The sequence below is a fragment of the Nuphar pumila genome, chromosome 6, assembly GCF_984573655.1.
Source record: "Nuphar pumila chromosome 6, dmNupPumi1.hap1.1, whole genome shotgun sequence".
NCBI classification, from domain to species: Eukaryota; Viridiplantae; Streptophyta; class Magnoliopsida; order Nymphaeales; family Nymphaeaceae; genus Nuphar; species Nuphar pumila.
The window spans coordinates 110,355,113-110,427,201 of record NC_143254.1 but is presented as its reverse complement, the minus strand read 5'-3'; the positions used below and the strand labels follow the sequence as shown (position 1 = coordinate 110,427,201).

Below are 72,089 nucleotides of genomic sequence, written 5' to 3'. Positions count from 1 at the left end.
CAATGACAGTTAGTTTGTTCTTTCAGGCAGTGGACTTCTCAATTCATCTGAGATTAAATTAAGGCCATTTAATAAGTTTTATGGACACGTTTGGAACCGAGAAAGATGTAGGAAAAGTGATGCAAAATGGAGACTCTTCTAAACGAGAGACTTTTTTGCTGAGAGAGTTTTTCTAAACATATAAGAAACATTCCTCTATTGGGGTGGTGGAGGAATGTTTTCTGTCAAGAGAAAATTTATTTTTACACTCCCAACCACCCATCTCACCGCATCTCACTACCACCACTGCCACCACCCACTATCTCACCATCACCACCACCTACAACCATCACTACCACCACCTTCCTCCTCTCTCTCATTTTTCTACTCTGTTTTTCTCATGCTACTCAAACAAACAAGGGAAAAACTTTCTTTTTGAAAACTTCTCATATCAAAAACTCTCATAGGCAAAACTTGTTTTTCCGATGAGAGTTTTTCTCTCTTCCAAACGTGCCCTATATGTTCAATCAGCCAAGTTTATTGTAAGTATAACTGAGAGATTCAACCGGTAGTACGAAATAATTTGGGGGAGGTTTTAAATGATTGGCTACCAAACTAACATCCACTAAAAATGATGTTTGGTTAGCACAGGTAAGTGGCCAAATTCAAGCAGGCTCATTTAAAAAGTTACATGTTTTAAAGTTATAATTAATAGGATTCAAACTCTAAACATACTGCGTGTAGCTCAAACTGACACGCTTAAGAAAAAAATATTGTTTTAAAGCTAGCAGCCATGGAATTTGAACTCAAAACTTATTGTTTGCAAGCCAATAATTCGACTATTTAGTTCTCACTACATTATCTGATATAAAATATATATAGAACATATTTATTACAAAAAATGATCCAACTGTATGACAAAAATACTGTATTTTCAAAAATGCCCCATAAATTACCAAATCAGCCGATGGACAATATCACAGGTTTTCAATTTTTTCTTGTTGCTTTTGTAACGCCATAAAATTTCTAACTTGTGAAATTTAGAAAAATTTTAAAAAAATTGCAGTTAATCATTTTTCAGAGTTAAAATGATAGTTTAGGGAATAGTTGTTCGAAAAGACCAAGATAGCGAACCCTGAGCAGGTTATAAACAAAATTTTCAGCAAACGAATTGGGTTCCCAAATGTCTTGGGTTTGAGCTTGCATTTTCACACAATTATTTGAAATCATAAATATTAAAACAAGGATTTGGATGGAAAAAGTTTTATACAAAAGTTCTTATACAAAATGTCAAAATGTACTCAAGAGCAAACAACAAATAAAATGGATTCTTGATATCATCGTGTCATTGCACCATTGCCTGAAGTAGTAGTTTACTGGATCCCATGAAACAGGTCAGCTTATGAAAGCCTAGTAGATACAATGAGGTTATGCAATTGTACGAAGCTAATACAAATATTAATCGTGGTTCAAAAACTATTATATCAGATGTAATCGAATGATCCGTGAATTGGTATAAGTGAGGTATCTTTTTTATTTCAGATAAGGAGTGTGTGCATCGTGTCTTATTTCGATATTTACCTACATGTGAGTAGTACAATGATGAAATCATAGAAACAACTGAGATCATTTGGAGGCTTATTATTTTGAGTAACTGGATAACCCAAATGACTAGCGAAGTCTGATTCAAAGGAGACAGTATGACAACCAAGAGAGAATTCTCCAAAGGCATAAATAAATGAGGATGCATCCTAACTTTTGTAAAATCTACCATCTAGAATAATAATTGGTACCCCTGTCTCCTCACTCTGATGATCGGGGACGATGAATCATTGCCACTCATGGAGCATAGTTATTAACAACTTATCCATCAACGCTTATATTTACTATCATCTCTTTTGATAGAACTCATGGATGAAAGAGTTTATAAAGTCTTCTTTTATTAAGGCAACTGATTCACCATACTCTGGTCTTTTAAACTGAATCAAGCATCTTGCCTGTAAAAGTGATCCTTGTAATTACATATGATTAATTTATAATATTGTGCATTGTTGCACAAAGATGTTTGTCATAAACCTTCACTTATTCACCGAGGTATCTGCACGTCTCGCATGGTTGATAGTATCATCGTGATTATAGTCAACCTGATTTCTTTTTTAAAGAAAGTTAATCGGGGTGATCTAGGAATCTATGATTTCTCCAACCTCCGATCCAAAGAACCTAGGTTATTTTCAGATGCGGATTGGAGAGACTTGAGGTAAGTGTGTCTGCACTCTATATAGTCGCAGTCTTTCATTAGCCTATCCAAGGAATATACTCAGTTGTGCATATCTGAATTGTATCGGTTTTATCCTTTGAATCCTATTTTTAAAATTTGAATCACACAAGGACAGTGTTTTGATAATAATTCGATAATTAAGGATGTCTAATGCATGCAGACATAGGACCTTTGATGCAAGTCAGCACGAAAGTCCTATCTTATTTATGGGATAGCCAGTGCATGTAGTCGCCAAGTATCACGTGCATGCAGACGTAAAACATTAGCTTTATTTAGCAAAATATCAGAGGCATGTAAACTTGATAGTCTTGTATGTAAGCTTTTGAAAATCAAAGTAGAAGTATGCAAAACTGCAAACTTTAAAAAAAATACTTGCATAATTTAAAGTAAATAAGAGTACGCAAAACTATGTAATCTAAGTAAATGCATGCATAATTTCCATAAAGAATGAGTATTACAAAATTGTGTACTATGAGCAAATCATATGTATATATGTATATATTCACACATATAACAAAGCAATGTCTGCCAAAAAGGCCATCGTAAGTAAAACCGAAGTATACAATAATGTACACTTTACATAAATGCATACGTAATTTAAATAAAGCATGAGTATCACAAAATTGTGTACTTTAAATAAATTGTATGTATATTTGTATATATATTTAAACATATAACAAAGCAATGTTCGTTGAAAGGCCATCGTTAATAAAGCGGAAGTACACAAAACTACATACTTTCAGTAATTGCATGCAAAATTTAACAAAAGCATGAGTATCGCAAATAATAATAATATGTATATTGTTATATATATAAATATAAATATGTATATTACAAGTGCACAACTTAATTCCTACTTATATATACATATATTAGTTGGAATTTTGGGTCTTATTCTAGATTGGATTGGGTCCATTTGGATCCAACTCAATCTATATATATATATATATATATATATATATATATATATATATATATATATATATATATATATATATATATATATATATATATATATATATATATAGTGTGTGTGTGTGTGTGTGTTTTGGATTGGATTTGGATTAAAAAATTCAAATCCATTTCAAACCTTATTTTAAGGTAAAGTGCATTGGATCGAGATTGGATTGGATTGGATCAAATTCCAATCCAAAGCAATAGTGTTGTGTTCTTTGTTGGGTTGGGACTGAATGGACCCAAACCCTAAATTATCTTATGTGAGACCCACTTTGGGCCTTGTTTGGATCTCGGATCCAAACATAGCCATTTGTATATCTATTTTGATATATATATTTATATATTATAATTAGGTCTTCGCCTCTTTTAGAATTGGTCCATATTTTTGGATCAAATTCTAGACCTATAATGTTTATCAATATGGATCTCATTTGGATCCTACTTGTTTGGAGATTGGATCTATCTAATTGATCTAGTCTTATGACTTAAAGGTTTGGAGTGATCTAGATCTTCTTAGAGATCTGGCTCTGAATTATTCTAAACTCGAACTAGGTTCATTGAATGAATCCAAGTCCTTGCTATGATGTTTTACGAATTTGGATCATACACTGGATCCAAACTTTTTTTAGTAGGAGATTCAATGGTTACTACACATAAAATGCTCATATGGGTTAAATGACTTGATAAACATCCAAAAGTTTATCGATTATTAACTAACAATGAATTTCTCATAAAAATACTAAAAATAATCCATTATTATTTTTGAAAAATCCAAAAAATTTGCAGACTTTGCAGCTTTTACCCCTCATATGTGCGGATTTCTGATTTTCACATGTCATGATTATAACACCTTTGATTTTGTTTTGATTTTAACTTTTAAATTTCAATTAGAACCAATTTTATATTCAGGCAACATTCGAGAGTCTAAGTTGACTGAGTTGTGTTCTAGACTCAAAACAGGTTTCATGAGAGGCTCAGAGGTGTTACGCCCAGCCTAGTGGGGTGTGAAGTACAGTTAGGGTGGCCCACAGAAGTTTAGGAGTGACTCAGGGTTATATGGATCTTGGATGGGTTAGGATCCAAACTTGAGTTTGGATCCAGTATTATTTTGGATCTTATGTTTATATATAAATCTTTAAATTGATTTTGGATTTGTATTTCTTTGTTTACTTCCTAGATTCAACCCAAATGGGGATTGGACTTTTGAATCTCGGTCGGGTTTTAGATCTAGATCATTTTGGATCTGGACCCAAGTGAGTTCCACTCCAAGTTCTAGAGTCCTCATTAAGAGGGTCTTTAAAACCCTAGAGGACTCTAGAAAGGGTGGGACACCCTCCCCTAGTGGACTCCATAACTAATTCGGTTAATTAGCTAGTTAATGAAGATAAAATATTAGCTAATTAAATTATTTATTTATTTATTTATTTATTTTATTAAGTAGTTAGTTAGAGAAATTTTTGAATAGGACTCTTAGGGATCAACTTAGGTAGTATGTTAACTGAATTAGGATTTTAAGGAGGAGACGTGCCCCCTCTCTTGGTGGAGTTTTAATAAAAAAATAAAAAAAAAGTTTGTCTTATCTTTTTCTTTCCTATTACTATTTTTCTTCTTCCTTCTTCTTCCTTAGAGCTTTTCCAACGACCATTGAAGTTGCTCCAAGGTACTAGAACGGTAAATAAAGGTATTGGTACATCCAAAAATATGTTTCAGGTAGAATTCATCCTACTCATAGCATAGATCAAATGCAAACACATAAATCATGCATCTTGCCAACTCTACGGGCGGATCCATGGTGGATTAGATATGAAACAAGTTTGAAAAAGGTTTTAAAAGTATTTTTAATTCAATATCAAGCTTTAAAACATATTTACAAAATCATTTTTGGTAAATCTATGCCCAAATCGCTAAATCGAGAAATCGGGTAATGTGAAATGCATAGTTTCACATTCCTACATAATTTTAGATGGTTATATCATTGTTTCCAGCATGATTGGATGTATATTTGCTTTTTTTTATTTGTTTAAAGTATGAATCATGTTCCTACAAATTTATTTCATGTGTTTCATGGTATTTTTGCATGCTAGCATCTTAAACTAGTTATTCAGTACAAAAATCATGATTTTTTTATAGTTAATATTTCAAAGCATGTATCATGATCATACAACATCTTTTTATTACTGTAGTTGATGTTTAGATAGTGTCCATGTGTTAATGCATGATTAAAAAAATATTTCATGTTTATGATTGAGTTTTCTTGTTTTTATCATGATTTATATTATATTTTTTATGTTATCTTGGTTTTCTCAACTAATCTATTGCGACAAAATATATATAACTCTCAAATCGGATCACTAATGGCCAAACCCTTTTATAGAGACCTTCCAGACATCTAGGAAGTGTCTCGGAAAAGTATTCTACTATATTGGTGGTACGAATGTGAGGATTATAGTTGCTGCAACCCAAGATAAAAATTATGTTTTATGTGCAGAATGATTTTTGATAATCGGTTTGTAGAAAATCTAATAAATCAATGGTTTCGAGTTTATGGCTGATTTTTGAAAATATTATACACATCATATGAATAGATCTGAAAAAAATAAATTGAAATTGTGTTTTATTTTTGGTAAATCTTGATGACTTACACAAATCGTGTAAAACTCAAGATTCTACAAAAAACTGGATCTGAAACTGTCACAAACAAAGTCCGGTCTAGAAAATCTAGAAAATTAATATGATGGAGTTTTTCAGCAAACTCAGATGATTCTGAAAGATAACAAGCATACCTTTCACCAAAATTTTGGAAGAATAAAATCTCTCTCGGATTGGGTCTGGTGACTGCTTCTTTGAGAAGCAAGTTTTTGACAGGTTCTATCATGACAGAAAAATAGTCTCAGGTCCATAAATTTTTATGGGCTAACAAAATCGTTTTTCTAAGATCTATCACTTGGATAGCCTCTGATATTACTATAATTTTTTATCGAGATATATCAGTTTATTTTGATGGTCTGTTAGATTCGTGAACAACAAGCAAATTATAATTTTATACAATTCTTGATCTTTAAATAATATTTTTGCTTGTGAACTTGTTTTAATAAAATCATATGCTTTCTTGTGATATGAGATGTTAATCATGTATATTATGTTATATGAAGACGTGTTGAATATTGATGTATGATGACATATGAGACTGTATGTTATAATATGAGATTTAAGCATGATGATTGGGTCATGTAGTGTGTATAAGCATGCATGTGTTATTTTTATGAAATTCACGGTTCATGCCAATTTGAAATGAGGCTCATGCATCATGTAGTGTGGTATGTAGCATGTTATGTGAGGCATGATTACATGGAGCTTGAATGTGAGTCCAGTTCGGTGGAATCAGAGGTGCTAGCGAGCACCTATTTAAGTTGTAATAAACATGCTCATACACATACATTTAAGTTAAACTCTTTGGTATTCCTTAAGTTGAGTACATACCTTGAGATACTCTTGGGTGCTCCTTAAGTTGAGTACGTACCTTGAGTGGATCAAATGGGCTATCTTTAGTGCACCTAAGTCACTTTAAGGGTTGTGGGTTCTTGCCTCGTGAGACCAAAGATTGAGTTGCTCATAGTGAAACTTGGGGCCATTTAGCCTGGTGCTGAGTGGACCCAGTGTTGTAGTTGAACCCAATATAAATAATACTTAATAGTTCATTTGTTCAAGTTGCCTACTTTGGAGAGGATAGGTGGCACATACGCCAACTAACACATTTTGAGGGCATTGACAGCTCTTAAGCCCCCAGTCATTAGTGTAGGGGGCTGGGGCTATTAATTTATCCTAGGTAGGCAGTCAGGCTCTGTAGAGTAGGAATCGATTCCCTGAATCACTGTTAAGTCTCTCTCTCGGTTAAAGACCACTTCAATTGATGTTTGGTCTGGTTCTTCAAATCAATAGGTTAATTAAAATAAATAGCACAATAAACTCTCATCTGATTACTGAATCAGGATTAGGTCCTGAGTGTGTACCCTTAAGGAAAGGAAAGAAAAATAATGCATTAGATTAAGTTCACAAGTGGTTAATTGATTCATTGAGTGTTGGCTTAAAATTTTATGTATGTCATGCATAAATTTTAGTTCATGCATATGTTGACATATATAGATATGTTTGATTGTAATCTTGATACTAATGATATTATGTAGGTACATCACTTGATAAGAATGAATTATTGTGTAATCCTGTATGATTAAATTATTATTGTTGTGATCTTTAACTGTGTTGAGTTATATGCCATGACATGCTATGATTTGTTTGCATTGAAAAAGATGTAGGCTTTGTGTATTTGCATTCTTTTCATGCCTATGTGTAGGGTGTTTTTCTACTGGGGATGTGACTAATGCCCCTACATGTTAATATTTTAGGTAACAAATAAGCTAGAGGATGATGACAGGAGGCTCGGGGTGACGTCAAAAGAGTCATATTCCTGTAGGTTGTTGGATAGACTAAATCACTTTATTTACTTTATACTTTTCTTTTTGTCCTATAAACTTTAATATTTGGAAGACTAGTATTTGATTTATTGCAATTCAATCAATGGTTTGATTTAATTATTCTAGTCTTATATGCGTGACTTGTAAACTGTAACCCACCCAAGGCTTGAACTATATTTAAAAAGTGTTTCTATTGTTTTCTTAAAAAACATGAAAAAAAATAGAAAAATATATATATTTCCCTAAAATTTTGATTTAAAAAATTGGGGCTTTACAATGATGCTAAAATAATACACCCACAAAATTTGCCAACAAAATCGCATCTGAGGTTGCAAAATTTCAAATAATTTGATAAACTTGTGACGAGTTTCATAATGCTCACCTGCAAAAATAATAAAATTTATAGAAGTTTGATAATTGCAAAACTGCAAACAAGTATCACATGAAGTATTGCGAAATTACAAAAAATTGTGAATGTCCGATATTGCAAAATTTCTTATTAGAATCGCACATGTATTGCAAAATTATTTTTTCTTGCAAAATTTTGTCTCATATAAACGATGCTTTGTTTTTCAACTCTTTTTTTTTCATCCGGATACCCTATTTTTGCAACACCTAGCGTTCATATGGTCTCAATCCTTTCGACGACATTCAGGCAAATATTTTGGTGAGTGACAACTCAACGGAAAATCCCTCATCAACGCGGTTCATTGGCTGCTTTTTGTTTTTTTCGGTGTGTAGAACATTGTCTATTAATTTTCTCAGTTTTTTTGGTTTTTTCTTTTTCGTCCCATATAAGTGCGAAGTTGTTTGAGTTTTTTTTTAGAAGAATGAATTGTGTATATATATAGCAGGGAATGAAGTTTTATTCTTATTTTTTTGAATAGAATGAATTATTTATATAAAAGGAGAATGAATTGTGTATGTAACAGAGAATGAAGTTGTTTGATCTTATTTTTTGTTTTATGTGTTGTTTAACAGATGATTGATTTATTTATTATAATCAATTGTATATGATGTGTATATAACAGGGAATAAACATGCTATGTATCTGGTGATTTTTGCATTAGGAATTTTTTTTGCAAGGTACAAGCAAATGTCGATTTAGTTTTTGAGATTAAAAAGGAATTTTGCAAAGTACATGCAATATTTATTTAATTTTTTAAAATTAAAAAGTAATTTGGCTTTGGTACAACAAATTTCTTAATCGCATCACACTGGTATTGCGAAAATCCTTTTTCTTGTTAAATATCAAAATTTCTTTTATAAGAGATTTACCAAAAAATTTGTTGGAAGGGGTCAAAAATTGGGGTTTGCGGCAATAGGACATCTGAATGCAAAAAAAGGGTTGAGAAATGAAGCATTTACTTTAACAAAATGAAGTCGCTCATACATTGCATTCATTCTATTTTTTATAAAATGAAGTCGTTCATACATTGCATTCATTTCATGTTTTTATAAAATGAAGTTGCTCATACATTGCATTCGTTCTTTTCTTTAAGAATGTTGGTTCTCACTGCATATTTGATTTGGAGAAAATAGAGTATCTGATCCATACCGCATGATCGAATGTTGATTGTGAGATACATTAACTTTGTGTTGATAGAGAGAAAACACGCATATCTAGTTATCACAGTTCATTAGAGCGGATGGCCTCAAGAATGTTGTATATTTCACTCATACCGCTTGATCAAACATTGACTACGGATTTCATTTTCTATCACACCCATACTATAAGATGCCCTTACTAGAAAAACTCACCATCGATGATTTTTCGCTGATAAAATGCCACCGATGTTTGGCCGTAGGAAAATAACTATAATTTATCACTAGTTAGAGATTACAAAAAAATTATTTTTTGTGAAACCCTATCTTTGCTTTTATACTATCAGTAGGAAATTTTGCAATATGAGAGTGATAATTGTTCTGAATTTCACAATATACGAATTTTTGCAACACTAAAAATTATTTTTGCAACGTGCATTGCGAAATTGTTTAAAATTTCATAATCTTTTTTTGAAATTTCACAACCTTAGATGTGATTTTGTTGATGAGTTATGTGGGTGTATTATTTTAGCATCATGTTGTGCAAAAATCAAAATTCACACTTGCGTGGAGTAAAAGTGAAAAGAAAAAATCAGAAACCTACGGTATTGTCCATTCAGTGGAGTGGATTTGGTAATTTATAAGGCATTTTTGAAAATGCGTTATTTTTGTTTTACAGGACAACCATTTTCTGTATTTATTACTACTTAATGATTCTGATTTGGAGCCAACCCAACAAAACACCTATTGTTTGTGTTCCACTTTTTTTTATGAGGAATGAATAAACCGCACCCCCTCCTCGAGTAAGAGACCTGGTCGCGCTGGATTAAGCCTGGCAACCTACAGTCACTTATCTGGTGGTGTAAAACCATGACCCCTGGCCCTCAAGAACACTTGCGGGAGTTACACCTGTGAGATTTGAACCTAGACTGCCCGTCTAGTGGCCTAGGCCCCATCCCACTACGCCAAACCCCTTGGGGCTTATTTTTTGCGTTTCACTTGCGGAGCCTATTTTACTTGTTGGGACAAGCTAGTTTAATCCAAGATTGAACGGTCGGCTTTTTATTGCTTGAGACGCGCGCACTTTCACAGGAGGTTAATTAATTTTTTTGTGAAGACACAGGCCATCAATTTTGATGTGTGGAAAGTGATCTTACTGTTTGGTTGGTTTGATGGAAGTCATGTCCAATGTTAATGGAACTCAGAACGTCAACATCCTGAACTTATATGTTTCTTAGAAATGAAGTGATATGGCTAATTATCAAGACATTAATCATTGTTCATATATATATATATATATATATATATATATATATATATATAGAGAGAGAGAGAGAGAGAGAGAGAGAGAGAGAGAGAGAGAGAGAGACCCACTTAACAATCAGACAAGCAGATGGTAGACAAATATTTAACACAAACAAAAGGATGCACACTTTTAGAGAGAGAGACCCACTTAACAATCAGACAAGCAGATGGTAAAGAAATATTTGACACAAACAAAAGGATGCACACTGAGAGAGAGAGAGAGAGAGAGAGAGAGAGAGAGAGACCCACTTAACAATGAGATGAGCAGATGGTAAGAAAATATTTAACGCAAACAAAAGGATGTGTACTTTTCTAACTTTCAAAAGAGGTTGGGGCCATGTACCATAAACACCATTGTCCTGCCACCTAAAATTAATTGAATACGCTGGGTCCCACGAACCCCAAGTTATGACCCACTTATTATACCCCCATTAGACCAAGTTGTGCAGCTTAGGAATTGCATGATGTTGGAGGAATATCACCTTTTGTGATCCAATTTGGTGCCTGACGATCAGGATGATCTTTTGATCATAGTCACAAATATCCATCGTTTTTTAAAAACCTCTTGATTTTATCTTGAGATTTTCAATAACCAATATAATCTTGAAAAAAGTGAGATATTTTCAAATTGTCATTTAGTTTGATAATATGTATATTTATTACAATATTATCATGTTATTAGTGCAATATTATATTCTTTATATTTTTATATACTTTTAAAATATCCTTATATTTCCATTTTTATATACAACAACAATAACAACAACTACGCCTTCATCCCAAAACACCATTTTTATATATATTTAAAATATAAATATACAAATATTTTTATGAATTTTTTTCTGAGAAAAACAAAATTTAAAATTGTGAGATTGTCGTTTGCCAAGAAATCCCAATAATGAGATTTGTGACTGTGCTTTTGATATCAGATTGAAGGACTCAGGCAATTGGCTGTTATAAAAAAAAGCTAAAATTTGTGACTGAATTGTGAAACTGGTTTGACTGCAAGAGAAACAGGCCAAGCCAAAATTCTCTGTCAAATATCTTAAAAGAGACCAATGGTTTGTCCTTGTGGATTGAAAACTCAACTAGGCTTTCAAGATATCATCATTCCAAGTTTTTAACTTGATTGTGAGTATAGGGTTACTGATATTGATGATTTTGACACGGCTAAGGGATTCAAAAGTTGGTCCAACCAATTATAACTAATTCATGGGTGCCCTGTGAAGCCACAAGCTGGTTTGGTTTGAACAAATATTCAGTTTAATTTACTCTTTTATGCAATCTTTAGTAAAGTGAATGCTTACCTTGTCTAGTGAGATGTTGCTTTCGTGTTTGGCAATTTGGGCTAGGTTCCATTTCCATCCCCATCTTCTAGTCCACTTCTGAAGTTCTTTGGATACCATAAAATGCTTAAGCATCTAGCATTTTCTGTGTTTCTAGTGCATGAAGAAATTTGAAAAGGTAGTAAGTCGGGATCTTTTGGTAGCATTCAAACATTGTAACACTAATTGAAGGTAAAAGCAATCTAACGCTAGCCCACAGTAAAAGATAATATGAAAGATTATAAGCTGACTGAAGTGAAGTAATGAAGAAATAGAACTCATAAAACTAACACCATGTAATTGGTATAAGGCTTGATGATGAGATAAATGGTAGTTGGACAAATTAAGTGAGTGATCAAAGTCATTGCTAGAGTTAGTCAGCCCTTAATGTCCTATTTATAAAATGGGGTTCATTCCACAATGACTCTCACTAGCAAACCCCTTATATTAAAAATATGACTCATCTTTGGTTTGAGCAATCTAAACAGATTCTATTCATTAAAATACAATGAATGCATATTTTGGCCATGCTTTGAAGTGGCATCCAATGCATAAAAACACATGCCTCTTTTGCTGGCCACAGAGCTGTAAAGTTGATCAATTGTCATTGGGTATCTATCAAAAGTTTCCAATAGATTTCCCCAAAGACTTGTTTCACTCAAAGCTGCTATAAAAGACCATGAAACTTTTGAACTTCCCCATCCCTTTAGATACCATAGTGATTAAACCACACTGTTTTGAAGCCCCTTAGGGTTTATTACACAACAGTTGAAGCTCTTGTCCATACTGCAAGCCAGTGCAGATATTTAATGGTTGTGTGTACCCCAGTACAGAATGTGGGGCCCATGTGCTTCTCAATGTGTGGTGCAGTCCCACACCTTTTCCTCCCAAGGGATCGACTCTCACCTAGTGGAAATCATGAAGGAATGATAAAAAGTGACCTTTGTGATGGGGGCACTCACATGGCCTTGTTTTGTAAAGTTAAAAATTAGGGCATCCTTGATCTCTTGGTGAGTTTCAAGAATGCCCTATGTTTTCAAACAAAAGACACTGGACTTTCAAGAGTTCCAAGAACGCCTTTGTGGATCTCGTGATGGTTATAGGGTACGACTCATTCATGCATTTAAGTGAAATTTCCCATAGAGATCCGGCAAACGTGTACCCCCCCATTGACTGGGATGAACTTGGGCTGTGTAATTGATACCTTTTGTTTTATCTATAATACTCCAAGGTAATTTTATAAAATAAAAGTGCAATATTCGAAGAGATACATAACACTAGTTAGATTAGAAATAGCCCTCTATCTACCCCCCCCCCCCCCTTCCCTAATCATATCGGTTGTTGTTTGTACCTGAGATAGATCCTGAGCATTCTTTCACAGATCCACATGGATCCATTTAGGGTAGGGCACAACATGGCATTTAGGCAAATTGGCAGGCTCCGGCTAACCGGTTCTTGTCAAGCAGAGCTCGTTCAGATTACATTTGAGGCAGGATATAAATTGCAGCCTGGGTACCTAATGTCCATCTCATCCTTACTTGAAGCTTCTTGCTACATGGGAAAGCCAATGTTAGATATGAGAAATTCTTCATTTCCTTAAAAAAAAAGGAAAAGCTTTCAGAGTCTCGCTCTCAAAATATGAGAAACTCAATTCTTTTAGTGGAAAGCCCCCTTCTCATTTCTCAAATCAGTTCCGTTTCGCTTTCTTAGTGTTTTTCTCTTGCTTTATATATTACTTTAAATTCAAGTTCCTCTCACTTCATATGTTTTTCATATTAAAAAAAAAAATAATTATGACAACCTTGCATGTTGGTTGTATATCATTTTATACTTGTATTTATGTCATTTCTTATTTTCTTATGCTTGTGCTTTGTATTGCTTTTTATGTGGTTCTTTTTTTATTTTTCATGTGTTTGCATTTGCTTCACATTCATATCCAGCTTCCCGCATCATACTACTTTTTAGCATTCGCTTCCTCGATTTCCCTTCACGCATCGCTTCCGTGTCCATTTTGTTTCTGGGTAACCATTGTCCATCCTTACATGCCACTTGATGCAATATGACACATACAAGTACTATTTTACAATTGTTACCAATATTTTTATAGCTTTAATTATATAATTTTCATAACAAATGTAAATAATATTCTTTAATTAAATAAATAATTAAAAATGGTGTCTCATCCTATTTTTTTTTTAAAAATTGCTAATTCGTGTCTCATAATCCTGTCCTATCGAGTCCAGGTATTTTTATGACATAGACCTAGGGATAAATATTGGCTACCAATGAAGGTACGAAACTAATGAGCTAGAAAACATAGGTGCAAGTTGTATAGACTCAATCTAACCATAAAGAGAGCGTGGTTTTTTTGCTAATGATCAAACTTTGGATCGTGCTTTTGTGATATAAAAATGTGTTATTTTTAATTAAGAGATTTTGACACAATGTGGGCCGTTGATTTTTTTAACCCCTTTAAAAACCTAATCCATAATCACATGATTCAAAACAAGTTTGTACTAAGCAAACCATGTAGATCACATCCATACCATTTGATTTACAAAAAAAAATCAGTTTTTTTGAAGAAAAAAGTGGTTTCTAGCTACACATTAGTTTCGTACCTTCATTAATAGTAAATATATATTTACCCTAGACCTAGAAGGACATACTTTTGCTATATATGTTTTGCTAGATGTGAATACAGATCTCTAAGTCCAACCAGTCATGCCTTTAGGTCCACTTCTATCTAAATGTTCACATACAAAATGAGCCATACCTAGTCATTTTTGGATCCATGTTAGAAATTTCCAAGCTGAGTCTCATACATAGTGGGACTACCCAATGCAATCCAACTTAAGGAAGTAAGCATATCAAAACCACTTGGAGGTGGATCTAAATCCACACTTTCAGGGTAGACACCTCCACAATCCATTGGTGGAGATAAGGCAAGAGTTTTTTTTTTCTACATCCAAAAAAAAAAAAAAGTCAAAGGCTAAGGTTGTCATACTTATGAATCTACCAATGGGCAGATATTCTTGTTGCACATTTATGGGATCATGAATTAAATATTTAGTGGAGGGTTTGGTTTTGTTTAGTTGGTGGGCTTAATGAGGCAACATTCATGGGGCTATTATCCCCTTGATGTGACATAATGAGCTTTCTTTGTCCTGCACATGATGTTCCCTTCCCCCAGCTAAATCAGTCACATTGTCCCCATTTCATCTTTCTACTTTTATTTGGTTTTGTGGAGGCAGTGTCAGTCAGGGCCCAATTGGGTTAAGAATTTAAGTTTTTTGGATCTCTCTAGAAAGTTAAGTCTTTTCTCCTTGGCTTGGCTTGGCTTGGCTTGGCTTGATATTGATATATACTAAGCATTATTAGATGCATGCCTCAGGGGTGGAGCATTGGATGCTAGATGGGCGGTTAAGGTTTGATTCTCATGGGTGTCACCTCTCTGGGCAAGCCAACGGCCAGCATAAGCCTTGAGAGAGGGGATCTTAACTTTAGAGTTTTACACTATCAGCATGTTGACCATAGGTATGGCAGGCTAAGCTAGCGTGATCAGGTCTTCATGTCCGGTGCAGTTTCTTCGGGTTATAAAAAAAAAAAATAGTATGAGATGCATGAGAATGATGGTTAAAGCTGTCAACGAGTCATGTATTTGGCATCAGGGATCACTCAAACCTGCCCGAACAACTTTAATTTACCTAGTTTTGGGTTTGAGCTCAGGTTATATCGGGTCGAGAAGATGCAATCCAATGATCAGGTACCCGACCCATTGATAATTCTCTTTTGATCCACGAAGAAATTTTTTTACAAGTATGCATGTAGGGATGGCAGTGGGCTGAGGGACAACGGGGCCCCGCCCCACCTCGCTCCATTTGGACCGGGGATGAAGGGCATAAAACGGGGAAGGAGATGGGGATGAAGGTTAAAATCTATCCCCGTGCGGGGATGGAGGCAGGAATGGACTTACGCTTTCCCCCACCCCGCTCCATTCCCATCCCAATCCCGCCTTGCTCCGCCCCGCCCCATCCCCAATCCTTCAAGGGTTGACTATAGATCGAGGAGAAATGGGGCCCTGCCCCCGTTTGAACCAGGGATGGAGGCGGGGGTGGAGGTTAAAATCCATCCTCATGCGGGGATGGAGGTTCGGATTTTAAGACGGGGCTGGGGTGGAGACCTTGTCCTCCCCCCACATTGCACTGCCATCCTTACATGCATGTGAACGTACGAGGGAGCTGAGGCTTGGGCATGCACTGATGGCTTGACTGACTATTCCTTCCTAAATTTATCAAAAATGATAAGGTAGAACAGTTAACGTCATATTATATACAACCAAATCACTGGTTATATTTCATCACCACCGCACATCTCAGTTAATGGAGGTGTGTGGAGTCCCTATTCTTAGGTAAGACGCATGGTTTCCCAAGTGAGATGTGAATATATCCAATGGTCTGCTATATGCAATACATGACTAACTAGGGCTGGACAATGGGGATGGGCGGCCTGTGACTCCGCCCTAATGGGTCAGACCTTAGGCCTAGTTTTTTAAAGAAGGCTGGACCCCAACAAAGCTTAAACCTGACCCAACAAAATCTTTGATCAGGACAGGCCAGCTCGTGGGCTGACAGTGATCGTAAGTAAGGCAGGCTGAGCCAGAGCTGCTAGGTCTCCGATCCTAAGGCCAATTTCTCGGTGCAAATATCAAAAAAGTATGTGATTCAGAAAATGTATTCATCATGGATCCTAATTATTCTTTCCTATTTTCAAATTTTTATCAATCAAGGAAGTAAATACGGAATATCATAGATATAAGATGACTTGTATCCTAGTGGGAATTAAGCTCATGGGCTTGGACCTAGGCCCTCCCCATCATAGGCGGAGCTAGTGGGGGAGAGAACTGGGCTGTAGCCCAGTTGTGCCTCCCGGCCCAGTTTTTTTTTTTTTAAAGCCGAGTCCTAGCCCAGCCCTGATTCCATATGAAATAGATTTTTATCCGTTTTTGTAGCCCAGCCCAGCCCTGACTGCAGCAAATAGTTTGATTTGTCCATATGAAATAGATTTTTATTAATAATTGTAGCCATTTTTTATTTTATCTCAAAAAAAAAAAAAATTGGGCGCTGCCCCCGAACCCCATACCATCACACCAAATTTTTATTTTTTCTACACCCCTGTTTGCCCCCCCCCCCCCCCCCCCACCCTCACTAGGGGTGGCAAAACCTGACACGACCCGCCAACCCGTTTAATAAACGGGTCGACCCGCCTAACCCGTTTATTAAACGGGGCGGGTTCAGGTTGGGGGTATGCCAACCCGGCTGACCCGTTTAATAAACGGGTTAGGCGGGCTGGTCAAACTGCCAACCCGACCCGCCAACCTGACCCGCGAACCTGAGAACCCGTTTACCCGACCCAACCCATTTATTAAATGGGTTGGCGGGTCGTGTCAGGTTACCCGTTTATTAAACGGGTCGGGTTCGTGTTTGCCACGGCCGACCGGTTTAATAAACGGGTCGGGTTCGGGTTGAGGTATGCTGACCCGCCAACCGACCCCTACCCCTCACATGAATCCTAGCTACGCTCCTGCTCACCATCAAGCCTGTCCGCTAACCGGGACGGGTCTGACCAGCCCCGCCCATCTGTTGTCCGGCCCTAATTGTACCCTCCCACCCCCACACAATTGTAACTTCTCTCTCTCACCAGTCTTTTTGTTCGTACTAGTTATTCCAAAAATAATCTCAGCAATAATTTGTATTTATTGTGACTTTATAAAGGTAAACGTATATTGCCTTTACAATATATCAAAAGTTCCTCACGTTATGTAAATTTTATTATTTTTTAAATTCTACATATTTTTTTTCAAATTTAAAATCTGTTGAGATTATTTTTTCAGAAAATTCAATTTATGATGATATTACCCTTACCAAGAATATTCTCACACTAGGATTCATGTTTTAAAATGGAGCCTTTATATTGTTTCAAACATCCAATGACAAGTTTTTTCCGTACAACGAATATCCTCACACTTCCGGTTGGGAAGCAAGAAAAACTCTCATAAAAAAAAACTGTTGCTTATGAGAAGTTTTGATATGATATATTTTCTAAAATGAAAAATTGTCACTTGTTTGGGTAGAATGAAAAAAATAAAATGAAAACTTTATAAAATGAGAGAGAGGAGGAGGAGGAGGGTGGTGGTAGAGCATCTCTTGCGGTTTTTCAGGATATGGGTGGTGGTGATGGAGCTTCCTGGGTGCTGTTTTTTGGGAGGTGGTAGTAAAAAATCATGGTGGGTGGTGCTGGAGCTTCTTCAGTGTTGTTTTTCAAAAGATGAGTGATGGTGGGTCACGGGTGGTAGTGGCGGTGAGATGGATGGTGAAAAATCGTGAAGAAAGATTTTAGAGAGGTGGGTGGTGGTGGTGGTGGTGGTAGTAGTGAGATGGAAAGGGCTAATAAAATTTTCTTTGGAACATTTTTTCACCCTCTCTCCCCACGATGAAATGTTTTTTTATCAAAAAGTATACTTTTTTAAAAAACACTTTCCACCAAAAAGTATCTCATTTGAAAGGAGTAAAAAAAATCTCTACAGACTTTCTATTTTTTATAACTTTTCCCCATTTTCAAACGTGCCGGTGGCTACAGTTGCAAGCTATGCCACAAAGATACAGGCGCGGTGACAGTTTTTTTGTTTTTAATCAATAAAAACTGTTTTTTTTATATTTTAATATATAAAAATATGTTTGATTAAACTATTATTAAAAAACATTAAGACAATATACTAACTTTTATTGTCGGCATGTTGTAGCTTGTCCAACTCGTGTCAGCCATGACATAACCTCTAAATGGCATGTTGCAATTAGGGATGGCAGTGGACCCGGGGAAAGCAGGGCCCCGCCCCAACTCGCCCCGTTTGGACGGGGGATGAAGGGTATAAAATGGGGATGGAGGCGGGGACAAAGGTTAAAATTCACCCCGTTCGGGGATGAAGACGAGGATGGACTTACACTTTTCTTTGCCCTGCCCCGCCCCAACTCGCCCCGTTTGGACCGGGGATGAAGGGTATAAAACGGGGATGGAGGCGGGGACGAAGGTTAAAATTCATCTCCGTTCGGGGATGAAGATGAGGATGGACTTACACTTTTCTTTGCCCTGCCCCACCCCATCCCCTCCACGAGCCCCGCCCCATCCCCAGACCTTCTAAAGGATGGCAATAGACTACGGGGAAATGAGGGCCTGCCCTGCCTCATCCCCGTTTGAACCAGAGATGAAGGACATGAAACGGGGATGAAGGCGAGGGTGGAGGTTAAAATTCATCCCTGTGCCAGAATGGAGGTGGGGATGGAGGTTCCAATATTGAGACAGGGCGGGGGTGGAGACCCTGTCTCCCGCCCCGGTCCATTGCCATCCCTAGTTGCAATATCCAACAAGTTGTGGCCTAGAGAGAGAGAGAGAGAGAGGTGAGTATGCAAAACTGAGATTTCATTCTTTTATTTTTAGAAAAACAAATTAATCTTTCCAAATGATATAGTGAAAGTACCTCTAATTATCACCATGGAGATGATCAGCAATCCTAAATTCAAGCTTACCTTGGCTGCAAATCTTGCTATCTGTGAGGGTGATCTCCACTGTTTCAACAATCTAAGGTTGTTGGGATATGTTGTTGGGTTGGGAAGCCATGTGAACTCCTCATTGAAGTCTCTTCTTTTCACCATCAAGCCTTATTAAAAACCAAAAGTCTTGTGGGAACATGGAACATGTGATCTGGGATGTTCAGTTGGACATTATAAATACAAACTCTAAGAAAAACTTGAATTCATTTGAAATACACAACACAAATTAATGCAGATCATAAAGGAGAGAGCCATAAAAAAAAAACATTTAAAATACTTTTTTGAAAAAAGCAACTTTGTTTTTACTCAATTGCGGGCTTGAAAAAATAAGGTATTTACAGCTGTTTGACACCATGTGAGTGAACGCCTTTTGAGAAAACTACAAATAGCTGCCCAATTTACCAATTATTTACAAGAAACTGCATAACATTTTGTCTATTACGTTTAGCTAATACATTTTTAGGAAGTAGACCAGCATCAGTATTAGGTTCGAGGGAGTAGTGTAGTTGGAACGAGCCTCGGCTGATGGACGGGCAGTCTGAGTTCAATTTTTGTGGGCGTTATTCCCTTGCATAAGCCGAAGCCGGTTCGCTGGGGTCAAGGCGTGCGCCCGGGCTTACACCCCTCTTAGGTGGTTTTCCCATTCCGATATGAAAAAATAAACAGCATCAGAATGGGAAACCAGCCTTGCTGGCCGAGCTATGGCCACCCTCCTCATTCACTAGGGAGGCTGCAGCTTTAGCCTTGCAACGAGGCATGCATACCCCAGTCCTTAATATCCTTCATCTTAAAACTCACCTAGCCAAGTGTGCAGAGTCTTTTTTAAACACTTGGTTCGAAAATCACTCAAATGGGTATTGTTTAGTCAAATAAAAAGATCAAAATAACTCATTATTTATTCTTTAACCCTAAACATAGGATGAGTTGATTTATTGTCAAAGGGCAGAAAAAAAGTAATTGTGGCAGGGACTTAAAATGCATCAAAGAAAAAATCAGGTATTTGAATATAACACAAAGAAAAGTAGAGTGATCTTGTAATTAGTTGATAAGTAGGTCTCTTTTTGTAATATTTCAAAAAATTGCCCTTTTTGATGCTTTGAAAGTAGGGATGGCAGTGGACCGGGGGAAAGCGGGGCCCCGCCCCGCCTCGCCCCGTTTGGACCGGGGATGGAGGGTATGAAACGGGGATGGAGGCGGGGACGAAGGTTAAAATCCATCCCCGTCCGGGGGTGGAGGCGGGGATGGACGTGCACGTTCCCCCGCCCCGCCCCGCCCCGCCCCATCCCCGCCCCATCCCCGCCCCGGCCCATCCCCGCCCCGGCCCCGGCCCATCCCCGTCCCGGCCCCGCCCCGCCCCATCCCCGTCCCGGCCCCGCCCCATCCCCGCCCCCAACCCTTATACTCTTAGTTGTTTTATTTACTAACCCTAACTTCCTAATCCTAACCCTGGAGCCGCCGAGCAGGGCCATCGTCTCTTCCCCTTCCCCAATCCCCATCCGCACTGTCATTGGAGCCGGGCTGTCGCCGACCACCATTGGCCGTCGCCGACCACCGTTGGCCGTCGCCGACCATCTCCTCCCTCTTTTCTTTTTCCTTTCCCCGTCTGTAGCCTTGCATCGTCGGAGCAGCGTAAGTTCTCTTTTAGCTTGAATAGTTTAGAGCATAGCGCCCGCTTGATCATGAGTAGGTCAGGTGATAAGAGTAACTACTTGCTTGGCCTGGGTGGGATAGGTGATCAAGCGTTAGCCTTTGTTACTTTGCAAATTGAAAGGGGTTAAAATATGGTAGAGAGCAAGCAAGGTAGCTTGTCGAGAAAAAGAAAAACAGGAATTTTCCAAAGCTGATATTTGAGAAATGTGGAATTTTGAATCTTCTATTAGTAGAAATGTTAAGAATCTTGGAAATTTTGCACACTTGGTTTCATGTAACCACTCCCTAGATTTGATGAAAATCTGGAACTTTTTGTTGGTATTTGGTAGTACATAAATAGTTGGAATGACAAAAACCGTGACAATGTGACTTTTTTACTTTTTTTTTATCATCCAAATGTACCCTAAGTTTAAAATCCTAGGTTTCGTGAAGGATGCTTCCTTTTCTTAATGCTTTTACTTCATGGCTTGGATACCATTCTTCTTGTTAGTCTATAAGTCACCATGTGAGGCGATTTTCTGATTTATGCAAGTGACCACAAAAATCTAACTCGATTAAATGAAGATGTATGAAAGCAATTGAATCCAAGCTAATTTTTCAAGAAATTCATTCTGTCAATGTTTCCTGATTAAATTACGATAAATTATATAAAGTAATCAGCTAGAAATATTTTCTGGGCAGCTTACAATTATGCTTACTAGTGCAACTATAATTTGGTTTGCGAAACACCTGGTTCAATGCTATTTCTAGAATGTCCGAGCCCTAAGATTCCCTTGTTCTTAAAACTTGGTTGTTTTATTTTTTGTTGCCACATGCAAAATCGTCCACCTTGACATGGTCATAACCCTTAGGCCAGTCCAGATGCATCTTTGATATCAAATGTGCTCAAGTTGACCTGTACCTTGAATGTACTATGATAATCATGCAAGCCTGACTGGAATGCTTTTGCATTTTTCAACTGCAATTCTTGGGGATTAATTTAAAGTTGTAAGGATTAATCCATGGTTGGTAATAGCTTGTCCTTAAAGGTCATGTTTTTTATTTTCTAGTCTGGTTGTCTGGATCTGTACATTGCTATAAATCGTGGTAAGTTTATAATGATATTTTCCTTTTATTTGGAGTACAGTGAAAATATTTGGATATACTAAATATTCAGCTTGGACTGTATGATAATTATGTGTCACTCTACTACTTGATAGCGTGCCTTTCTCTTTATTAAATATTTTTCATCGAAGTTTCAAGCTTATTGCACCTGCTAACATCCAAGCCATTTTCAATTTTGGTTGGTTTCGGTTGGTTCAAGTTGTTTCTGTATAAAATTTAATTATGGAGAAATCAATTAAAGTTCATATCTGATAAGCAGTCTGAATATTTGTTGATAGTCTCTTTTTTGTGAATGTTTTGTAGATCTATAAGTTGGTGGCCAGTAATTTGATATGGAAGAGGAAGAACCATTAACCAATAAATTAAGTTCTCAACCTTCCAGTTCACATAGTATGTCTCAAGCTCTGGTTACACCAGTTGATAGCAACCATGTTTCAATGGAAGATAATGAAGATCAATCAACTGATTCAGGTAGATTTGCACTTGAACAGACAAGTAGGCATAAATCAGTTGTATGGAAACATTTCACTAGGAAAAAGATTGGTGGAAAGGATAAGTCAGAGTGCAATCATTGTCATAAATGTCTTGCTGGTGGTGCCAAGGCTGGAACTACTCATTTGCATGATCATATTAAGATTTGTCCTAGGCTTAAGCATAATAATATGAAGCAATATATTTTGGCTACAAACAATGCTACAGTGAATGCCGAAAAAACAATAGAGAATTGGCAATTTGTTCAAGATGCTGGAAGAAGGGATCTTGCTATGATGATTATTCTACATGAATATCCTCTTAGTATGGTTGATCATTATGGGTTTAGAAAATATTCTAATACTCTTCAACCCTTGTTCAAAATGATTACTCGAAACACTGTAAAGAAAGATATTCACAAAATTTATAATGTGGAACGAGACAAGACAATAAAATTGTTGGAAAAAACTAAGAGTAGAATTGCCATCACTACAGACATGTGGACATCTTCCAATCAAAAGAAGGGATACATGGCTATCACTGCACACTTCATTGATAATTCTTGGAGATTGCAAAGTCGAATCATAAGGTACTTGTCAAATGTCAATCATTTTTTTTTAATTCTTACTAACATGTTTTTGCAATATCAATATTTAATCGCCTTATTAAATTATGTTCAGGTTTTTATATGTACCTTATCGACATACCAAAGAAGTTCTTGCTGAGTGTTTGATGGATTGTTTGTTTGAGTGGAACCTTGATAGAAAGTTGATAAGTTTGACGATGGATAATTGCACCACTAATGATGCAGTTGTAGATATTTTATTGGATAAACTTCCATTTGGTTCATTAATATTACATGGACGGTTGTTTCATATGCGTTGTTCTGCCCATATTCTCAACTTGATTGTCCAAGATGGTTTGAATGTGATTGGAGAAAGAATTGAAAGAATTCGTGATAGTGTTGCTTATTGGACATCATCTCCCATGAGAATACAAAGATTTGAAGAGTCTGCTCATCAAATGCATATTTCAATTACCAAAAAACTTGCTCTTGATGTTAAAACTCGATGGAACTCAACTTTTATCATGCTTCAAACTGCTTTGCTTTATAAAGATGTTTTTACTCGTTTGACATATCGAGATCTCCACTACAAGCGTTGTCCGACGGAAGAGGATTGGGAGGTGGCACAAGACAATTGTGAGAAATTAGAGTTATTTCATCGTGCAACAGAATTATTTTCAGGTACAAAGTATCCTACAGCAAATGCCTACTTTCCAACTATTTGTGGGATTAGAGTTGAGATGACTAAGTGGCTAAATGATCCAAAAGATGTTGTGAAAAACATGGCGCTTAGAATGCTAGAAAAATTTAATAAGTATTGGAGTGTGATCCATGGTATTATGGGAGTGGCCACTGTTTTAGATCCAAGATACAAGTTGAGCATGTTGGAATATTATTACAAGAAGATTTATGGAGACAATGAGGCTTTAAATGAAATTATGAGGATTAAGAATCTTTGTGTGGAGTTGATTAGTGAATATGAAAAACAAGAAAACAACTCCAATGAACCTGAACTTTTTCCTCCTCCTCCTCAATCAAGTATTGGATCCAAATGTTCACTAATTGATGATCTTTCTGACTTTGATAAGTTTATACAATCTAAAGATATTGAAAAAGCATGTGGGAGATCAGAATTTGAACATTACTTAGAAGATGGGATGATGCCAAGAACTCCAGATTTTGATATACTATCATTTTGGAAGTCAAGTGGTCCCAAGTATCCTCTTCTACAAATGATTGCAAAGGATATATTTGTCATTCCTGTCTCCTCAGTTGCTTCAGAGTCTGCTTTTAGTACAGGCGGAAGGGTGATCAGTCCACATCGTAGTAAACTCCTTCCAACTACAGTAGAGGCTTTGATGTGCTCTCAAAATTGGTTGTGGGCTGAAGCACGAGGTAATGAAATTTCATTTTTTTATAATTAGTGAATGCTTATGTTATAATGTATAACTAATGCATTATTTTTAATTTATAGGTTCATCATCATCGAAGGATCCACAATGTTACACATTCTTAGAAGATATGGATGTGGTAAATTTTATTCTTTTACTCACTTCTTTTATCTGCTACTATTACTTGTTAACAAAATCTATTTTGTTTGGTTCATAGGAAAGTGAAGTAGAAGATACAAATGCTATCAATGCTGATGATATTTAGAGTTTAATGAGCTAATGGTAATTCTTTGATGTTCAACAAAATCACTTAATGTTGTATTGCAGCTAATGATATAGTGCATTTGACTATTCCACAGGTCTTGGTTGTAAGAAATGACTTGAAGATGGGGAAAGGGAAGATTGCTGCTCAATGAGTTACAAACTTACACGAGTTGCCTTTATTCATGAAAGTTCCTGTAGATGACACAATTTTACTTCTGCCAGGGTGAGTGCTCAGACCTATGCGGTATCTCAGTGAAACATCTTAATAGGTCTAGCTGTGGATTTGCTGATGCTTAAGCTGTTCATGCATGTAATTTGTAAGGAGATGCCCTTAGTTTGATATATAGTCTCGTTAGTAGGCCAAGCTGGACGTTCAATGGTTATCTGCTGTATGCTTGATTAAAGAGAATTTTGGCTACTATAGCCCATGATAGTTGATAAAGTTCACAAAATCCAAGTAGGTCACTTGTTAGAACTTATCTTCAAGGATTATTCTGTCCAATCTAAAATAGCTTTGATATGTAAGTGTTTGGTTCACATATGCTGACTACTTATAACAGTTGCTAAAGAAAGACTGTTGATTATTTATGTACCATTGAGATAAGGGCATGTTGCTACATTAACCAAGTTAATGTAAATCCAATGCTATCTAGATATTGTGGCCAAGTTCCATTTCTTGGATCCTGAACCAAAATGTTATTTGGAGACGCCTAGAAGTCCGACACTTTTGTGTTCAGTCATGTTTGATACTGACACCGACACCAACACTTCTTGACATGGGTTGGCATGATTATTTTCTAACTTTAAAGTGCCCAATACTATTGGTATGCTAGATATGGCATGTCATATGGTGAATAGTGATGACCTCTAGCAGAAAATAGCCTTTTGAGCTTTATTTTTCACAAGATCTTAGAAGTTTTTCATCAAAATTTCAATGTTTTTACAAATTATATGTGTAGGTTTTAGCAGGTCTGACAAAGTCTCTGGCACGTCACTATGCTGTTTGTAGCTCTTCAATCCCAAAGTTTTTCCGCCTTTTTTGTCACAATAGCTTCAAAAATAATTTGAATCTACTTAGTGCAGTGTTACCTGTGACTGTGAGCATCTGCAAATTACAGAAGAAAAATGGATATGTTGATCAAAAGTTGGGTTTTCTCTGTTGCTATATGGAATAATTGAGCTAAAATAAGGTAGCTATGAACTAATAGTGGTATTACAGGTTATATTGGTTTTTAACATATGATCCATTATGTTTACAAACACCTTCCCTTGCTTGAATGAATATTTGTGAGACTTATGCTTTGGTCTGGGGGTGGGGGGAAAGGGTGCATTTATTGCCTTGTTTTTCATGACTGCGTGGAGTTTTGGCACATTGCAAAAATTAAAAGCTAAAAAATAGTAAATGAAGGTTGAAACTTTCTTAGATTTGTTGTGAACAAAATGGCCTGATTTCACTGAGATACCCAAAAAAACTCTAACAACATGTTTTTTTCTAGTCAAGTTGGGTTTGTCACCCTTGGCGGTATTGTTGAGTTTCTGCTATTGTAGAGCTAAGGCCTGATTTCTCTGTTGGTGTTGGTTTGATACCATGAATTTCGTGGAAAGAGCTGTAGCAAGTTTATAGGTTATGCGTTATCTTGACTGTTTTCCATGTGGATGAATTCATTTATCATCAACTGGAATATTAACGTGAATGATTTGTAAGTAGGGATGCAATTTGACGGGGACGGGGACGGGGACGGGGACGGGGACGGGGACGGGGACAGGGACGGGGCGGGGGTGGAGGACATGAAACGGGGATGAAGGCGGGGGTGGAGGATAAAATCCATCCCCGCCGCGGAGGCGGGGCGGGGGTGGAGGATAAAATTTTGAGGCGGGGCGGGGGTGGAAACCTTGTCCCCCGCCCCGCCCCGCCCCACTGCCATCCCTATTTGAAAGGTGTCCCCAAATATTGTACAACTAGAAGCATGGATGTAATAATGGAGACATAAATGTTTACGTTAAATTTGGGTACAGTACTCTTATAAAACCAGTACTACCAAGGCTGACAATGGATTCAACAAAGGAAAATAATTACCTGAAGACGAAAAAGTTGCAATTAATTCTTTGTTCCACCTATAAAGCTGTGTATTTTTTCAAACATTATTTAATCTTTTATGAATATCCCAGTAGCCCCTGACATTGTAAGTGGCCTGAGTGACGACCACAATTTCTGATTGGAATGTACAAACATCTTATCACTACTCTACAAAATAATCACTCATTTCTGTACTGCCGCTTTGGAAAAAAACAAACAAACAAAAACAAAACACATATTAGTCAACGGCTCTGGTTTACCCTGACCCTGACCCTCACCCTGACCCTGACCCTATAGGGTCCGGATATGGTGATAAATAATAAGATCCGGTTTTTGACTTGAAGGTCCGATTAATGTGTAGATCCCGGTATAGTTTGTGAAATTTTATACCAGACCCCGGCCCAACCCAAGTTTTGATTAAGACCCACAAATTTTCAATGTACAAATGATAAAAAGTATTTTTTCACCGGGTATGGTTCGGGTGTGGTTCATGTAGTTCTTATTGGGTTTGGGTATGGTTTCTTTTATAATGAGCCCAAATAGACCCGGGTTTAGAATCGTTACCATACCCGAAAACCGGGCTCAAGTCTGATTCTACCTTGGTCCAAACCAAACGGGACGTGCTTCTCTTTAGTCACGTATTAGCAAATAAAATGAGAAGCTCGTGGCTCAGCTAGGTTTGGCTTGCACGAAGCTCACTCATGTTCTAAAAATGAGCTCATTGAGACAAGCCACAATTAACTCATTTACCTTGAAGAGTCAAGCACGAATAGCAGAGTCCGGATCAGGTGACATCACATGGCACAAAAATTGTGCATTAAGCATCTCATTGCAGTCCATTGGGCTTTGGGCCCCACAACTGACAGACCAGTCCTCTAGAATCTAGATGGAGGGTGATCAGGTGCTTAATGCAGAAATATTTGTGCAATCATATTGCACCTGATCTTTTCACCGAATAGAAGGTCTTCAGCTCCGCTTGGTTCGGGTGAGCTTTCCGGTAAACATGGTGTCTAGGATTTCAATATAATACATGTAGAAAACAATAATATGGACTGGGTGATTAGAGTACATGACTGTCAAAAAGCAAGTCTAGAGTTCAAATCCTATTGTTTTCGCTCTCTAAAATGCGTGTAGGCCATTTTAGACGTGTCAGCTTGAGCTCCCACTGCCGCCCTGGTCCAGCTTCAGGGATGCTACCTCCGGCACACCACAGGATGGTGGTTGGAGCAGGTATGGGAACTACACCGGAGAAGCTCCATCACCACCCTCCTCTTCCTCTCTCTTGTTTTTTAAGATTTTTTATTTAATTTTTCTCATGTTACACAAACAAGTGAAAAGTTTTCATTTATAAAAATTATCATATCAAAACTTCTCATAGGCAAAATTTTATTTTCCTATAAAAATTTTTCTTGCTTGAAAAAAAAAAAACTTAATGAACTTTCTTTTTTCTAAAAAAGAAAAGACTCAGTGATTCCCCATTTCATAATTAATAATATCTCTATATCATATCAAACTCTGTTGACCATGTTCACAAACTTCTTAATATTATAGGACTATCTTTATTTCAATCTGCAATATTAATAATGGGGTTGAACATTAAAGAAAATAAGAGCATTTTGAGATAATTCCATGAAGTAACTCAATTGTGTGAACCATAATAATGTCAAACCTCCATGTGCACCGATTTTTTTTTTTTTTTTTAATCTAACCGATGAAGATGTACATACTTGGTTCTCTAGAAACCAGCCCTTAGATCGTACGTTAGTTACACTTAAGAAGGTTTGTTGAGAGTTTGAAAATCAACATCTTAGAAATCATATAAATATTTAAGCCTCAAAATTTCATATTTTTTCATAAAAAATATATAATTTAAGTATTGATTTCTAACAAATAGCCTACATAAAACACAATGTGACAGGATGACACTTTGGTTTTCAATCAATAAAACTATCTTTTTGGATATTTTAATATTACAAAGTTAAATTTTATTGAAATAATACTTAAAAATATTAATAATAGATGTTGGTATCTGTGTCCATGAGTCCCATCGTATCAGATCATGTAACGGGGACAGTTCAAAGTGGCGTGTCCCTAGGGTTGTCAATGGGTCAAGTTTGGTTTGGACCCAGGTGGAACCTGACCTGGCCCGGGCCCCGATTTTCATGTATGTACATTAGTAATTTGTTTATTTTCTATATAAAATTTCACAAACTATACTCGAACCTTCAGGTTTGGACCTGGGTCTTAATCGGGTCTTCTTATTTTTAACCATACTTGGATCTTATAGGGTTTGCTATGGGTCGGGTTGGTGTAAATGCGAGCCGTTGACGCCCCTATGTGTCCCGGTGACAATAGTTCATATATTTTAGCAACCCATTCCATGAATATCTTTTAACGACAATGATGTAGATGTCACTAATTTTTAGCACAATACCATAACTGATCGCAAACTAAAAATATAACAAACATGGCCAATTTATGTTTTTCTTGACAGTTCTGCTCTCTTATTTGGTCGACATAGTCACACCCAATTGCTTGATGCCACTATCAAAGAAAACTTATTCAAACAATAATTGAGATCGACCATAAGGGCTCTCCTTCTCGGTTACGGATGACCATGGTTTATCCCTTAACCTGAGACGACCATAGTGTTTTTTTTTTTGACAGAGAAAGCTGGGGTTAGGCAGACCCATACCAGTTATACAATTATACCATAGGGATTCGAACTTGCAACCTCTGTGACGTGCACTAACACAAACGGAGCCCCATCGTTTGTGAGATGAAAACACATGAGGGCATCCCTTGCTATACAAAGTTGAATCTAGGTGTACTGTTTTATGGGTAGGGTAGACCTCAAGGGTTTTACCATCTGAGGCTTGACAATGTCTAGTCACTGGTATGGGTTTTTCCTTGGATCTCTATATAAATGCCTGATCCATTAGTTTTCTTTTTTGTGTATGAATAAAATTGGTTGTTGGTTTCATTTTTAAATTCAAATTACATATCATTATGCAATTTCAATTTTGGATAACTAAGAAAAACCTGCCTTCTTCATCGGTGTGAAATGAAACCCTAGGTTTCCTTTTACCTACCAAGGATTAATACACAAAAATTCACCTCATACAAAAGATACACCCATGGTTTTTATACTTGTGAGGTCCCGTCACATCGTGATGTTTAAGAGTCTCTCTTAACGGTCCGTTTGTGTGTCACATTTTCATGGTGGCCCACAGTGACAACACAAACAACAGAAAAACCGTCGGTGCCATTGAGGACGGTTCTGGCGAGGGGGTCCGATTTCATTTCCATGGTAGTGGATTCCACGGAAAGGGTGCCGCGGCACCCTATTCATTTCCATGACATGCAAACACCCCCTAAGTCTTACAAGATGAGCGGAGCCCCATGTGCTTGTTTGGAGAGAAATTATAATAGTAAAGATACGATGATCCACATGAGATAACTTGATTTGATAGTCAAGGCCAGCATTATCACCCACAAGACCCTATACACATATGGCTTGGTGGGCTGACTTAAGGCTTTCACATTGAAGGCCAAGAGTTTGATACTTGGATGTGTGTCCTTTTTGCATAGTTACTAAGAAGTGAAATGGACACGGAAAAAGATGCTTCAAGCAGAAGTGAAAAAGCGAGTATTAAAAGTAGTACAAAGCCTAAAGTAGAATTCATTTTTGAAGTGTTTTGGTGAAGTATAGTGGAAAAAAAAAACATGAATGTAATGTGAGAGAAATGAGTGAGAAGAGGGAAAAATTTGGAAATAATAAATAATATGAAAAACATAAATTAATGTGGAAGCAAGGAAAAAATCATGGGGAAAGTGAGGGGAAAACAAGACATGCAAGAGGAGAGCGATTCAAGACACAAGAAAAAGTCATGGAGAAAGTGAGGGAAAACGAGTGGAAAGCAAAAGACATGCAAGAGGAGAGCGATTCAAGAAGCAAGTGGGAAACTTGCTCCCCATAAATGGAAAAGTTTTTCCCACACATTCCACTCTAGAAGCACACTTAATTTCTCCTTTAAAAATGCACTTCTGGTAACTATGGTCCTTTGTCACAAGTTTAAGTCAAGTGAAAAACCATCTTCGATGGTAGGGAAAAGTACTTGTAGAGTTTTACACTGGGACACTAACTCTGATACACAATCACCGTGGCCCTCTTGACCAAAATGAGATGTCTGAACCATAGTTACCAGAAGCTTCTTGCTGCATGGGGAAACTCATTTCATCAAAAGATTGCTTTGGAAGAAAAAACTATGAGAAACTTGATTTTCTTTAATGAGAAATCCGCTTCCCATTTCTATTTCCTTTTGCTTTCTTAAATTTCTCTCTTGTTTATTGTGATTTCCCTCTTATTTCTTATATATTTCATACATGATCTTTTATTTGCTCTTCTTGTCTACGCTTTATATGTGTTTCATTTTCTTTTCTTTTTATGCACTTGTGTAAATGCTTCACAACCATATCAGTTTCTCACTTCATACTACTTTTTAATACTCATAGCTTCTAGTATCCATTTAGTTTCCTAGTAACTATGGTGTCCTAACCATAACAGTGGCTTCTCCATATTACATATAAAAAAAACTCAAATTATCATGTTATATACAAAAAAAAAAAGTATGGTCAATGTCAAAAGGAAAATACGAAAATATGTTGGTAAAAGACCTGTTAGTTCTACACCAGAGTCACAAACATGAATGATATTTATCTTGATATTTTCAAGAGAGGGTACACTGTTAAAAGAAAAAGCGGTATCTTCTATCAACTTTTTTAAATGCCAAGATTTTATCCTGATATAATTGTCATGTTGACACCTTTTTACCTTTTACACTTTAGTTTTCGGTGTTTTTATAAAATTCGTGTCCTTATAATTTCATGCACGCCGATAATTTCTTTATATTTTCTTAAATATAAACATTTTAATTTACTGCAAGATATTTGTCTTCCCAGAAAATTAGGGGCCCAACACTTTTGGCATTGCTGTAGATTTTGAACTCTATAGTTCCCGTTTGGGGAACGCAACCGCGTGATTATGAGGCCAGTTTTCCAAACAAAATCGGTCCACTGCAGTCCATCTGAGTCATGCGATTGGCAACCAAGAGTTGGTTTATAGCCGTCCATCTGAACCGGCCGATCCGAGCCGGCTTCGGCGTCGTCTTCAATCGCAACCGACAGGTGTCCCCACGCACGGCTCATGGGGCACGATAATCATCACTTAAGGGCCCCTAATCTTGAGGTTAGTAGGGCCCACCCTAAATCACAGATCGTTACGGGCACCCGATAGGATTCGGACGCTCTAGCGGGCCCCACTCCGTGCTTCCTCGACCTCGAGTGCGCGGCCCAGTCCGTACTCTGACAGCGACGGACGGTGCGTGGCCCAAGCAGTCACATGCCCCCGTCAAATCCTTCATACATCTCCCCCGCATCGAGATGGAAGGTCGGATTCCCCTCCGTACTAGTTTCATCGGACGGTCCATTCACTTTCTCTCTCTCCACTTATCCGTACGGAACTCTCTGCCTCTCTCTCTCTCTCTGCTTTTCTATCGTCTTCTATCTTTCGTCAGAGTGCAGTATAAAAAGGACGGAGCGTACAGGAGAGAGAGAGAGGGAGGGAAAAGAATTGTTTTTTTGCAAAAATTTTAAATAATTTTTGGCTCGCAGAGAGAGAGAGAGAGAGAGAGAGAGAGAGAGAGAGAGAGATGGAGGAAATTCCTTCTCTTCTTGACTGAATCTTCTTCTCTTCGTCCTGGAATTCAATGATGAACCAGAGAGAAAAAGAGGGAGCCGGGTCTCTTTCACGTTTTCTTTTGGGCCCTTGCTTTCCGCTTTTCGTGTGAAGTTTCTGGTGAATCTGAGCGACTTTTTTTGGAGCTTCGAAAGCGATGATGAGGGCGGGGCGTGTCGTCCGAAGATTCGCGGCGGAGTTCGTGCTCTCGGACGAGTTCTCGTTTGGATCTCGCCTCACCGGAGCGTCGCTTCCTTCCGCAGGAAGCTTCCTTCTTCTCTAGGGTTTTAGATTTTGCTTTTTTTCTTCTTTTTCGTCGTCGTCTTCTTCTCTTTGAATTATGAGAGGGAGGCTCAGCTGAAGGCGGATTACGAGGGAACCCGGCGGTGAATCGTTTCGCAGAGCTGTTTTTCATTCTCTCTCTTGATGTTTGATGCCGATTTCTAACTAGAGTTTCCAATTTCCGAGCCTCGGCGGTGGATATCGTGATCTTTGGAGAGTTTTCTTTCGTTATAGCACATTTTCTGGTGTGATTTCTCGGGAGGTAGGCACTGGGAACGCCGTAGATCAGGAATGGAGTTTAGGTGCGCTTCCGCTGATTTGGAGGGTTCGATTTCTTGGTTTTAGTGGCGGAAATTTCGATTTCAGGAGCGTTTGTGGTACGGTTTTTCGGAACAGGGAGCTCGTTCTCTGTAGAATATGGGAATGCTGGCTAATTTGATGAGATTTGCAACTGGAGCGCGTGAAAACTGTGTAGCCGGAGAGTTTGGGACCTGCTGGGCTTGATTCAGAGTGGAACTCCTGCTGTTTCATGAGTTTGTCGTGCGAAAATGATGCTTTCAACCTCTGGCATGAGTCATCCGTCACCTGAAGGTATTTTCATTGCAATTCGGACGAAAAAGCGGTCGTTTTTCTTCCTTTTGTATCTTTTGCTACAATTTTTCACTTCAATTTCCTCGAAAACCTCGCTATTTTTGTTTCATATATTTCGAATTTTTCTCCATGAATGGATCTCCTTTCGTTAAGAGAACGAAGGCTTATTCTATCATAACTTGTTCCTGCCAAGAAAAAGTGCAGCATCCTCGAATCCATGAGTGATTATTTGTAAAATGGCATCTTGCAATATTAAATTTCTTCTTTACCCCTCCTCTTTTGCTTCCTAAAGCACTTAACCAAGTTCATTTTTTCTTTTATGTATTGTAGAAATTAATCTTTAATGAGAGAAAAAAAACTCTACGGAAGCAGTGATAAATGATAGTTTTTTCTTCCTTTTCTTTTGTGAAAGGGCTGGGGTTCGTTATTGTAGGATAAAACAGGGACATAAAAGCAGCGTGACAAGGTGTCTTGTAACAAATACATTGTAATTGGTCGACATACTATAATGATGCCGAATTTGGGGTCTTGATCCCCAACGTCGGATGTCTGACCCTGGCGTTCATTAGGCCCCGCTGAACAGGCGATTCACGACGATAACTTTTTTATTTATTGTGGAAGCACGAATACTTTTTGATATTGCTTTGGTGCCTGTTGAGGTTCCTCAATGAGAGAGGATTCCGGTGCTAAAAATCACGGTTGGTAATTTGGGGTTGCAAATATGTAGATGTTGGGAATTGTTGGTATTGGTTTTCTGCTTATTTGTCGAGTAAATTTTCTTCAGTTTTTCTCCTGGGGTGTCCTACATACCAAAATGAATTGCTGCAGTGTGAAGCATGGTATCATTTTTCCATGGTCGATGAGGCCCAGATAGATACATGACATAAGATGAAGATTCACTTCCTAAGATTATGATAGATATACCAGGGGCCTACATGCCCATGACAGTAACGTGTTCATTTTGAACTGATATAAAAAACGTATTCTGGGGGGGGTGAAACCCACCATATTCCAGGAACTAATCTGCAAGGCACATAAAAGGTATCCTTGTGAGATAACACATAAACAGTCACGTGGATTATACATGTTTCAAAAGAAAGGAATTTTTTTTTTGAGATAAAATAAAAAATGGCTACAATTATTAATAAAAATCTATTTCATATGGACAAATCAAACTATTTGCTGCAGTCAGGGCTGGGCTAGGACTGGACTGGGCTACAAAAATGGATAAAAATCTATTTCATATGGAATCAGGGCTGGGCTAGGACTGGGCTTTAAAAAAAAAAAAATTAACTGTTTCGGGAGGCAGGACAGGGCTACAGCCCAGTCCTGCCCCCCCCTAGCTACGCCCTTGTATGGGTATATGTCCACTAGTTCCTATTTGCAGAAAAAAAGAAAAGAAAAAGAAGCTACACCATCTGTTTGATTTGTCACGCCAAAATCCAACCCTCACTAGCTTGCTCATCTTACTGATACAGATAATACTTTTGTGGACTGTTTCAATGCTCTTCCTACCCATGCCCCAGCTAACAACTGAATTGTCCTTTTGCTTTTCCAAATATATTTTGCCCTTTTGTTGCCAAAATTATCTAATGCAACAGTGTGCACCCTAGTGTGCTAGATATGGTTTGACTCATGGCTGATTGTAAAGTGATGGTTTGAAGGTTGTTTCTGTCTTGAATATTAGGATATTTCAGTGGTTAATTGGTTGTCACTGATCAATGATATCTTGGTTGTTGGGAAATAGGGCCCTGGGGTATGTAGCACTGATTTTGTTTCTGTGGCTTTAGTTAGTTGTGCAGCTTATTTTCTATCTTTAAATGTTGATGTCACCATTAGGCTTAAATATGAATGAATTAGTGATTTCTTATTAATTTTCTAGCTGGGTACGGTTGACAGTCTTCTTTCCTTGGAAGAAGTTCATTTTGTGCAATTGAAAATGTTGTTTATGAGCATGGTTTCAAAAATCACCTCAACTATACACATTTCTTTTAACTCTTGCATCATGTTTTTCAATATTATTATAATGTTAATTTGTAGTTAGTGAAGTACTGTTGATTTTACTTATAATGAATGTTTCCACTATATCTATGAAACTTCCTGTTTTAGTTACGCTCATCCCCATCTTAGGGACTGGAAATGGTGGGGTGTTAGTTATCTGGGTCAACTGTATGTGTGAATCTTGCAATCAACTAAATCAAATGGGATTCCTTCTTGAGAACAAGTTTTGATGGATTAAATTTCTGATAGGTAGCTTTCATTTGGTTAGAAACAAATTTCATGTTCTGGTTTTCCTCTTTAACTTCTCTCTGGAACTAGTTGTATGGTATTATATCTAGATAAATAGTTGTTAATGCATATTTACCATTTCTCATTTGCAGACTTACAATGTGAATCTTTGCTGGATGTGCAGGTGAAAAGAAATGTTTGAATTCAGAGCTGTGGCATGCATGTGCTGGACCTCTTGTCTGCTTACCTGCAGTAGGGAGCCGAGTCGTGTACTTCCCTCAGGGTCACAGCGAGCAGGTTATGGTTAGCTGTTCGATGATGATGTTTTAATCATTTGCTGGTTCATGTTTAATGCTTGACGTAGCTGGATTTACTCTCAGGATGATGAATCTTAAACATTTCATCCTCTACATGGGTAACTTTAATTTCCTCATCATTGATTGTGTTGTGTTGTGATACATTCTGCTTTCAGATTGCTGCATCAACTAACAAGGAAGTGACAGATCATGTTCCTAATTATCCCAGCCTGCCTCCACAACTTATTTGTCAGCTTCATGATGTCACCATGCATGTGAGTTCTCTGTTCTTTTGATTGGTTTCTAGTTCTTGCAAGAAGGGCCATTACCGCTGATTGGCTATGAAATTTCAGGCAGATGTAGAAACAGATGAAGTCTATGCACAAATGACCTTGCAACCTCTAAGTCCGGTAATGCTCATGCCCTCATTGCAATATTTGCTTGTAACTCACATATGGGTCTCGTTTATCTTAGGATCACATCAATTTGTTTACATGTTCTTCTCTTTCTTGCAGCAAGAGCAGAAGGATGCATATCTACCTGCTGAACTGGGAGTTCCTAGCAAACAGCCAACCAATTATTTCTGCAAGACTTTGACAGCCAGTGATACTAGCACCCATGGAGGATTTTCAGTCCCTCGACGTGCAGCTGAAAAGGTTTTCCCTCCATTGGTATGCTTTACTTCCTTGGTCCTATCGTATGGAATGGTTAGATGTTTCTATATGGAATGAGTTAAGTAATGGGCAACTTACACATTTTTTGGATTTGCTTGCAGGATTTTTCTCATCAACCACCGGCCCAGGAGCTTATTGCAAGGGATCTTCATGATGTTGAATGGAAATTTAGGCACATTTTTCGAGGTATTACAACACTATATGAATTGCTGCTGCTTTGATTTTGGCTGGATATCACACTGCCTTTTCCATTACGTGTTTAAAAGATGTCACCTTGACGGAATTACATGTGCTTCTACATTTGTTGCTGTTGTTGTTCATCATGCTGGTTTTTTTAATAACGATTACTTGGTCAAAGCTATCATCATTGCCAAATTAATACAGCTATACTATGTTTGAGATCCATTGCCAAATTCACTTTGCAAGCATCATGCAGGACAGCCTAAGCGGCATCTTCTAACAACAGGTTGGAGTGTGTTCGTGAGTGCTAAAAGACTTGTTGCTGGTGATTCTGTTATTTTTATATGGTATGCTTCACATTGTTTTTGTTTTTAATGTAAAAATCATGTCCTAGGGTAAACCTTGTGCTTTTTCAGGAATGAAAAAAATCAGCTTCTCTTGGGGATCCGAAGGGCTGCACGACCACAGACTGTCATGCCTTCGTCTGTTTTATCAAGTGATAGCATGCATATAGGGCTTCTTGCTGCTGCTGCTCATGCAGCTGCAACGAACAGCCGTTTCACCGTTTTTTACAACCCAAGGTTGCATCTGTTTTTTTGGATATATGATATGAATTATTTTCTTTGAAGTTATCTACTATCACTTAGTCTGAATTCATCTTTGACAGGGCAAGCCCGTCTGAATTTGTCATACCATTAGCCAAGTATATTAAAGCTGTCTTACACACTCGTGTATCTGTGGGAATGCGGTTTCGGATGCTATTTGAGACAGAGGAATCAAGTGTCCGGAGGTAGTGTTAGTTTATATGCAGATTAACCCTGCATATTTTTGACATTCGGTAGTGATAACATTATCCATATTGGAAGACCTATTTCATTGCTTTAACTGCTAAACTTTCATTGGTGTTCTGTTTATATATCCTTTTCCAGATATGTTATTTTCTTTTCAAAACTGATTCCTTGTTCATCATGCTTGATCTAGGTACATGGGTACAATTACCAGCATTTCTGATTTGGATCCAGTTCGTTGGCCAAATTCACATTGGCGATCTGTCAAGGTGTCTGATCCCATGTCCTTTAGCTCATCTTGAATATTCATGCATATGTATGTCCACACACACACACTTACACACTACATGTAGTCTTTGTAATGTCTCACTAGTTATGGAATTGGGCATTCGTTGAGCAATTTCCCTGAATTGTGGGTTATTTTTATTAAACTTCAAATGAGCACAATATTGTCAACATTGTTTATTGAAATTAAGCTCTATGAGGAATGTAGATAAATTTGGACTTTCGTGCTCTCTTTTTTTTGTCCTTTTTCAACACGTTTCATCAATGCAATTGGTATGTCTGTCATCCTTTGTATCAATATTTGCCCTCCTGATCTTCTCCATGAAGCCCTCTAAATGATTCTTCTAAAGCCTGATTTGATTTCCCAATTTTTGACTTATCTTTCCGAGTTTGCATTGACTATATGGAGAATATGGGGTACCCTTCTCCTGATTAACGTGAGAGAAACATTGCTTGACCTCAAGAAACTTATATGAACATTGCTGTAATATTGGGGGCAAGTAGATTGCAATGTTGAAAAAATGTTTTTTTTTTTTATGTAGGGCTTGGGCTTCCTGTATTGAAGGAAGTCTATGATGGGAATATGAACCATCATGACTAACTAAAGGAGCCACGATTATCCCAATTAATGCTGTTGATTGTTAAAAAAATACTATAATCTTCTTTATATTGCCTTGATAATTGTGATATCCTTCCATTGTTTGATATTATTGGGGACTATTAAAGTTAAGTTTCATGATTTCTTTGATATTGTGTCCCTCGAACTATCATATAAAGCAAGATAAAAAACTGAAATCATCTTGATTCTTTTTTGAACATCTTTGTTTGTGGTACCATCTCTTGTGATGAGTAGTTGGAGGATTTTCAGATATTTTAAGTTTAGTTGGAACAATAATTGGCAGCAAGTATAGTCACCTATATCATTCAAGGTAATTTCTCATCGAGGGGTTTTCTCAAAAAAATCTTGGGAGTTTTAAAAATTTAAAAATATAAAAAACAATAAGATAAAAAATAATAGGTTTTATACTATGTCACATAAATGCGTGTGTGGATACAGGTGTGGATGCGGCACTTTAAAAAAACTTCGGTGCAGGGCTGTGGGGAGGTCATATATAATTTTTAACAATTTTAAGTTAACACTAATGAAATAATAATAATTATCGTATCATAAATTCATGCAATTAATCAAATTAACAATCTACAATTGCATGTGGAGATGAGGATGGCAGGATTCCTTTCATTTGTTCGCGAGTCCTTTCTCTTTATCCGCCATTTTCGTTCTTGAAACCAAAAAAATAATTCTTTTATTAAAATAAAATGCATAAAAAAAATGGCCGAACTCAGAACCCAATCAAAGCTTAGATTCTGTTATGGTGAAACCAGACCTGGGTTCACGAGAGCCTCTTTTGGAGCATGCTTGAGTTTGATTCTGTTGATCCTAGGCCTGGGTTCATTAGAGTCGAAACTAGAAGGCTTGGGTTTGGCCCTTGTGCCAACAAGGGGAGGAGGATGAAGGATGAGAAGGAAGAAGAAAGAGAGGAGGTAGAGGAGGAGTAGAAGGAATAAGAAGAAAGAGAGGAGGTAGAGGAGGAGTAGAAGGAATAAGAAGAAAGAGAGGAGGAGTCAGTGGAGGGAGGAGGAGAAGGAAGAAGAAGAAAGAGGAGGCACAAAAGGAAAAAGAAAGAAAGAAAGAGTGGAGGAAGAGGAGGAAGAAGGAAGGAGGAGGAGAGAATATGAAGAAGAAATAAAGAACGAGGAGGAGAAGGAATAAGAAGAAGAAAGAGTGGAGGAAAAGGAAGAAGAAAGACATGGGGAGAAGGAGAAGGAGAAGAAGAAGAAGAAAGGGAGGAGGAGGAGGCGGCGGAGAAGGAAGAAGAAGAAAGACAGGAGGAGCGCCATTTTTCTTTTTTTTGACAATTGAACCAAAACAGACTCGGTCAAAGTTGTTTGAGTCTATTTTGAACAAATATAACCTTGGATGAGGGTTGACCACACCCACATCACGTCGATGCGGGTGCGGTGGCCTAAATGACAAGTCCATGTGACTTAGGTTTTGTATGATTTTTCTTGTGAAAATATAAGGAAATAAGTTTGAGAAGTTTCCCAAATACAAAAGAAACAAGAAAATACAAACCATGCTTAAAATATATAAAAATAAGACTTTTTTCAAAAATATAAAAAAAATATCATGACAATACCGTGATATTTTGATTTCTAACAATATATTGAAAATATCACAATGTTTTGGCGACAGTGTCAGCTTACCTTAAATTGCTGATAATATCAGAATATTTTCCAAATATTCTCCATATTGGTGACTGTGGCAGCATGTCATGTGCCAAATTAGTTATGAAGTTTGTATCAGCCATTACCAAAGATGTGGAAAATTGGTTATGAGTTTTGTAGCAATGATGTAATAACCATCTTTTACTTAATCAATGAGAGAAAGGTCGATAACAAGGGTGGGCTATGAGTTCAACTTCCCGTGAGAAGCTCAAACTTGGTTCACCGAAAGTCAGCTTGATCTCTCTTATTTGATAAATAACCTGAGCTTGAGCTCAATCTAGTGCTTTAGTTAAACAAGCTTGTGCCTGAGACGGGCTAATTAATGGTTGATTAGCCTGTTTGGTATTTTATTAATATATATAAAATATATGCCTGTATATATGAGTATTTTAATGCAAAGAAAAACTTCATTGTAATGGTAGCGATCTCTTCCTTTGAAACAGGGTGAATTGTTCAAATCATGTCTCCTTGATTTCTTTTCCTTTAGTGAATAGCTTAGCTTGAAATTAATGCTATCTAGAGCTTCATTATGTGAAGTTGAGGCGAAAAGGGGTTTCACTTGAGCCTGACATTGCTTGTTTATATTTCAATTGGCAGGTTGGATGGGATGAGTCTACTGCAGGTGTGAGGCAGCCTAGAGTTTCATTATGGGAAATTGAACCCTTGACAACATTCCCCATGTACCCATCATTGTTTCCTCTCAGACTTAAGCGTCCTTGGCTTCCTGAAATGCCATCTCTTAATGGTACTTGTGTGTTTTATCATGACTACATTTTTTTGCATGATCATTGCCTCTGATTTGTTTGAAGTGATCTGGTAAAGTGTCTTGGTCTGTTGTGCCCTGCTTTAGCTTGGTGGGTTGGCTTGACTGAAGTAAGTTGTTAAAGTACATTGTTTTTTGTGCTCTTCTTTAGCTTAGTGAAATGGCTTTTGGTATTTTGTACTTATTTAATGATGATAACTTACAAGAACACAACCAATCTTTTGGCTGTTTGCAAAGAGTCTTTGGGATTTTATGTATTGTTGCCTTGCCTTTGATGCATCTGTATACTTAGCTCCAGTCAATGATAGGTGGTTAAGGGCAAAGACTGCTTTACCATTGACTTCATTCTCCCTCCAAACACTAGTTTCTATTGAGTGTTAGGAATATAATCTATGGATAATAACCACCCAGCTAATCTTATTATGGGATGTGGTCTAGCACTCCATTTAGCCTTCCTAGGGAGCGATTGCACCAAAAGTTCCATTTGAGACATTAACAAGACTTGGCAAAAAGACATTCTACCAGAAATATGCAAAACCTGAAACAAATTTTCTAATGTTAAGATCTCCTACCTAGTCTGCATTAGTGTATGCATGATTGATTGTGCATCAGTCTTCTGTGGATCCTTATAATACGTGAGTCCCTGTCTAATGCTGCTCTTTACATATGTCAAGATTTTAGAGCTTCCGTGTGCATGCACTGTCATAGGTGCTTGCATAAACTGATATTTGATCAAAAACTTATGATCTGTCACAATGACTCATCAAATAGGCCGCCGCACCCACGTCAAAGTGATGCCGGTGCGTGTGTGGCACTCGGTGTGGTCAACCCGAACCCTGGGTTATCTTTGTCCAAAATGGACTCTGTCAACTTTGACCAAGTCCATTTTAATCTACTTTTGAAAAAAAAAGAATTTTTGTGGTCGGTGTGTAGGGGGTGTTTAGGGCACAACTCCCCTCCCCGTGACCCCTCCTTCTGACAGCGGCGACGGCGACGGTAAGTCTCTCTCTTTGTGTTCCTCTATTTCTTCTTCTTCCCCCCTTGGCGCAAGGGCCGAACCGAGGCCTGTGGGTTCGGTTATATATATATATATATACACACACACACACACACACACACACCCTTCCCGCACCCAAATTTTTTTAAAGTGCCGCATCGCCGCATCCACACCAGCACTGGCACCTGTGCGACATAGCTTATGATATATTGGTGAAGTGCCCCTGCATGCTTCTAAGTTTTTCTAGCTCTTGTTACAATTCACCTTCTATTTATTACAGAAGGTATATCTGTCAGCTTAAATTTATCATGTTGAAACTCTTAATTTGTAAATTGCATATTTTTGTTGAGATAATTTAATCTCATCTTCAGATCTATCATCCTCAATGCTGAGAAAATATCATGACTCTCCTGGATCTTTCAACTGAAACTTTCTTATGCAGAAATATCTTTACTTCATTTATGAGAGCTGTGTAGTTAATGTATTTTCAGTGCAAAGTATGGCCTAAAATTTGCACTGTTGCAAACAATCACAAACTACAGGAACTGTTAATGAAATCTCGCTGTCATGAAAATGCTGATATGCAAGTTAATGAAGCTTTGGATGTGATGAGAACTGTGTATGTGCAGACAGATTTAAGTACGTTGTTTCTTAGGAAGTGCGGATGTGGTTATTCTAAAGCATGGCCTATTTGTCTTCTATAGGATAAAAACAAAAAAGAAAAAAGATGTTAAGTATAAATAAAGGTTATGCAAATTATTATATTTGAACAAAAAGGGCTGTTTCAATGCTTGCAGATCACAGAGGGGATGATGGGAATGCCTTTATGTGGGCAAGGGGCGATACTGTTGATCAAGGCTTTCAGTCTTTGAATTACCGGGGTCTGGGTTTTAATCCTTGGATGCAACAAAGGCTTGATCTATCACCACTAGGTACTGAGCAAGGCCAGTTTCAATCTGTGGCAAGTGCATTGTGGCCAGAGATGAGAAGCGATGATTCCATCAAGCAATCATTGCTGCACTTTCAGAACTCCAGCCAATCCCTGCCGCAGTTTTCAAGCAGACTCAGCCTTCTGACACCACGGCAAATCATTCCACATACACAACCTTTGCAGAGCCACGTCAATCTGCCAGCAAATGCGATTTTTGATGACCAGACTCGAAATCACCTGCTGCATCAGCAATTGCTTCAACCATTCAATGAACAGCAACAGTTGCAAACCCATAATGAACCATTTCAGGTTCCAAGTAATCGGCAGCCACAATTATCCTTCTCAACTGCCCTAGGTCAAAGGCCTCTGTTTGCAGATTCAAGCAGTGCGTTCCCATCTTTAACTCCTGCTGCTGGCATTCAAAGTTTATTGAGCCCTTTGTCTGCTGAAGAAAATGCTCATCTTTTGAACGATATGAGAGCCAATCATGCTGACATTGTTGAGCCACAACAGCAATCCTGGGTATCCAAAAGTCCATTGCCACAAGTTGAATCTTTTAGACACTCCGTTTCACTCCCTCCATTTCCTGGAAGAGAAAATGTGGATCCAGAAAATTGTACTGCAGACTCCCAGAACCAGAATGTCTTGTTTGGTGTCAATATTGATACACAGTTGCTAATCCTCCCTAATGCAGTTTCCAATCTTGCAGCAGTTGGAGGCCAAACTGACATGGCAGCAATGCAGTTTACTAATTCAGGTTTCCAGAATCCTCTACCAGGTGGATATGATTGCTTAGGGGATTCACCAGGTTTGCTCCAAAATTCAGGGCAACTTGATCCACCTAACCAAACATTTGTGAAGGTGAGGATACGAACACACACTCATATTTAATAAAATCAAGGACTTATACCTGAATTTTGACTATTCATCTCCTGGGTGGCATGCAGGTTTACAAATCTGGCTGTGTTGGGCGGTCACTGGACATTGCTCGGATCAACAGTTACCATGAGCTACGCAATGAGCTCAGTCAAATGTTTGGGCTAGAGGGTCTGCTGGAAGACCCTAAAAGATCAGGCTGGCAGCTTGTATTTGTTGACCATGAGAACGATGTGCTTCTCATGGGAGACGACCCTTGGGAGTATGTTTCTATCTGTGTGTGTGTGTGTGTGTGTGTGGACCTGAGAGTTGTGATCAGGCAACTTGAGCTGCTCTTGGTTACAATTAAAGTGATGTCCTTGTTCAATCAACTTGACCCCAGTTCATGGTTGGTTGCTAGGTTTATTGAGTTGTTACAGAGCAATCTGATTCCCCAGTCTGCTACCATAAATTGCTGTGGTTTCTCCTTTTGTGATCAGACATTTTACATGTCATTGTTCACAAATTACAACCAAGGCTAATATGGTTGTTTGATCGTCTGTAGGGCATTTGTGAATAATGTGTGGTACATCAAGATTCTGTCGCTGCAGGACGTGCAGAAGATGGGTGCTCAGCAGCATAGCAGTGAGAGCTATAAGGAATATAACACCGGCAGGCCTCTTGGGATCTGACCTCCAGGATCCTCGACTGGCTCATCAGAGTACCCAACTTGGTGTAGAAGAATGGTATATGCACATGTATGTAGAAATGCTTTAGTTTTCATTAGCAAACTCTGAACTTTGGTGAAGCACAGTTTTGCAGTTCAGTTGGTGTTATATGGAATCTGGTAGATCCTCCCAAACTGGTTCCAGTTAAGCTTGGTGTCGCTTGGTACTGAGACTGATCCATAATGATAAATCATAGAATGTTCCAGTTGTAGACCAAGTGACATGGCTTTATTTGATTATATCATGCCCTGATAAATGGCTTAAATGTTAATACAGGCTGAATTTGGGTGAAGAACCGTACCCACCCATATATGCTTTACAAGGATATGAATCCTCGTATACTAATACCACCTCTTGAGCAAAGGGGCAAGGTAGAGTTTTGTGCTGCAGCACCTGGACAGGGTCATGATTGGAAACCAATCCATGTAATCTACTTGGCTTGTTTTGTACCTGCATTTATATGTATTGATTGAAAATCACAAACAAATTGCCAAAGATGCATGGCTTGGGTAAGGATGAAGGTCCGGTTGACCAGGGACTCTGATAAATGTTGGGCAGTCAGGCCTCACCTGTATGGCTGTGCTCAACCGGTCAAGTGTAGCCCATATGTCTAAACATTGTTTCTTACAGAGCATTTTCTGTTTCTTTTGCAGGATTACTAATGTCTCTCCGTTTCTGGAAACTTACACACACATATATATATGTAATATTTAGTAATTAGGTGAAAACCAGAACTTTGGATGACTCAACTTTCATGGTTATACTTGTGCATTGTGCAGCATATGATATACTTTATTAGCTGTAACTCACAGTTAAGCTCACTGGTTGACAGTAGATGTAGTGTTTAATGTGCATTGATCTTATGATGCTTCTAATTTAGTATATTATGACTCTGAAATGTCCATGTCCGGGTCATTTATGGTCCAATCCAAAGGGAGAATTTATGTGGTGTAGACAGCCCAACTTGGAGTCATATGAATCAATTACGCCTGTGCTTTTCTTTTGGGGTGTCTGTGTGGGTGCATGCTCTTGCTGTCAAATGTGGGCCACTCCAGCCTCCAGAGGAATTTAGACAAAGTCGGTGTAAGGTGGGCCTATAATAGTTCCTGATTCATGGAATTTGAGTCATGTGACTTTCATTGAAGCCAAAGTTACTATTTGATAGGTGAAATGGCTTCCATGCAATTTGATTCAATGCTGTATTTGGTGATCAAATCTCAAAGTGGCAACTTCTATTTTGCCCTTCCATGTAAGGTTGGTATTTGTTCTATTTTTTGGATGATCAGGGGGATGGTTTAGTTCGATCTATTGTTAAGGTAGTTGATCTCAGTGTTTGCCATCTCTTGCACACCTACCGAATGCCAAGTCATGGCTGTTATATGCTCCACTTCCAGTAGATTGTGCATGTCATGTAAACCGATTCTAGGTTAAATGTGCTTTTTTATGGCTCCCTAAATGCTAGGAAAACCTTTGGCTTGTCTCACTCATCATTTTATTGTGGTTTTTATGCGGCCTTTGTCTGTTTCTAAACCTCATGACCTGACTTGACATGTAAATGAATCAAGCTGCTCGTGGTCCACCATAGTTTGGCTTGTATAGAGCTGGTTTGGACTGGTTAAATCAACGTTGAGAGTTGGGCTAGGCTTGTTTTAACGAGTTTATATACCAATTTGTGCATCATATTGCATAAAAGAATATGGTAGTTCAATTGGCTGGATGGAACTGCAATCAAGAAGTTTGGGGTTACATTATCACTATGGACCCTTTCCATAAAACTGACTCTTATTTTTGAGCCAGATCGGGTTTGGACGAGGAGCCAAGCCGAGTACTCTGGCTGTAAACGAGCCTAGCCTGAATAGCCTGTGTTTGGTTTGCTCGGCTTGTTTAGCAGCACCATTAACATATTGCTTACAGACCCCGGACAATGCCTGCATTCTCCCTTCTCTTGACCAAACATCGTCTCCTGATATCCACCCAGCGAGTAAGTACCATCAGTAATGGCCACAAGCGGTATGCAATTTGTGATCTGATTTTGTATAAGCTCTACAAATTGATATTGATCCAAGCTTCTTGTGGCAAAAACCAGCAGCCTGCATTATCGCATTTAGAAATAATGGAAATTGATCCTACTGCATGGTTAATTTGAATCGTTTCTTTAAAAATGATATAATTTTCGTTTCCTTAAAAACCCTATTGTTAGCACCCTTTAACCTTTTGTAATTGTGAATTTAAGCATTTTTGAAATAAAATTATACCGCAGAATCACAGGTATTTATGCAGATTTAGATCTTAATAACATCACATAAATTTATTTGCAAAATTTGGGCGAAATGGAAACCACCAAAATTGCAAAATTTTACTGTTTTGCATATACGTTAATATTTTTTTGAATATATTTGCGAAATGTTTCTCTTAAATATCCTACTTTTTTACATATACTTTGTGAAACTCCAAACAAAATTATAAATATACCAATTAAATATTTGTAAAATTTTTATTATATGTGATTTTTTTTAATACGTGCGATTTTGTCAAATCATATATATACTCATATTTGTTTGAGGGTTTTTTCTTCTCGTTTGTGTCTCTAAGTAACTTTTCTATATAACCCTTGTGGCGATTCTTGCATTTCGAGGAGGTTTCAGTATCATCCTTGTGATCGACTTTTTCATCTACAAGTTTGAAAGGTGAGTTTCATAAAATATATATGTGGGTATCTCCATGTGTATTTTCATTTAATATAACAACCTATAATCAGGGGTGTGAATTGATCCGGCTCATTATTATTGAATATCTCCATGCGTATTATGTTTGGTTGTTGTTACGGATCCAACTCATTATCATTGAATATCTCCATGCGTATTTGTGTTTGGTTGTTGCTATGAATGTTTTTTGTATGATTTTTTATGTTATCAACATTTCAAACCATAATATTTAACGTTTAGGATTACAATGTTTACGATTTTTTGCATAGAAATTTATATATTGTTATAGATGACTTATAATTGTTTGCATTTTTTGTTCATGTGTTTGTATAATGGGACTATAGTTCAGTGTGCACAAGCATTGAAAGGGCTAAAGTACACTATCGTGGTTGTATTAGGCAGTCAATGATGACGTCTGAAAGGGCTAAAGTACACTATTGTAAGTCTAATTATACTAATTGAAAATCTTAAATCTTTACTGAACTCCAAAAATATTATCTTGAAGGAATTTGTGGCTTAGATGTATTGTGAAATCGAATTTGCGGTAGGCTTATTAAGCCTTCGAAATAATTATTCTTCAAACAATCAAGAAATGTGGATATATGTTGAGGATGATGATGATGCAAAATCGATGTTAACTAGTAGGGATGTTTACTTTAAAGTATCCAAAGTTAATGAAAGAGCAATTAAACAAGGATTAGTTGATCAATAGTATGATGTGAATCATGTGAAGAATGTGCATGTATCTTAGGTACCATCTATCATGCTTAGTCCTTTGCCGATTGCCCAAACAGTGAAGGATATTAATGTTGTACATTAGAAAAAAAGTGCTAGTGATCTTCATTGCAATAATTTGGATGACATGCAGCCTTTCTAGGTATACGATAATGTTAGGTACAAGTTGTAATGTCGCTATAATTTATGGTTGAGACGTAGGTACGATGATGAATATGATATTTTGATGGTTAATCTTGAATGTTGAAAATGCAGGAATGATGAATACATACAAGCAATTGAAGAGATAAATACAATAAATTTTGATTTTGTTGTTTCAATCGAACAATCAATTAGTGATAGCAGTGATGTTGTTGACAATGCATAACCGGTTGATATCAACTATGATAAGTATACCAAGTCGATAAGAGATGACAAAGACATTGGACAAATAAAGGCGGGTGAAAAGTAATGCACCAATGACATTAGAGAATGCGAACCCTTAGTTCTCGTTCAATGGGTTCTCATACAGTGAAATAGAAACATAAAATCATTAAAGTGAAGACATCTGATTTGTTTGAGCAATTACGTAATGAAACACTTAATGGTTATAAATTATTTCAATAGTATCAACATACTCAAATGATCAAGCAATTGCTTTGGGCCAAAGCTTTAATGACCTCTAGCACTGCCATGAGTTTTTAAAAAATCATGTGATCAGGAATAATTATAAAATAAAATTCTTAAAGAGTTGCAATCACAGAGCCACTATCATATGCATGAAGAAGAAAACTCATATGACAGTTGATTTTCTTTGAAAGATCCATTACACAAAGATTTGTAGAGTAAGTTTATTTTAAGTGTAGATGTATAATATCTTGCATACATGTGGTGAATAACTAGATATAGCTCTCTCCTTTCTTTCGTAGGATGCATTTCCATTTGCGTGGCTTAACCAAAAGTCCCATTCCATATCGCAGACAATTTTGTAGTAAAAAGTATCTTCCAATCAGATTTTCAGTATTATTCACAAACACATGCATGATAATCAGAAGATAATTATAAAAAAAATCATGAATGACATCAGTCGCGAGAAATGTGTAGAGGTTACTTATAAACAATCATGGCGTAAACGAGAATACACTAAGGCTGCATCATATGGTTCATTCAAACAATCTTTCAAAATAATTTTCGTCTATTTGGATACTCTAATGAATGTTAACCAAGGTTCACTAGGGTATATTAAGAACAATTAAAAAGATCGATTTAAGTACATGTTCTTATCCTTCTATCAAAACAATGATGGGTTTTTAAAAGATGCTCTCCAGTTATTACGGTAGATGATACATTCTTAAAAGAAAGATATACAAGTATATTGTTGTCAGCCCATAATATTGATCCTTATTGTGGGATGTTTCTAGTAGCATTTGTAGTTGTTGATAAGGAGTCCAAAGATGTTCTTACATAAAGTTATTTGTAAATCTCTAGATATCATAAATATCTTAAATATTTGTGAGACTATGACAAATATATGATATTTCTTATTTTTTGTAAATTTCTTAAATCATACATGTTCACATATACGTTTCAAAATCTCGTAAAGTATATTTGCAAAAATCCTACTGATTGGTAAAAATCGAACAATTTTGCAAAATTGTTTCTCCATGTATAGACAAGTTAATATGATTAACATAAAACTAAATATAGTTGATTTGTATAAAATTAGATAACTTGAAGTTTAACAGTTATAAAGTTGCATTTAATACATGAGCTTCATTACAAAGTAATAGTCAAAGTTTAACTTGATCTATTAAAAAGGTGCATAATTGTTCACAACTCAACTAGATGGACAAACTCTTTTGATGCCTCTGTAACTGATGTCTATGTCTTTTCATTGTTTTTTGTACCCTTGAAAATTCTTTTCTTTATATGCATGTAGTACTTGATCATACGATTTCTTATAGATGTGATATCTTGTTGAAAATAACTATTTATTAGCAAACAACTAATTACAACAAACATCTTACACTAGTGAACAACTGACATATAAACACAAACATGTGCGAAGTCCAATCTTTAGTTTTTGCCTAAGTACTGCATATACTGTATGATAAATGTACCATAATCATACCTGTAAAACGAGAAAATACCAAGTGAAAAATATATACATGTACAAAATGAATTAACGAATAAGTGCAAAATAATTACTCATTCTCTTGTTGAGGAATATCCTCTATCCTTTGTGTCGTCCAATCTTTATAAGAGTCAAAGCCAAATTATGCTAAAAAAAAATAAAGTTGCAACACATACGCATGAAAAGGAGATAACAAATATACAAAAAAAAGTGAGTACATTCTTGAGTAAATTATGTTATCATACTATTTGTTTGAAGTTTTTTACTGTTAAATATGTATTCGGTGTAAAATTATACAACCTAAAGTTCTTTTCCTTCATGTCCATTTCTCAAAGAACTCAGTGTTTGTTGCCTAAGTTGAAAGGAATTAAGAGTTACAACATAAATCTAGTGTAATGTCATGCACGTAAAAATTTATTTGTAAGTATGCAAAGTTATATAAAAACATACCTTGTCTGCATCAAAGAAATGATACAAAAAGTTATTGTTTTCCAAGCAGTCATTTATCTCACCACGCTTCCCTTTAGTTGTGATCATTTATTGTGAACACACAAGGTTTATTGATGAGTTTGTATTAATCAATAGTAAAACAATATAAACATTACTTTTATAACTCACAGAAATATGGGGTAAGGTAGAGGGTCTTCGGCAAGTTGTCTCCTTCGCTATCCTCGTTGTGAGCCACTTGAAGTGTTTCTTCGAATCTTGCTAGATCCTACATAGTAAATCCAGTGTGGTAATAAAAGTACAAACAAAATTACGTACAACCGTAACAAAAAAATAAACAAGTTAACGTGTAAAACTAACACTTAGGTCACTTGTCAAGAGAGCTTTTTTGTCAAACTCATATTCTTTCGGTTAGGTAGTGTTGTCTAGTATAACTTTTCTTTTCTCATTAGCCAGTTGTTAACAACAAAGTAAATTGTATATGATTAATATCAAATATACACACATGATTCAGGATATTGTTTATACCTCATATATGATCAGTTGTTCCTTGCTCTTCGAAACTCAAGGCATTTTGAATCTCCTTCTTTTGTAAGAACGTGTGTGACCATACATCTTTAAGTACTTATATTGACACATAAAGAAGCAACTAATTAAAAATATTAGATATACACATAAAAAAATAATTAATTAAAAAATACTGGATAAACACAAAGATGCACTTCATTAAAAAATATTGAATATATATACATACTTTTATTCGTGGTGCCGCCTATTGTGGCCAATCTCACGACATACATTGCACTTGTATGACACAACATCATTGTGTTTTGTTCTCCGTCTATTAACCTTAGGTCGTCTCATTTTGTGAACCACTTTTGATGAATAGACAACCATAAGAGTAGGTGGAGTGATGTGTGAGACATTATCTGTCATAAAAAAGAATGAATATTGATTATATGTAGCTTGATACGATTCAACTTTGAAGAACTTATTGCAGTAATCTCCTAGTCGATTGCTCTTATACAAAATGCATGTTCGCAAGAAATCTCGCTAACATGCCACTCTTCATAAGAGCACAAGTGCTTCTGAACATCAAAATTATAACCGTGAGTTTAGTCACGGGATTTGTACCATTGTCAGAGGCAATGCACTACTTGCGCATGTATTTATTGTGCCTTTTTATTCGGTTCATCTTATTTTTCTTTTACCTTCAGCACCACAATGCATGTCATATGCTGCCTCACAATCTTTCTTTTATCAAACAATTTCATCAAACATGAGACAAATCTTTTTAATAAGCAAAATTATGGGCTTGTCATGTATGATGAGAATCCATGAATTTAAGCTCTTCGCTGTATTAGATGTTAAGCAACCATATCTTTTTGCTTGAAAGCGACAATTAGCTCAATGCGTCATATCCATGTTAGTGGCAATATAATTGTATGTGTTTGTACTTTGTTATTTAATTTTGTCAAGAAAATAATTGCATTGTTGTTTCGTGGTTGCTCGAGATGTACTCCACCAAAGTGCATTGAGTGGTAAACCAAATTTCTTCAAAAAATTATCCGTCAAATGCTCCATGCAAAATTCAACATGACATATTGGTCATGTGCGGGACAACATGCTTTAAGCTTGGATACCTATCTAAGATAAGTGTCAATACTTCTCGCTCTCTAAACTCATCGAAGTGTATTAATTCGTGCTTTAATACCTCTAAAAACCATGCCCATTAATATGCAAAAAAGTAAGCTATTTGTGAAATTAACGGTAACTGTTTTTGCACATAAATTTATGTGATTTCGAAAAGTATATGCAAAAAAATAGGATATTTGTGAGAGGTGTTTTACAAATATATTTATGCAAAATATTGACATATATGCTAAACAATATGATATTTGTGATTTTGGTGGTTTCAGTTTCACCGAATTTTTGTAAATAAATTTATGCGATGTTCGTGACGTCTAAATTCACATAAAAAAGTTACGATTTTGTATTTAAGTGGGTGTTGGAGATAGCCTACGAGCGGTATAATTTTATCACGAAAAGACCTAAATTCATAATTACAAAGGGTAAAAGGCTCCTAACGATGTCAGATATTTGCGATTTTGGATATTGAAAGAATATAAAAATTATAGGATATTTAGGAAATTAGATCAAATTAGCAGTACAGTATGGTCATTTTCCATAGAAATAATGGGGTGAGCAAAAATTTATGGGCAACATGCAAGACCTGTTTGTGCACACCGTTGAGGATGCATTTGTGTGCCACAAAATGAATGGCACAGTGACAAATATCGGCATTTTTTTATTTTTCATGAAAACAATTCTAGAAACATTTTTTCACATTTTCCCCATACGTGATATTTTCAATATACTGTTTAAGTTTAATTTCTCATATTTTTTATCATGCTTTATTGAAAAAAATGCAATATAAACTCCATATGCTCCAGCCTCAAAGGCTCAAAAGCCCAAAGCTTTATGCATAAAACAACGTACTCTTGGGCATAGTCACAAATATCGCCAAGATTTTAAAATCTTGTGATATTTTTTAGGAAATATTCATATAACGTATTTTTTCCAATATTATCACAAGATTTTTAAAATCTGGTAATATTTTAATTTCTTGCGATATTATTGTGATTTCATTTTAACCATAATTAACAAGAGTAAGCAAAATTTTTATTCACTTTCAAGTTTTTGGAAAGAGGTGTTCTACCCTGCTACTCTTGCATATTCTCAAATACTCAGAAAGGAAAAAACCAATCCTTTTTCACCATCCCAATGTAAAAACAGGAAAGGGAAAATAACATATAGAACAATAGTGTTCTGTCTGTTTTGTAACAACTGTTCTTTGTTTAGCATTTGTTTCTACTCAAATAAGAAATCATATAAACTGCAAAAAAATAAACTATAAAATCAAAGAAACTATAAATAAAGCATAAAATTAAATATAAAAAGCTCTAACTCAAACCCTAACCAAAGAAAATAAAAAAAGCCCTAATCAAATTAAATATAAAAACCCTAATTAATGAAATTTGATTCAAAACCATAATAAAAGAATTTTCTTATTTTTATATTTAATTCAAACCATAAAATTAAAATAAACAAAAAACCCTAAATGGAAAGGCCCTAATTCAAAACCTAATTTGAAATGCCCTAATTCGAAAATCCCCAATTCAAAACATAATTGAAAAATCCCGTAGTTTAAAGACTAATTCGAGAGACGGGGGTGGGGGTATACCCCCTCAGTGCGACTTTTATTTATTTATTCTGGGAACACTGTTTGAGGGTTGGAGTGGGGTTGGAATGTTTTTTTGTTCTTGGCATGCGGTGGACTTGCGTCCCCGCATTGGGCGTTTGGTGCAATGCGCGTTCGCCTTAAATAAACACGGGAGGATCCCGACCTCCTCATCCTAATCGATATGGGACATTGTTTTCTCAACTTTTTTTTTAACCCAACTTGCTAGTACTAGTATTTTGCCTACTCAACACCTATAATTAAGTACTTAATAAACATTATGATTTTAAACCTCTAACCTACAACAATTTTCTCTGTTTTTTAACTAATTTATAGTATACCGAGATTTTTTTGATAAAAACAAAGTTTTTAAAAATTTTATGAGATATTCTCTCGCCGAGATTTTCGTGAGAACGTTATTTGGGACTATGATGCATGGCCGTCCCATGCCTTTGTGTAGGGTTCACCGTAGCAATGCAAACAAAAGAGTCTCTTTCTTTCCTTGTAGAAAGAGGCCACCAAATGTGCCCTTCACCATTACATAAATGATTCCTGAGGCTATGTTTGATGGCTTGTCCCATGCGTCGCACGGGATGAAAAAGACGTCGAGAACACGATTTTTAACAAACATTGTATTCGGTGGACGACATTTTGCGTGTCTGCCGCATCCATTATCGCGTGTAATTCTTGATCCACCTCCTCCCTGTTACAAAAGGAACAAGAACGAAGGGAACACATTTTAAAAAATAAAATACCGTGCAAAAATTTTTTGCCCCCAATTCCTCTGCTCTGCCGCTTGGCCCAAGCGGCGTCGCGACAATAGAGCTGATCATTGAGCATGACTTCTTCTTCGACATCCCCAAACTCCACGACCGACTCGATTGGATCTTCGCCGTCCATTCCGGAGACCCCTTGCAGATCAGGGACGCCTAGTTGAAGATTCTAGAACGTCATCGTGCCATTGAAGGTTCTGCAAGGCCTCAAACCCTATCTAAAACCCTAATCCCACGATCGGCTTCCGTGATGATCCCATGGACGCACGAGTGCACGCCAGATCAACGGTCGGCAGCGACGGCAGCAGAAGAGGAGACCGATCCCTCTGCCGAAGATGTTGAGGATGCGGTGGTCGATTTGATTCATGGTGGGTGTCATGCAATCGAACGGTGACCAAGCCCAACATGCCCTCCAGCAAGGGTTGTGTCATTTCTTTGGGGTTTCCGACCCAGAATTGAGCATGAGCCCGCCCTGTGCCCTCGTCTTGGCGAGTAATCAGGATGCCCTCGAGCTCGTTGTGCGCCGGTTGGGTCCGACAATGGCCATTGCCGACGTCAAGGAGCGGCTTGCCGGAGTCCCTGTCTACACTCAGATCTTCACCCTCAATGTCACCAGCGGTTGTCCGCACATCATCATCAAACAACGGAACATAGCATCTGAGTACGGTCCAAACAAACGTTGAACTTGGAACAGTTGTTACGGAATGAACATAACTTTACATCTTCATAAATTTTGCAACTCATTTTTGCCAAATAAATAAATAATATTGTATTTTTAATTTCAGTTTTGCAAATGAACAAATTAATCTCATATGTACATGAATTACAACCCAACTCTCTCTCTCTCTCTCTCTCTCTCTCTCTATATATATATATATATATATATATATATGCAAAATAAAAAACACAAAGTTTGCAATCCAAGAGCTGCCCATTCACCCTTAATGTTCAGCTTTGTTTTCCAACCATTCCAGCCAACCAACCACTGCTTCAAATTCAGTAGACAATAAAGCCCCTGCAATAGACAGTCAGAGTGAGTTGCATGATCAATTCGCCAGACAAATTTGGTTATCTAGGCAAAGTGACATAGGAGCGGAGCAACATACAATCCAGGTCCAGAAGAGATCTATCTGGATTCAATTTAGTTTAAGGTTTTTATTTGAGTTTATTTAGATCCGAAATAGACAAGGATTTCTGATGTTCTATACATACTCATTATATGGACTTTTGAGGAGGTTGATTGGATTGAAACTTGTTATTTTCTTTAATTTTATGCAATAATAATTGCTTATTTTCATTAACTTGCTTTGATAGCATAGATCCTTAGGAGTATGCGTAACTTTGTTATTCAACGGTCAATCGAGCAACCAATTTTCCATCACCAAGCCAAGCCACTCAAGCAAATCACTTGCTGGACTGAGCTGGTCTACGTCACAAGGCTACTCCATTTTAATCACCATATTGTGTCCCTTCATATACTACTCATATTGAATACTTCATAAAAATGGGTAATTAAAGCGGTATTCATGTGACATACGAGTTAGTCTATACTTTATTACAACATGTACTTTGATATTTTTGCTACCATAAATGCAAATATAAATGACGATATCAGAAAATGACTAATTACAACAGTCCAGTCAAAGCAAGAATGTACTTCTTGTATGAATTTTTACGTATATTATGTTTTTGGCTTTTTTTGCCATTCATAAAATCTTGTACGGGGTTGATTTTGGGACACATTTTTCAGAGAAATCCCTTCAGCCCAAAAGACATGATTATTGGGAGAGACGACGGTTGAGGTGGCCACCCAACGATTCTCTTATGACCAAGATCTTACATCTCTCACTTGGCTATCATTTTTATGTTTATTCTTAACATGAACCTTGCAAACACACCTTGTTTTTTCATACTTGTTCTCAACATGAACCTTGCATAAACACTTTTGAGTGTTATTTTATTCACACAGTCTATGCAAACTTATAGACTCATCATTTAGGCATACCTAAGTCTTATATGACTCACATGTCTAGTAAAAACTTTCTCGACTACCTTGGTTAACATATTTGTTATCATGTCACTTGAAGAAACATAATCAATTGTTATTTCAATTTTCATAAGGCCTTTATAAGTATATATTTAAGTCTTCTCCGACTCGCATGCCTTAAATGCCATTTGTTTTCAATCTCCACTGCTATCATTTTCATCATGCACTAAACAAAGGGCCAATTGTAGGACATAATTAACATGCCATAAAATCCTGATATTGTTATACTAATCAATATCAATGTCTCTTACAAACATATGAAATTTTATATTTATCCCAAACTTGTCATAATATGCATAAAATAAACTTTTCATGATATCTTGAGAATATTTGTCTTTAAGATATGTATGTTTTTATGTTGACATACATATTAAGGATTGTGACTTATTCACATATCCTATGAATTTTTCATGACATCATGAGGTCTTTTTGTTAGCATTTTACCATCATGATCTAAGTCATGTCTATCTCATATAAATATATAAAAATTTTAATTATCCTTTTATTATAACCCTTAATACAAATAATGCAGCAAACTTATGCATTTTAATAAAGCAAACAAGGATATACTCTTCTTTAAGTGAATTTTCAGCATGCTTTTGCTCATACGTCACATATTAGTAACATTGTCTTATCTCATATAAGCTTATATATGTAAATTGGTCAATTGGGGTCTTTTAAAACTCTTTCATGACCTTTAGACATCTTGTGCCAACATTGTACATAGTTTGTGTTAAGTCATATCCTGACTTAAAGATAGCAGTTACATGCACATTAATAAAAAAAAATTCACTTGCATGGATCTATGACAAATACACATCATTTTACCGGTAAACTAAACTCTCATTATCCATGTGCACCATTAAAAAACAACAAAAAAAATCAATATTGTATGCATCCATGACATATATATATATATTCTTATCAATCCTTATCACTTTTTGATCATTTTGGATCGATATATATCTAGATCCAAATCATCATGAATTGGTCAATCTAATTTATATTGCACATAATGTATTAGCCTTACGATATTCAACTAACTTTTCATAAACCATTTAGTGAGCTTAATCCATAATTATTATTTATCATCATTATTCATATGAAAAAACAAAAATTATTTATGCTTTCACTTTTCTCATGCAAAGCATCACATGTCAAATACATATTATTTCTTAGGACAAAACACACGTCCTTTAATTAAAACCAATTTAATATAAATTAATCCAAACCTGATGGAATTTTTTTTTATCCCATTGCCATGATTAATCTCAAATCTAAGACTCTTGACATATCAGTTGAACATATGAACCTTTAGATCTATATATAGATCTTAGAGCACATTCATTTGATTCAATTCATATCTAAATGCAACTTGATATATTCTCGTCAAGCCAAACAAGATAGGCAATAAGTTTATTTCAAAATACAACTATGTATTACGGATTTTGAATATTGTCTAAATTCATATAATTACCATCTAAGTCAAATGTATATACTACTATATCCAAACATAAAATATATCCACTTGGTTATGCATATGTTTATGGGTTACGCAAAATTTAACTATGGTCCAAATTCATGTTATTAGCATAGCCATTCCAATGGATTCATATGAGTTATAAAAGTCACTTATCATTAAGTTAAAACTTGAACTTTATGCACAACTAAATGTCATAAGCAAAAACCATGGGTTATATAGAATTTGACTATAATCCAAAACCATTATATATATGGATCAAAAAATATCTAACACGTAACTATTCAAACCCATTATATAATTTTATACCAAATTATGAATCATTCATAAAGCATAATCCTCAAGATATATTTTTAATATTATTATGTTATTCTAGATTTTACATATCCACATCAACTTGAGATGTCATCATCAAGACATTCAAAATTGAGTTGATACAAGCACAAAGTTATGCAATTATATGGATTCAAATTGATTATATATAAACTTCATTCATATGCTTAATTATAATTTGGCTATAATCTAAATCATAATTTGCACATTCTTATACTTAAAAGTTATCCAGTTTTACCTTATCCATATCCACTATAAAATTTGGACTAAATTGAATTCATGTATTAAAAAGATATAAGGATGGATCACCAAATAAAGCATATTCAACAAAACATGTAAAACATATTCAATTAAAACATGCAGTGACAAAGCAATCCTAGATCTCGTAGTGTCAACATGGATTCATATATGATATGATACTCTTTTGATCCAATATAAATTTGGATCAAGACTTTCCAAATCACGTAGGAAAATAAAATATTCTATAATTCTATTATGCTTATTCGGATCCATCTTCAACCTGAATCCTAAAATATATTGCATGAGTTTTAACCAAATTTTCAATTTTCAATTTACATGAACAAACACATAAGATTTAACCCATTCAGTTAAGACTAATTTTCATTGACTTGATCCAACCAGTATAATCAAGATTAATTATCATTGATTTGAACCAACCAATATGAATGGTTAGGAGGGATTGACCTATGCTTTGGTCCATCTAGTTTAAGTCAAGAAGATCGAATCTTTAAATACTAGATTCTATCTAATCCAACTTTGACCAGTTGCTTTAACTAGATCGACTCAAGTCCACAAGTATAAACAGATTCATCTAGATTCAATTCATTAGATCTAAGATGACCCAATCTTGGACTGACTCAGCCAAAATTGGATTTGACATGTTCGAAACTGAATTTTATGATTCACATGATTTGTCTTAATTATATCATAATTCTACTTTAAGCCCATTGAGTTAAATATGCTTGATTGATCAAATCTGGTCTAATCATCTTAACTAGATCTAATCTTATTTGACTGAATCTAAATAAATCAATTAGACTATGAATTGATATGCCTTGGATCCTCCTGATCCAGTATAACTTAACTAGATTCAAATAGACTTACTCCCGTTTTGAACCAATCAACATGACCAGCCAAGTTCATTCCTCTTAACAAGTCTGAATTAACTATTCAAACTTGTTATTTTCTTTAATTTCATGCATTATTATTGCTTAGTTTTCATTAACCTTGCTTTGGTAGCCTAGCAGTGGGCGTAACTTAGTTGTTCATCTGTCAATCAAGCAACCGATTTTTGCATCACCAAGCCACTCAAGCAAATCACTTGCTGGACTGAGCTGGTCTACGTCACAAGGATACTCCATTTTGGTCACCATACTGTGTCCCTTCATATACTGCTCATATTGAATACTTCATAAAAATGGCCTATCCCCATAATTGCAGCTGTATCCATGTGACATATGAGCTAGTCTATACTTGATTGCAACATGTACTGTGATATTTTTGCTGCAATAAATGCAAATATAAATGAAGATCTCAGAAAATGACTAATTACAATAGTTCAGTGGAAGCAAGAAGATCATCATAAACATAGATAAATATAATTCTAACTTCTGAGGGTGCAACACAAAGACGGTAAAAGCAATGATAGTTCTATTAAGGGTATGAAATTTGGCAAACACGAGTCATCTCAAGTAGCTCCAGAAACCCTTCCACTCCTGTCAAATTGGATCTAAACAAATTTACCAACTCAACTGCACAAAAAATTAAAATGCTGATAAGTACACTGGATTCCCCGTGAATAACTAATGTCTAACTAAACATGAACTTGGAGACCAAGATTTGCTTCACTGATACATTAAACTATTGCTTTGAAGTTCTTATGGACTATTCATTTGTTGGTATTGATGGTCCATATCTATGGCATTGCCATTTTATATGCAAATGGGTTGCCCGATTCACAAAGGAACAAAAGAAAATAACAAGTCAATTAACCTCCTTAAAAAATCTCTATGATGAGTATTTATAGGGAAAGATGAGAAACCCTAAGCCTATTTAAGATCCAAGATAAATCCATTACATAAAAAATTCAAATCTAAATAAACCCAAATAAAAACCTTAAACTAAATTAGATTCAGATGAATCTCTTATGAACCCGGACAATATGAAGTTCCACTCTTGCATCATTCTTTCCAGGTTGGAGAAGACTTACCCTCAAGTTTGCATACCTCGCTGGACTTTTACAAACCATGAAAATGATGCAATCTCCAATGAGTGTGCATCTATGAAGCACTTATCCAGAGAAACTAACAGTGAAAAGGATCTATTTTATCGATGATCCAAATAGAGAGAATATATATCTGAACTTTGTTGTTACTTGGTGGCTGGCGCAAAACAATTCAAAATGGATCTGCTTACAATATATAATCCAAGATAGAAACATCCAATTGTAAATGCTCTTGGATCCAATTATAACTGATCGGGTCCAACGTTGTGCCACCTGGGTTAAATGGGTATTCCAAGGGTTGTTTGTTCAAGTGTTGGATAGGTGCAGAGGGGTAGGTTTAGTATGGCATTTGGATTGGTATAGGTCCAATTAAGGTTTAGGTCAAACACATTTGGATTAGAGGGGTTTTGGTCTAGGGTAGCATTAGGACCAAAAATGAGAATTTGGGTACAATCTAGTGGATTTGAGTAGTGGACAGGGTCCACTGGGTTAGGAATCGGTGGACCTTGGACCGGAACGGATCCCAGACCCGAAGAAACTGGGCGTTGGACCTCAAAACAGGCTTGGGGTCTGGTATTTCAGGTGAACCGGTTCGCCCAGTTCCTCATTCATGTGGGATCGAGCCCACCATGGGAAACCCTTGGGCGGCCTTTCTATCCAACTTATGAGCCACTAAATCATCACTAGTGTTCGATTGAAGGTTTTTGATGCATTAATGTATTGAATAAGAGTAAATATATACTTTTAGGGTTTGGTTTCATCTTTATCAGTTAATTTCCTCACCGGAGTCCAAAAGAACCAGAGTGAATGAGGTGTAAGCTGATGATAAAAAGTCAATCCAGGATAAGCAAAGTAATCAGTGATCATAATTGGTTTTATCAGTCATGGTGAATAACATACTATTGCCTGTAAATTAATTATAGGTCTAATTAAGGAAAGGATTAAGCTAACAAATTAATGAATAAACGAAAGATAAAGAATTATGGTTCCTTTTAGTGTGTAATTCAGTGTTAGTGGAATTAATCCCGTCTCCCCTTCTAATATGTCCATCTCAAATATGGCACCCAAAGAGAGCCTTAATGACTTCATTTTTGAAGCTATTTATAACTCCCCCCTCCTAGTTGAAGAAGATGTCATGGACCAAGATATATATATATATATATATATATATATATATATATATATATATATATATATATATATATATATATATATATATATATATATATATATATATATATATATATATATAGGGCACAACCTGCTTCCAAACTTACTGGCTGCACCTAAAGAAGAGGTGTTCCCTGGCTTCTTCAGCCTGCAACTCAAATACACAATAGCTAGCGATATGTAGTGTTCATGGCTTAAAACCAATGTTGTCAGTATCGTTTTGGCTAACTATTCAGGTGAGTCGGACGATACCGATAATCAAGTGAATTGAACCCTTCTGAATTGGCCAAAAAATAATTAAAAAAAAATTATTACGTGTCAATCAGAACGTGACACGTGTTAAAACTATTAAAATAGCATTTAAAATTAAATTTAAGTATTTTTTATATGTATTAAAAAATAACCGATTTTCAGGGGTGAAGCATATCGATTTTTCTGCATTGCTTAAAAACCATTGGAAACAGTAAAATTTAAGACTGTGTCTCACGAGGAAGTTATTGTTTACAAATAATGAGCGTGAAAAGGTGAACCTTGACATTAGAGGTGTCAACGGGCCTGGTTTAACCGGACCGACCCGAACCAAATCCTATAAGGGCTGGGTATGGTGATAAATAAGAAGACCCGAAGGTTCAATTATAACATGTACCCGGGTATAGTTTGTGAAATTTTAAACCAGACCCAGACCCGGACCCGGACCGAGTTTTGATTAAGATCCACAAAATTTCAATGTAAAAATAATAAAAAAAATATGGTTTTACAGGGTATGGTCTGGGTTTGGTTCATGTAGTTCTTATAGGGTCTGGGTATGGTTATTCTTATAATAGACCTGATTAGACCCTGGTTCGGAGAACCGATACCATACTCAAAAGTCTGGTTCGACCTGGGTCCAAACCAAACCCGATCCCATGTCCTACTCGACATGCTTTTGTAGAAAGGAAAAATATATATTGGCTATCCTCGTAAGTTCCAAATCCTCCTGTTAAACTTAAAACTCATAGGAGAATTGGAGAAGGTTGTTTTGACCAAATCTAAATATATGAGCATAGTAGTAGGAGTGTAACTAGGGGTGTGAAAGGGTCAGGTTTGGTTCAGACCCAGGTATATACAGACTTGGACCAGATTTTTGGGTATGGTATCGGGTCCAAACCCAGGTCTATTATAAGAGAAACCATACCTGGATCCGATAAGAACTACATGAGCCACACCTGGACCATACCCAGTAAAATGATATTTGTTTATATATCATTTTTACATTGAAAATTTGTGGGTCTTAATTGGAACTCGGGTTGGGTCCGGGTCTGGTATAAAAAATCACAAACTATACCAGGATTCATGTATTAATTGGACTTTCGGGTCTGGACCCGGGTCTTAATCAAGTCTTCTTATTTGTCACCATACCCGGACCCAATAAGGTTTGGTCCTGGTAAACCATACCCCTTGACACCCCTAGGCGGAACGGGGTTGGGTCTTATTAGACCCGATTCTGAATCAGGTCTAAAACTAAGGCCAAGACCCAACCCAATCTAGTTAGAGTTCAGGTTCCGGTTCAGATTTCTGCTCGGGCCTTGATATGACTGGTATTCTAGATCTAATTACCTGCCAATAAAAAAATATCTAAATTAATGGAATCAACTACTGACTAAAAAGATTATATGCTAATAAATGAAAAGTTTATTAACTATTCTAAATAATGTTATAAAAAATATTTTCATACCAACCAATCTTTTTAATGTGAAATAAAAAGACATCAATGATATACTATATTGAAAATGTATCAAACTGTATGAGTTCTCGAATATTATTCTTTAGAAATCGAGATTCACTTTAACCCAACAATTTCCGCCACAGAAAGGCAATAAGAAGTACGTACCTGCAAAAAAATGAATTAAAGTTTTGATTACTAAAAGCTTATGCATATTATTTTGAAGTTTATCAATATTTTTAAATAATAATTGTTTATATAACATAATATTAACCAATTATTCTAGTGATTTCCTCATACTCTTCCTCTTCTTCCATAATTCTAATAGCCGGCTGGTTTCAACGGGTTTGGTTCAAGTCACATATAAAACGAGTTTGGGTACATAATCAGTTTGGGTTCGGGTATGAAGCGTGTTCATATTCAGGTTTGTGCAAGAATAAAATGGGTATGGATACCTAATCTCGTCAGATTTGGGTCAGTTTGGTTTTACAATATGGGAAACCATTTGGGTCTGGTATAAAAAGCGGGTTGAGTGGAAACGAGTTGAGTCTTCAATTTCAATAACTAGGACCCAGCCATTTTCATTACGATTATATATTTTGGACCCGGCCCGAATCCATGGGTCAACTAAAATTGGGTTGGATCTGGTGTAATCGGTTTGGGACATTGGTCGAGCCTAGTATACCCGACCCAATTACCCTATGTATTAGCACGGTCAAAATAGTAGTATTTATCCCTTGCATCATATTTTTTTCGAGGTAAACATATGATCTTTTAATATTGAAAATTTGGTATAATATAGACCGTTGATTTTTCAATGATAAATAAATCTACATAACGAAAACATATCATTTTAGGGTCTAGCATCGCGGTTGCGCGGGATGCGCTCGCGGTCAAACACTAGACGTGCGGATGCACGGGATGCACCCTCTGTCAAACATTAGATGTGCGGACAATCTATTCCACGCATCTGCACAATCCACGGGACGCCAATCCCCCCACCCTCCCATTATGATTTGGAGGGGCACACTGTGAACCAATTTGAAAAAGAAAGAAAGGAATATAAGTCTCTCTCTCTCTCTCTCTCTCTCTCTCTCTCTCTCTCTCTCTCTTCTGTGCATCCACAACCTTGCCCAGATTTGTTAGGTTCGGGGTGTGGGTCACAGGGGGTCGATGACATGTTCGTCATATGGGGTATGTCCTTCACTGAGGCTGCGCGGGTACTAGAGTACAAATTTCACCCGGGCATCTTTCTTCGATCTAGCAACAGATTGTTCCTCGGACATGATCGGCGGCCAGGGTCGCAAATAGTCTTCGTAGAGTGAAATCATTGGCCCGTTCGCAAGCCCAGCTTCAAGAAGATGGATCAAGCTCAGTGCGATGCTCAGTCAGGCAAAGGCGTATTAGGGTGCTCCCTGATTATTTATCATTAAGCTGTGTATTTGGAATATTAGGGGCATGAATTGCTCTCTCAAACACTTGTTTTTAGCTAATTGGATTAGATATGAAAGTCCGAACATCGTTGTAATTTGTGAAACCAAAATATATGATATTTCGTTATCAGTGGTGTCTTACTTATGGAGAGGTGCGACATATGCTTTTAAATTGGTCGTTGGGTTTGCTGGGGGCATCCTGGTTCTTTGGAAAGCTTCTCTTAAGGCGACAATAGTGGATATTGGTCGTTATTCCATCTCTCTTTGTGCAAACTTGTTGTCGTCGCTACAAGATGTTGTTTTCACCTTTGTGTATGACCCTGTCATGTCATCCTCACGACCAACTTTCTAGGCTGACTTGGATCAAGTTTTGGTTACTTTTGGAGCTCTTCAGTGCTTAGGAGAAGATTTCAATTGCCTATTGTCGACGCAGAATTCTAGTCTATTGGTTCTTCTCAACCCCTCTATTAGGGGGTTTCAGGAGTTTGTTTGGCAGAACTAGCTTTACTTGGTACCTCATGTGGGGGAGCAATTCTCGTTGTCAAATATGAGATCTCGCCCTTGCTTGTGAATACTTGATCATGTATTTCTCTCACCAGATCTATTTTACACAGTCCCGAATGTCACTGCATGCCTGCTGCCGTAGACCATATCCGATCATGGACAACTGATTGTTTCTTGGGGCGCAGGCTTTAAAGCGTGTCACAGGTTCTTCTTTGAGGAATGGTGGGTTTGTGTGCCAGACTTTCAACAGTTGGTTGGACAATCGTGGGCTCAACCTGTTACAGGATCTTGGGCGGCCATCCGCATCCATGCAAAGCTTCTTCGTCTTCGGCAACATATTAAGGAATGACTCAACTTTAATAACCTGAACAAGTTTAGGTTCATCGGCCAGTGAGAAGTTGAGCTCTCCTCTCTGGCCCAACGTCAGGTCGATCTTGTTGGTGTGCCAAAGGGTCAAGTGCTTCAATTGCAGGAGCGTATCGTTGTCCTCTCTGCCCTTATTGCAGAATGAAGAGCGCAAGATGAGCTTAAATGAAAGTTGAGGGCCATAGTTGCATGGTTGGCTAATGGCGATGATAATACACATTTTTTTCATATGAACGCATCAAATAAGTACAGTAAGAACCGGTTTCTCTCGGTCGAGATCGATGGATGCCAGTTTGGTCAGCAAAATTGCCTGCCAGCTATTACTTCTCATTTCTTCAGGCTGTATTCGATTGACGTAGGCGTTGGGGGGGTCATCGGCAATATGGGTTATAAGTGATTGGCGGCAAACCAATCTGTTCCTCTGCAGGCTCGATTCACCGAAGCTGAGATTTCTAATGCTATTAGCGGCCTTTCAGGATGGAAGGCCTCAAGCCTTGATGGTTTCCATGTAGACTTCTTCAAAGCTTTTTGGCTAATTGTTAAAGTTGACCTGCTCCACTTGTTTGATGAATTCTATCGTAATGCTAGGTTGCCTAAACCATACCATGTGACAGTTATCTCTTTGATTCTTAAGGGGCAAGGGGCGTCAGACATATCCAACTTTAGGCCGATTTAGGTGATGGGTGCTCTGTATCGCATTATATCTAAGGTGTTGGCTAACTGGTTGCGCGCTGTCATTGATCAACTTGTCTCTCCGAATAAGGGGCTTTTATTTCAGGTCGAAGTGTGCAAGGATCTTTTATTTGTGCAACTGAGCTTCTTTACTCTACAGTCGACTGGAGGACCATACTTCTTGTTAAAAATGGATTTTCACAAGGCTTATGATAGTCTGGCATGAGATTTTTCTATTTGAATCTCTAACAAATATAGGGTTCGACAACCGGTTTATAGCATAGGTTAAGGAGCTGGTCACGAAATCCATGTCATCGGTTTGCATCAACGGACTAAGAGGGGAAGAGTTCAAGTTGGCTAGAGGTGTGCGACAGGGTTGTCCCCTAGCCCCTATTCTTTTTAATATCGCGGCAGAGGGTTTACCTATTCTCATAAAAAGGGCAGAACAAATAGGCTTCTTGAATTCGTTGGGCATTCCTGGTTTTGTTGGTCACACAATTCAATATGCAGATGATACTATAATATTTGGTCATGCGAATGTTAATCAAATGTCTAGGTTGTGCTTCATTATTAAAGTATTCGCTGCAATTTCAGGCCTTCACCTGAACGAGAGTAAGTGTGCTCTGGTCTTACTCAATGCTGACCCTCTCCTCCAATCGGCTGCTGCAAGGATCTTCAACTGCCCGATATCTGACCTTCCTATTAATTTCTTGGGTCTATCGTTGCACTCACTGCAGCCATCGAGAACTTCGTCTTGAATGTCTACTATAGAGTGTGTGCAAGGGAGATTGCAGTCTTGGAAAGCCCGATATTTATCTTTTGCGGGATGATTGACACTAATTCGCCATGTTTTTTACCAGATTACCAGATTTTTGTATGAGCATGTCCATTATACCGACGACAGTAGAATGAACGATTAACCGTTTGCTTTCACACTTTCTTTGGTTTGGGAATGCGTCTCACAAAAAGTACCCGCTTGTTTCTTGGCAGCAGATCATTCTCCCGAGGCAGCAAGGCGGCTTGGAGATTCCGGCTCTAAGAAAGAGGAACATCGTTTTAGTCTTGAAGTGGGCCTGGGTCACTTCCACATCTCCATCTCTTTGGGCTACGTTTGTTAGGCAAAAATATGGTAGTCTACCTGACTCCCTTCTTTCGACGCCCAGTTCAGTGTGCCATTCGTTTCTCTGGTTAGAGTGGCGGAAGACACTTCTCTCCTTCAGTGACAGGGATCTTAGGCCTGACCATGGCCGCCCATGGCTTCACTGGGCCATGGTGAGCGGAGATAGATTCTCCATTAAGCAAGTTTACCATTCCTTGTTGCCATCCAGGATGAGCTGGTTTTCCACTGATTGTATATGAGGTAAGGAGCCCGCTCTAAGGGCAAAAGCATTGGCGTGTCTAGTGGTTCTGGATCGTGTTCAAACCCAGATTAATGTCAGAAAACGGGGGATTCAATTTCCCAGTATGTGTGTTCTTTGTGAGAAGGCAGTAGAGGACACGACTCACCTATTTTTTTAAACTTGGGGTGCACCGTCTGTTCAAACTCGTTCGAGTTCTGTTATTCGGGACCTCTTGCTCGGTCCCATGATTTTACGAAACAAAAAAAATGGAGATTATTGTGACGGGTATGGTTGTTTTCATCATAGTGAGTGATCTGGAGTGAAAGAAACAATATCTTTTTTAGGGGCATCAAATTCAATTTTGAAAGGCTACGTCAGCGGGTTATGTCTGATGTGTATATGGCTCTTAAATTGCATAGTAGAGACGGGGGGTTGGATCTACTTGTACTCTGAACTGTGCACAGTCACCATCTAGATGGTGGCTGTCTTACTCTTACTCTTATGTTGAATGATGAACTGTGCACAGTCACCATCTAGATGGTGGTTGTCTTACTCTTATGTTCCTCTCTCATCAAATATTCTGTTGGATGTATTTTGGTAATGTTGAATGATGAATGTTCTCTCTCTCTCTCTCTCTGTGTGTGTGTGTGTGTGGCTGGTCCACTGGTCGGATTTGGAATAATTTTAGTGTTAAAATTAGGGCTTTTGAATAATTCGTGTTTTCTTGCAGTGTAGGGTTTGACTGTTGTGAATGACATACAATTTGGGTTGAATTAGGGTTTGATTGTTGTGATTGAAATATGACTAAGTTTAGGATTTAAATCTGGGGTTAAAATATCTGGTTGTCTCTCTTCAATAGCACGAATGGATTCTTATTTTGTAAATATGGCATATTAATAGTTCATTTTATTTTTTATTTTTAAAACTTTTTCAGATTTTGTGATAAATTATTTATTTTTTATTTCCCCAATTTTTTTCTGATAAGAACCTAAGAAAAATAAAAAAGTTCAAAAAATCTCACGATAAATCATTTTATATATTTGAATGCAATTTTTGATTTTGAATAAACATTTTTTAAATTTCTATTTTTTTATAAGAAATACATAATTTTAAGCATTTTTTTGGTATTTGTATCAAGTACGAGACCTATATTCAAGTCCCAAATATACAATTTCTTTTACATATTTTCATAATTAGATCCAATATAATATCCATTAAAGCATTTGTGCATCAAAAAATTGAATTTCTATTTTTTCCAAAATTATCAACAATTTAAACATTTTTTGGTACAGGTCTAAAATCCATACTTTTTTGTCGTACTTTCATAATTGGGCCCAATATGACACCCATTGAGGAAGTTGTATATTAATAAATATGAATTCTTAGTTTTTTCTAAAATTACTCAAATTTTAAACATTTTTAGTATATGGGCCTAATTTGAGATCTATATCCAACTTGTGCAAACACTCGATTGAGTTGCATGATCTGAAATGAAGCTATCTGACTCATTTTAGATGTGTCCAACCTATCCAAAACAAATATGGGATACAAGAAACACAAGCTCTTGTCGAGTCCAAGAAAATGCTGTACAAAATTCAGTATGTTCTATCCTGAATATGACATATGTTCTATATTTACTGTATATATATTTTGTCCAAGCTCAGACAAGCAGTCAAACACACCCTTAAGGGTTGATTTCTACTAATTTTTTCAAAGGATTTATAACCCAAGAGGGTTGCAAACATTAACTCTTCTAGAGAAGCTAGAAGAATGTGTCTTATTAAAATTGGTCAGGCTTAGATGGGTCCAATGACAGTCCATCCAAGATGGCAGACTTCTTGTCGTACATGCCTGTAAAAGGTTTTTTTTTACAGAGAAAGTTGAGGTTAGACAGACCCCTACCAGTTATACAACTATATACCATTTGGATTTGAATTTGAAACGTCCCACCACAAGGTGACATATACTAAGGAATTTCAGGGTTCAATTACCCAAGTACCTTTTCATAATTCTATTAATATAAGCATCTACCTCTACAGGGTAGTCACATGCCTTTAATTTCTTAGTTATTTATAACCCAGGTGTATGAACTGAATGAGCATCTTGCCTATCAAGGTAAAAATTATGCGTGTATGTTTTAGTTTTTAATTGCGCCTTACGCACTTAATTGGGTTCGTAGCAAGACCTTGTTCCTCAATAGCGATTATATATATTTGCATGCCATATACTACAATACACAATATAATTATCAATTCATAATTTGGTATCTCAAAACATAGGTTGCAACATGAGTCATAAACATTTCATGCATAAAAACCTAACTTTACGACATCACACATTGTAACATGTTTGCAACACAAGTACTTAGGTTTTTCAAACAGTTCATGCATATACATTTTGTATGTAAACTTTTAATAAAATAACATGCATGCTCATTTATACATAATATTTTATTTACTTAATATGCATGCGGCATTTCATAAGTAATTTTTTTATTAAATTAACATGCATAAAAAGATTGCATATAAAATCATACTTATCATACATACGAACTTGTACGTAAATTTTTTATTAAAGTCATCATGCATGCAAAATTTGTACATATCATACTTAACTATCATGCATGCGAACTTATATGTAATTTTTTTATTAAATTAATCATGCATGCAAAGATTGCGCATAAAATCATACATAATTATCATGCATGTGAACTTGTACATAAATTTTTTATTAGATTAATCATGCATGTGAAGATTGTACATAAAATCATACATGGTTATCATGCATATGAACTTATACATAATTTTTTTATTAAATTAGTCATGCATGCAAAGAGTGTACGTAAAATCATACTTAATTATTATGCATGCTAAGTTGTAAGTACTTTTTTTATTAAATTAATCATGCATGCGAAGATTGTATATAAAATCATACTTAATTATAATGTTGGTGAACTTGTATATAATGTTTTCATTATATCTTGCACACAAAGATTATACATAAAATCATACTTAATTATAATGCATGCGAACTTGTATATAAATTTTTTATTAAATTAACATGCATGCGAAGATTGCACGTAAAATAATACTTAATTATCATACATACGAACTTGTACTTAAAATATTTTCTAAATTAACATGCATGCAAATTTTGCATATAAAACAACATTAAATTGCATGCGAACAATATTTTATATACTTTGATACATAAGTATTTTCGTACATAATTTTACATATTTTGAACATGGTATATATATATATATATATATATATATATATATATATATATATTATTGCTCATATATTTTTTACATACACATAAATATTTTAAAATTATACAGTTCCTAAGTAAAAGACATAAAAATCTCTACCTCATAAATCATGCAGTTATACATAAATAAGCAGAAAATTCTTAAAATATCAGGAGAGATTTTTCTCCAAAAGCGTGCAATTTTTAAATGAGTGAAGCTTGCTCGTGCCACACTATTCATGTCAGAGGTAAGTGCAGTATGGTGGTTCGACAGTGGAGGTGGTGGCAGTGATCACAATGAAGTACTGCACCTCATGTGGTGTAGCGACGATCGTCTATCTATGGAGTCGTGCACATGAAGGAGTTGATTGGATGACACTTGGTTGGGATGAGTACGACTCAGTTTGGCTTGAGCTATGCTCGATTAAGCCGAGCTGCCCAATATGGCAGAGAGAGGCTATCGACTGAGTGGCACTCAGTTGAGTAGTCGCTCCAGCAAGTTGCAGGCAGTTACAACAATGATGGTGGTTGCAATAATAGAAAAAGAAGGAAGAAGAAAGAGACGACGACTAAGGCAGCCTGTAGTGGGGTGTTGTGTCAAGCAAATAGAGGAGGTGGGTGGTGTCTGCAAGTGACCAGAAGAGGAAGAAAACACTGCAGGGGAGAGGCGGGTGTCTACACTTTAGAACGAGAAGCAGAGGCGATGGGCGCATGGGGCTTTCGACTGGGTTTGTTGTCACGAGAAAAGCAGAGAGAAGGAAAATAAGAAGTGGGGAAGAGGTGGGGTGTTCTACAAAAAAAAAAAATACATAGGTGGTTGTTCGGGTGGCCTGGTGCTGGCAACTAAGAAGGCATCAATCGCTATTTGCCAAAAATTGTAAGAAGGTGATGATGGTGATTGGTGGTAGTGGTAAATGGCAGC

The 72,089-nt window shown here is 36.8% G+C and overlaps 1 long non-coding RNA gene and 1 pseudogene across 2 annotated transcripts; both read left to right on the top strand.

Moving 5' to 3' along the window:
* Positions 1-22,521: 22,521 nt before the first annotated feature.
* On the top strand, positions 22,522-23,565 carry LOC149835688 (uncharacterized). The gene is made up of 2 exons (XR_016432642.1): positions 22,522-23,279; positions 23,371-23,565. It is a non-coding gene; the product is annotated as an uncharacterized LOC149835688 (long non-coding RNA).
* A 9,027-nt stretch (positions 23,566-32,592) lies between these two features.
* On the top strand, positions 32,593-45,472 carry LOC149835687 (auxin response factor 12-like; annotated as a pseudogene). Its single transcript, XR_016432357.1, has 15 exons — positions 32,593-33,597; positions 36,011-36,123; positions 36,299-36,397; positions 36,476-36,532; positions 36,638-36,793; positions 36,898-36,982; positions 37,233-37,323; positions 37,393-37,557; positions 37,644-37,766; positions 37,958-38,033; positions 40,933-41,080; positions 42,893-43,887; positions 43,974-44,164; positions 44,447-44,639; positions 45,263-45,472. The product of XR_016432357.1 is annotated as an auxin response factor 12-like (transcript).
* The last annotated feature ends 26,617 nt before the right edge of the window (positions 45,473-72,089 follow it).